Below are 67,414 nucleotides of genomic sequence, written 5' to 3'. Positions count from 1 at the left end.
AAATAATTATGACTTATTATTTGTGTTTCCTTGGCGATAACAGATTAACAGGAAACATAGTTAATAGAAGACAGTGAAGTCAAGCACCATCTTCCTTTTAAAGCAAACAGTCTGCACTTATAATTTTAACAGCATGATAGAGTGATATCAGCTGCCTTTTGTACTTGTTAACACTTTTTCCTGGGCCTGAAGCCTTCTTCACAGCAATTTACCAAGATCACTGAAATTATGTCAGCAGGTCATTTTGTGGCAGGGTTTACATGCAGTAGAAATAGTGTTTTTGTATAAAGTTATTTTTCATGAAAAGGAATAACTTTGCAACGTATTGCATTTCACCTGATCACTCTTCATAGCCATGCAAAATGACACTATAAACACTGAAGCAGCAAACATTGTGAAAACCTAAAATTGTGTCAGTCTCAAATCTTTTGGATATAACTATATACTATTCTGTTTGTTATATATAAAGAAAGTCAATACAGGTATATTTTGGCTGCTTCCCTTGTTTACTAGGGTATTCTGGAAATGTTCTACTGTTTTCCAATATACTTTTTGTATTACTAGAAACCACAATGTTTACTTTCAGTGGATACAAATGTGCCCTGGTTATATGCTGATCCACAGATTTGCAACTTATTGCAGCTGGGCCAAGTCCAGACATAATGATCTAGAAACATCATTGTATTTTTGTAAGTTCTTAAGAGGAAGTGGCTTAGCAAATAGTATAAGAGAAGCATTTATAAGTAAGTGTGCAGGGCCGTTGGATAAGTAATAATAATCCATTTTGTTGTTGAGGATTGTGAGCTTTAACCCCTAGAGGACCCAGGCTGGGACTTAGCACACCAGGGCATACATGTACGCCCAGAGTCCCGCTGTGGCTATGACGCGAGTGCAGGAGCTGCACTTGGATCACAGACTGCAGGTCCCGGCTTTTATCAGCAGCCAGGGACCCATTGTAATGGCGGACACTAGCGATCATGCTGATGTCCACCATTAACCACTCAGATCAGGTGCCGTGATCAATATTGATCATGGCATCTGCAGCTATGCGGCGGTTCCGGTGCCTGATCTGATCGCCCGTGGCACGGCCGCAGGGATCAGATGAGCTAAGATGGCGGCCAGAGGTCTGATTATCTGCCTCCTGATGCAATCATGGGGTCATTTTCTCTGGTCTGCTGTCAAGAAGACCAAAGAAGTAGATCACTGATAACACTGATCATTATCTGCAATCTAATGATTGAAATATATAGTGTCCTTTGGGGACTATGAAAGTGTAAAAGAAAAAGTAAAACAAAAAAAGTTTTAATAAACTTGGAAATGAAATAAGCCCCTGCCCCAATAAAAAAAAAAGCCTCTTTTCATAATTTTAATAAAAAAAGGAGTAAAAAATTATAATAAATCAAGATACTTGGTATTGCTGTGTGCGCGGAAATGTCCAATCTATAAAAATATTATGTTAATGATCCCGTACGGTGAACAGTATAAACATAAAAAATATCAAAGTTCAAAAATACAGATTTTTAATCACATTATATAATAGAAAAAAATTCATAAAAAGCAATTAAAAAAATATCAAAACAAGAATGGTACCGATAAAAATAACCGATCACGGAACAAAAAAATTAGCCCTCATTCATCCCCATACACAGAAAAATAAAAAAGTTATAGGGATCAGAACGGGACAATTTTGAATATACTGATTTAGGATGTTGGGCGTATGCATACGCCCATGGGAATTCTGGTCCCCGCCGCTAGCCAATTGGGGACCGGACCGGGATGACTGCTGATATTTATCAGCAGGCATCTCGTGCATATGCCCAGGGGGGCAGTGAGCATTTTCCCCCCTTCACAGGTGTCTGACAGATTTTTTGGAACAGTGGTCTGTGAAAATGAAAAATGTAATTTTTCATTTGCACAGTCCACTGTTCCAACGAGCTGTCAAATGCCAGTGGGGTGTGAATACTCATTGCACCCCTTATTAAATTTCGTGAGGGGTGTAGTTTCCAAAATGGGGTCACATGTGGGGGGGTCCACTGTTCTGGCACCACAAGGGGCTTTGTAAATGCACAAGGCCCCCGACTTCTATTCCAACCAAATTCTCTCTCCATAATCTCAATGGTGCTCCTTCTCTTCTGAGCATTGTAGTTCATCAGCAGAGCACTTGATGTCCACACATGGGGTATTTCCATACTCAGAAGAAGTGGGGTTACAAATGTTGGGGGGCATTTTCTCCTATTACCCCTTGTAGAAATGTAAAATTTTGGGGAAAACCAGCATTTTAGTGAAAATTTTTTTTTTGATTTACACGTCCAACTTTAACCAAAAGTCGTCAAACACCTATGGGGTGTTAAGGCTCACTGTACCCCTTGTTATGTTCCCTGAGGGGTGTAGTTTCCAAAATAGTATGCCATGTGGGGGTTTTCTTGCTCTTCTGGCACCATAGGGGCATCCTAAATGTGACATGCCCCCCAAAAACCATTTCAGAAAAACTCTCTCTCCAAAATCCCATTGTCGCTCCTTCCCTTCCTCTCTACTGCGCCCGCAGAACACTTGACATACACATATGAGGTATTTTCTTACTCGAGAGAAATTTGGTTACAAATTTTAGGAAGATTTTTCTCCTTTTACCCCTTGTAAAAATTCAAAAACTGGGTCTTCAAGAACATGCGAGTGTAAAAAATGAAGATTTTGAATTTTCTCCTTCATTTTGCTGCTATTCATGTGAAACACCTAAAGGGTTAACATACTTACTGTATGTCATTTTTAATACTTTGAGGGGTGCAGTTTTTATAATGGGGTCATTTGTGGGGTATTTATAATAGGAAGGCCCCTCAAATCCACTTCAAAACTGAACTGGTCCCTGAAAAATTCTGATTTTGAAAATTTTGTGAAAAATTGGAAAATTGCTGCTATACTTTGAAGCCCTCTGATGTCTTACAAAAGTAAAAACATGTCAACTTTATGACGCAGTCATAAAGTAGACATATTGTACATGTGAATCAATATAACATTTATTTGGGATCTCCATTTTCCTTATAAGCAGAGAGTTTCAAAATTTAAAAAAATGCAAAATTTTCTAATTTTTCATCAAATTTGGGATTTTTTTTACCAAGAAATGATGCAAGTATCGACAAAATTTTACCGCTAACATAAAGTAGAATATGTCAGGAAAAAACAATCTCGGAATCAGAATGAAAAGTAAAAGCATCCCAGAGTTATTTATGCTTAAAGTGACAGTGGTCAGATTTGCAAAAAAAGCCTGCGTCCTTAAGGTGAAAATGAGCTGCGCCCTTAAGGGGTTAAAATAGTACAATATTAGAAAGACTATATAAATAGGGTATCATTTTAATCGCATTGAGCTACAGAATAAAGTGAACATATAATTTTAACCATAAAGTGCACTGTGCAAAAACAAAACCACCAAACATTGCAAAATTGTGGTTTTCCCCACAAATAATACTTTTTTATTTTTTTTGTTTTGCCGTACATTTTATGGTAAAATGAAAGGTGTCATTATAAAGTACAATTGGTCATGCAAAAAAAAAAAGCCCTCATATGGGTCTGTAGGGGGGGGGGGGAATAAAAAAAGTTATGGCTCTTAGAAGGTGAGGAGGAAAAAGCGAAAACACAAAAATGGAATTTCCTGTCCTCAAAGGCAAAATGGGCAGAGTCCTTAAGGTGTTAAAGGGCAGGGCCCTTTCTACTTGTGTTTCTTTTTTTTTCATTTTTTTTGTATTATTATTTTATTTTTTATTTATAAAGCCGAGATTGGTGGAGTGCTGCAGTAAAAGTTTCTCCCATAAGCACACAGGATCTTTGGAGCTCAGCCAAAGTGACAGCAGCCACCTCTAGAAAGAGTCCTGGTTGTTCCACACATCTTCTATTTAAGAATTATGGAGGCAATTGTGCTGTTAGGAGCTTTAGGTGAAGCAAATTATTTTTGTATCCTTTTCCAGATCTGTGGCTTCACAAAATCCTTTCTTTGAGCTCTACAGGAAGCACTTTCCACTTCATGGCTTGGTTTTTGTCCTAATATTTGAAGCTGTGGGACCTTATATAGACAGGGCTGTGTCTTTCCAAATCCTGTCCAATCATCTGAATATACCACAGGTGACTCCAATCAAGGTGTAGAAACATCTCACAGATGATAAAGATAAGATTCAGGTGTTATAGCAAAGGGTATGAATACTTATGTCTATGTAAAATTTAAGTTTTTCCCTTCTTAATAAATTCGCAACAACTTCTAAAACTTTTACATTCTCAGTATGGGGTACTAAATGCAGAATGGTCAGGGAAAATAGATCATATGTGAAAAATGTGAAAGCGTCTGAAAACTTTCTGAATGTATTATATATACAGTAAAGACCAAAAGTGTGGCCACACCTTCTCATTCAGAGTTTTATTTATTTTCATGACTATGAAAATTGTAGATTCACACTGAAGGCATCAAAACTATGAATTAACACATGTGGAATTATATACATAACAAAAAAGTGTGAAACAACTGAAAATATGTCATATTCTAGGTTCTTCAAAGTAGCCACCTTTTGCTTTGATTACTGCTTTGCACACTCTTGGCATTCTCTTGTTGAGCTTCAAGAGGTAGTCACCTGAAATGGTTTTCACTTCACGGGTGTGCTGGTGTGGAGGAGGAGGTGTGATGGTGTGGGGGTGCTTTTCTGGTGACACTGTTGGGGATTTATTCAAAATTGAAGGCATTCTGAACCAGCATGTCTACCACAGCGACTTGCAGCAGCATGCTATTCCATCCGATTTGCGTTTAGTTGGACCATCATTTATTTTTCAACAGGAAAATTGCCCCAAACACACCTCCAGGCTGTGTAAGGGCTATATGACCAATAAGGAGAGTGATGGGGTGCTGCGCCAGATGACCTGGCCTCCACAGTCACCAGACCTGAACCCAATGAAGGCAAAAGGGCCAACAAGTGCTAAGCATCTTTGGGAACTCCTTCAAGACTGTTGGAAGACCATTTCAGGTGACTACCTCTTGAAGCTCATCAAGAGAATGCCAAGAGTGTGCAAAGCAGTAATCAAAGCAAAAAGTGGCTACTTTGAAGAACCTAGAATATGACATATTTTCAGTTGTTTCACACTTTTTTGTTATGTATATAATTTCATGTGTGTTAATTCATAGTTTTGATGCCTTCAGTGTGAATCTACAATTTTCATATTCATGAAAATAAAGAAAACTTTGAATGAGGTGTGTCCAAACTTTTGGTCTGTACTGTATATATATTTATTTATGAAAAAGTTCATTATGAATGAATCTTATGAGACTTTAAAAGGCACTATCATTTCAAATGACTATGCTCCGAGAGAAGAGAGAGAGAGAGAGAGAGAGAGAGAGAGAGAGAGAGAGAGAGAGAGAGAGAGAGAAGAGAAAGAGAAAGAGAGAGGGAGAGAGAGAGAAAGAGAGAAAGGGCATGCCTTTGTTTTGAACCTGCAATCTGTGAGCCTGTCTACTTGCTGTAGCAGACCAGTGTGACAATCAAGGGTTCTTTATCTTATAAGCAGCATTTCAGTGTAACCCATTCCTTGCTATTCTGCTCCTGGTTCTTTCCCTTCTGCTTGCATAGCACTTTGCTAGAGCATCCATAAATTATTCTCCCTACTATCTATAGTACTGTACTATAAAGCATTCCCATGCATGCAGCCAGGTTGTTCAGTCCAGTGTCCTTTACCAGCACTATCCACCACTGTCATTGTCATGGCATAGTAGTAAAGACTAGGTGTTGTACTGTGCTATGATTGACTAGACAACTAAGGTAAAGAGGCCACACTGGTTTACTACTGGATAAAAAACCCAGCTCTGGTCGTGCTCCCTAAAATAGAGAAAATGAGAAACAGCTGTGCACCATGGAGGGGACTCTTAGGGGCTCAATAACAGCAGTAAGAGCATTAAAATCACATCATCACTTTAAAAGGTTAATCTAACAAAACCAGGTATATTTTTAAAGATCTTTTAGGAAGAGAGGTACACTTTAACAATTCTCTTCTTCATTAATTCTCTATGAGTCCATTATTCCACTGTAGATCTCTAATCTACCAATCTTCAATCATAATCATCATTTAACATTTGTCTATGGATCTGACATCCACATTTTCACCAGCAGATGGCAGCAAGCTGTAAGATGCCGAGTCCTTGCTACCATGATACAGAAATGTATCACAACACACTGGAGTCTAGGTAAAGCCGTCAACCAGAAATTATACAGCTAGAAGTCTCCAGAGTATCAGTTAAATCCTATTTTTTGGCACTGTGATTGTTGAGCTCTTTTCTTCTAAGCTGAAGCTCATTTCCTGAGGCGCCTGGACGTACACAATTAGCGAGTAGAGACATTTCATGCAATTAGCGAAGAAGTGGCGATTATTAATACAGCGCTGCGCGGCAGCCAGGTCTGCCGGGTCCTGACTCACCCTGTGACAACCCTCAATACCTGGAACACATTTGCATCTTGGATCTAATAATCCCACCATGCATTCTCTACATGTGTTGTTTGTAGACAATCGTATAAAATCTCTGAATTTCACCATATACAGATATAAATACTTGATACCAAACATTCCCTATTTAGAAAACATGAAGTAGGGATCAGTGTTATTATATCTGTTGCTGAGAGTAACATAGCACTAAAGTCTTGATCTTTCTATATGAATAGATCTTAGTGGTACTGCCTGCAGTGGAGGAATACAAATTAACCTTAGTCATGACTATGCAGTGCTGGAAAAGGATCATGGGAGCCGACACTACATGTGCTCTAGTTTCTGATCTTTACAGTGGGAATGCTGTGCAGCGCTCTAGTTGGCAGACATACAGAAGGATTTCAGCTTATTGTGTTTAGACACTCAGTGTAACAAAAGGTTATGGCCAGTTAAACAGTGAAAGAAGAAATGTTTAACTGCTGACTTCTGACAGTACCAAATACAGTATTGCACATAAGAGAGTACACCCATCACATATTTGTAAATATTGTATTTTATATTACACTGAAATGAGTGCACAGCCTTTATAAACAGTGTTTAATGTTGTTGTCCCCTCAAAATAAAACTCAACCTCAACAAACATCCATTAAAAGGGTTATCCAACATAAGGTGACTTTACTAATTAAGTGTCACACAGTAATTGACATGCTTACCAAGGATCTGTGCTTGTGTTGGTGGTAATCACACATGTCCTGTGTCCATCATGCTGCTGGCTTGTTTTTCTGTATTGGCCATATCCTGTTTCTGTTGCCTCCCTTAAACTGCAATCCCGAGGATCCTTTGTTTTAAGGTGGGAGGATCCTTTGTTTCAAGGTTTCCTCCCACACATCGGTCAACCCACCCATTACAGCACAGCCATGCTCCCTTTGATCACATGACTGGCCTGACATCACCTGGCACACAAGCTGTGGTGTCATGCACTCCTACACCGGTAAAATCATCTGGGGGCTAGCTTCACACACAACGGACAAAGCAGCCAAGCCTCCTTTCAGCACCTGACTTGTGATGTATTGTCGGCCACACAGCAAGCTGGGAAAAGTCAGAGACAAAACTCATTTTGTAGGTTGTAAAAAATGACTAACTTTGCTGTCCTTCTTACATTCAAAGAATCAAAAATCCTGGAATACCCCTGTAATGTCTAAACCTTGGCAACAAAAGTGAGTACACCACTAAGTTGGAAATGTCCAAATAGGACCCCATTTGCCATTGTTCCTCCTTGCTGTCATGTGACTCATTAGTGTTACAAGGTTTCAGGATTGAACAGGGAGTAGGTGTCTTAAATGTGGTGTTATCACTCTCACACTCTCTAATATTGGTCACTGAAAGTGCAACACGCCACCTCATGGCAAAGAACTCTCTGAGGATCTGATAAAAAAAAAAAAAAAAGTGTTATAAATCTATTGTACAGATTTGATAATATACACTGCTCAAATAAAAGGGAACACTTAAACAACACAATGTAACTCCAAGTCAATCACACTTCTGTGAAATCACCCTGTCCACTCAGGAAGCAACACTGATTGACAATCAATTTCACATGCTGTTGTGCAAATGGAACAGACAACAGGTGGAAATTATAGGCAATTAGCAATACACCCCCCAATAAAGGAGTGGTTCTGCAGGTGGTGACCACAGACCAGTCAGTTCCTATGCTTCCTGGCTGATGTTTTGCTCACTTTTGAATGCTGGCGGTGCTTTCACTCTAGTGGTAGCATGAGACAGAGTCTACAACCCACACAAGTGGCTCAGGTAGTGCAGCTCATCCAGAATGGCACATCAATGCGAGCTGTGGTAAGAAGGTTTGCTGTGTCTGTCAGCGTAGTGTCCAGAGCATGGAGGCGCTACCAGGAGAAAGGCCAGTACATCAGGAGACGTGGAGGAAGCTGTAGGATGGTAACAACCCAGCAGCAGGACTGCTACCTCTGCCTTTGTGCAAGGAGGAGCAGGAGGAGCACTGCCAGAGCCCCGCATAATGACCTTTAGCAGGCCACAAATGTGCATGTCTCCACTTAAACGGTCAGAAATAGACTCCATGAAGGTGGTACGAGGGCCCGACATCCACAGGTGGGGGTTGTGCTTACAGCCCAACACTGTGCAGGACGTTTGGCTTTTGCCAGAGAACACCAAGATTGGCAAATTCGCCACTGGCACCCTGTGCTCTTTACAGATGAAAGCAGGTATACACTGAGCACATGTGGCAGAGTCTGGAGACGCGCGTTGAGAACGTTCTGCTGCCTGCAATATCCTCCAGCATGACTGGTTTGGCGGTGGTCAGTAATGGTGTGGGGTGGCAGTTCTTTGGGGGGCCACACAGCCCTCCATGTGCTTGCCAGAGGTAGCCCGACTGCCATTAGGTAACGAGATGAAATCCTCTGACCCCTTGTGAGACCATATGCTGGTGCAGTTGGCCCTGGGTTCCTCCTAATGCAAGACAATGCTAGACCTCATGTGGCTGGAGTGTGTCAGCAGTTCCTGCAAGAAGAAGGCATTGATGCTATGGACTGGCCCACCCGTTACCCAGACCTGAATCCGATTGAGCACATCTGGGACATCATGTCTCACTCCATCCACCAACGCAGACTGTCCAGGATGCATTAGTCAAGGTCTGGGAGGAAATCCCTTGGGAGACCATCCGCCACCTCATCCGGAGCATGCCCAGGCATTGTAGGGAGGTCATACGGGCACGTGGAGGCCACACACACTACTGAGCCTCATTTTGACTTGTTTTAAAAGGACATTACATCAAAGTTAGATCAGCCTGTAGTGTGGATTTTAGACATGAGCGAAGTTACAGTAATTCGATTCATCACAAACTTCTCTGCTCGGCAGTTGTTGACTTTAACCTGCATAAATGAGTTCAGCTTTCAGGTGCTCCGGTGTGCTGAAAAAGGTGGATACAGTCCTTGGAGAGAGAGTCTCCTAGGACTGTATGCACCTTTTCCAGCCCACTGGAGAACCTGAAAGCTGAACTAATTTATGCAGGCTAAAGTCAGCAACTGCCGAGCCGTGAGGTTTGTGACGTATTGAATCACTGTAACTTCGCTCATCTCTAGTGGTTTCCTACTTTGATTTTGAGTGTGACTCCATATCCAGACCTCCATGGGTTCATAACTTTGATTTCCATTAATAATTCTTGTGTAATTTTGTTGTCAGCACATTCAACTATGTAAAGACGAAAGTATTTCATACGATTAGTTCATTCATTCATATCTAGGATGTGTTATCTTAGTGTTACCTTAATTTTTTTGAGCAGTGTATATTACTTTGGTTCTACCAAAGTAGATAGATAAGTATGAGATTAATTCTGATTGTGTAATTTGAAAAGACAGAAGGTAGAGTTAAGAGGTTTACCTCTTCTACACTGTAAGAACAGGGCCTTCAGCTGGATATCACAGCAGCAGGGCCTATGGATTTGTAGGATCCGTATGTCCATCTCAAGATGCTGCTAATCACCTTTAGGGTAGGGTCACATGTGCCATATGCAGCAAAATAGGCTATGTGTAACCCAACCTTTAGAATGCCCTGCGGTTATTAGATGCAGGCATCCTACTACCATTACCATGTGAATGCACTAGTTATGCGGCTGGACCACCAGATTTATTAATACCATTTTACTTGTGTTTGCAGCATTTAAGGAGATTGTATTTATTTTATTTTTTTCATGTACTATTATTCACTTGGGTTATCTGTGAACAGAATACTCCGGAATTATGTTAAGTTCCAGCACAAAATGATATCAAGCAATCTGTAAGTTCCCTGCCACTGAAAGTAACCAGAGAAGATATACTGTATATATAAAAGCCATTCACTTAATCCCCATGAGAATGCGTCTTACTGCATCTAACAGGACATAGGACATGGAACCTGTACTAGGAGTGAAAAGCAACACAAACCACTCATCCGTCAAGCATTTTGAAAACATGAATAATTTATTCTAAATATGTACATCCTGACATGAGTAAAACTGGTGTTAAAACAGCTTTCATACAAAGTGAACATTCTTACAATAAGATAGAAGCCCTTGCAATTTGATTGTGAGCATATCGTCACTTCAGCTATATCCTTTATAATGTGTTATCATGGATAGCACGCTAAGGACTTATCGCAACAATGTTTCCTTTAATGGTTGTTTGTTTTAATGTGTAGACTGCCGCTTCTTTTTTAGTGCAGATCCTCTGTATGTATCACTTGTTGGCATATTGCAATGGAAGGCAAACCAGAGTTAATTTACTATGGGGTATGAAAAACCTTACTCAGACCATTCAGAAAATACCATCAAAGTACAGTACCAAACCCAACCCATAATTCGAAGAAACTATTGCTTATATTCCATTATATGACCATTTATTGCAATGGAGGAACAAACAAAAGAGGCATGTTGTAACATAACTGTGGGCCAGAAACTGTTCTGCATGTCCCTAAACCATGACTTATACCTTACTGGAGAACACTGAGATTAGATCTGTCCAGGCTGCCCCACGTAAACACTTCCCATACACAGATGAGGTGAAGATGTGCATTGCCAAGGTAAAAGATAGAAACAGCAAAATAATACAAGCATGCATAATAACAATAACAGCTGAATGAATTGCACACAATATTAGATACCAAGTTCTGGTCATCACAGCTCATTAAAGAACATGTAACGGATTGGGACAATTGCCCAAAAAGAAAACAATACCTTTATGTACAGTATGATAGGTGACCTAACCCATACTGTATAGAATTAATTTAACTGGAGTAGTAGTCTCATGTAACTGTTTATTGCCAGTACCATTTTATAGCATAATAAGAGTAGCTCCATTCCATCAATAATATAACAGGTGTTCTCTAAAAGGGATTGCCAGGATCAGGTATTTATTTTTATTTTCTGAAGACACACTAGCGCCACTCGTCTGTGGGTTATGTCTGGTATTGCAGCTCAGCTCTTTTCACTTAAAAGGGGTATCCCAGGTTTATACATCTTATCCCCTATGCAAAGGATAGGGGATAAGATGTATGATCGCAGGGGTCCCACCACTGGGAACCTAGATGATCTCGGTGCAGCCCCTGGCATTCTGTGCGGGGCACTGCTTCCGAGACAGGGTTGTGACATCACGGTCACACCCCTAGTGACATCCCTCCACGCCCCCTCTATTCATGTCTATGGGAGGGGGCGTGATGGCCATCACGCCCCCTCCCATAGACATGAATGGAGGGGGTGTGGGGTGACGTCATTAGGGGGCGTGGCCATGTCCATGACATGTCCCCATCCCAGAGGCAGCGCCTGGCACATAATCCCGGGGGCTGCACCGGGATTACGGTGGTTCCCATTGGCAGGACCCCTGCAATCATACATCTTATAACCTATCCCCTTCAAATAAAGGAGAGCTACAATACTAAACACAGACCATTAATTGTTCTAATCCTGATCAATCACTTGAACACAACTGCAGTATGTGTGTGAATTACCTTTAGTGTCATTTTAGAACCAGTGGACGTGACCAGAGCTTTAAAATATGTATGTAAAAACAAAGAAAATTGTATCATTCCAGGTACAGCCAAAGCTACCTTATAAAACCAGCGCAAAATGAAGGACATGTTAAAACAGTGCATGCACTGACTTGAGAGAAGTGTAGCTTCGGAGAACTCCATAGGAAAAAAAAAACTGAAGTCTCAGCTACATCATGGACACACTCTCCAAATTTTATCTTCTTATGTTTGGAAAACAAACAGTACAAATGACATTCTTTTCATCAAGTCTCATAAACTTAATATACAACAGTGCAAAGGGAAGAAGTTGGCATTCATATTATTGTCACATTGGATGTTTTTGCATTTTCTTCTGGACAGTGGTTGCTAGTCAGTTCCTTTATGAATTGTTCAAGTGCAGCAAAGTAGCCTTGGCACTGCCAGGTGTCATTGTGCGTCCCATCTGGGAAGATGGCTAATCTTTTAGTCCGGGACGGGGAGAGTTCATAGAGCTGTTTCATCATGAACGGAGGGATTAACTGGTCAGATAACCCAGAGATGAACAAGGAAGGCATTCGGCACTGAGAAATTTTCCTGTATGACAAAAACTTATTTTTGTAGCACCATAACGGAAGGTACCTCATGGGAAGAAAGGAAAAGAGGGTACTGGCCATGTGAGGAATGCTAAGAAAAGTATTTTCTAAAACTATCGCTGCTATTCTGTGTGCATTTTCAGATGCTAAATGAACGGCCACTCCACCACCGAGTGAACGCCCAAAAAGTATAATCTTTGTTTTATCAATGTCAGGTCTGGTCATGATATAGTCAAGCACGGCTTCAGAGTCTAGGTAAAGGCCTTCTTCGCTTGGCTCTCCTTCACTTTTTCCATACCCTCTGTAGTCAACCAAGAGTAAGTTCACTTTTAGGTTGACCAGCATCAACAACGCATTGGGTAACCTATGGCCAATATTTCCCGCATTACCGTGAAAATAAATTATGGTTGGAGAAAAGTTTGAGTTATCGCCTGTGTATCTCAAGAGGATGAGGTTGAGATGTACACCGTCCTTTGTTTTGATGAATATATTTTCATGTGGTATTCCGGTGGGCATTGGAACATAAAGTCGTGATGAGGAAGGCTGGTCAGGAAAATAAAGTAGTACATCCTGGAATTTAAAGAGTATTCCAGCTATAGAGACAAATATTAGAAGGAGCAGAATAATACCACCATACATATTAAACGTTAATATTAAAGGGAGAAGACATATCCGACAAAGTCCCCATGACCACGATCCTAAGGTCAGTAGCCAGCGCTCGGCACAAGCCCAAAACTTCAAATGTTTTTCCATACTTGATGTTTGTGGCCTGGAAACAGACAGGTAGAATATATTCAAAGAATGGCATACACATCTATTTTAGTGATTTCAAGAAATCTCCACCTGATATAAGGTTATGCAGAGACATATATCCAGTACAAGATAGAATATTATGTAATATGAACATACTGCCTATTCTGTAAAGAAGTTTGGGAGATGTTACACATATAAATGCCAACAACTGCATTTACCATTTACAACAAGGAGGAAAACATTGGGCCAGATTTATCACTCTGTCTAAAACTGTGCACTGTGATATGTAGTTTTGATCAGTACTACTTTCGCATATATGTGACTTTGTGATCACTATTTATCTTTTTTTTTATGTGATGTGAGAAAAATCTGCAATTGTGGACTTTGGCGCAGTGAGTGGTCTGATGAGTCTCTCAAATGGCTAGCTATACTTCAAATGCCTTATCAGTACTAATCACGACATCTGAAGTTCTATATTTGTGATTGTCTGTGTGTATGCGATTGTATATAATATATATATATATATATATATATATATATATATATATATATGTATGTGAGTGAGCCCCAGGCCTGAACTTTGTAGGACTGCCCTCTCATCTCAGAGTCAAACCAGGAAGCTGCAATGAGCCTGCAACAGGGCAGCAAGGTGAAGACGCAGCATGTTTACCTGCAATAGACCAAATATACTGGGTTATAGTGCAGACGAATGCTTTAAAAACAGTCATCACTTACTTTAATCTGTGTAGTAGTTTCAGAGTTATGGCTATTTATTAATTCCTTGCTACTGCACTGCTTGCCTAGCTCCCCTACCTGTTCAATATTCACCGTCCGTCTGTCTGTCTCCATCATGAATATGCAAATGTCTTTACCCTCTAGGACGTAAGAGCCTGCCAGGGGTGAGTGCTTGTCCCTTGCTAGGCCCCCTATGTTCTGTACATGATAAGGTGAAAGCTGCAAGTATATACAGCTCCTACTTTGTCCTCAGGTTACATTTCTGCAAATCTGGATTTGTTTTAAAGTCAAGATTTTTCCTCAAACTATCTGTGATCTAGCTTTATATGCAGGATCCTTGGTGGTCACTGCTGCCAAAGCACTGCTTGGGGTAAGCTTTAAACTCCTTTTCCAGCTGCCGGAGCGGAGCTTTGGCTAAGGAGTTGGTCCCCTGTAATTTTCTACCATAGTTCCTGCAAACTGCAGATATTTGTGACTGGATTACAGTTTATTTACAAGTAACCATCATTTGGTGAAAAGATGGATCATTTTATTTAAAAGGTGTACTCCGCTGGAATTTTTTTTTATTTTTAATCAACTGGTGCCAGAAAATTACAGATTTGTAAATTACTTCTATTTAAAAATGTTAATCCTTCCAGTACTTATCAGCTGCTGTATGCTCCACCGGAAGTTCTTTTCTCTTTGAATATCTTTTCAGTCTGACCACAGTGCTCTCTGCTGACACCTCTGTCCATGTTTGGAACTGTCCAAAGTACAAGCAAATCCCCATAGCAAACCTATCCTGCTCTGGACAGTTCCTGAGGTGTCAGCAGAGTGAAATGTGGTCAGACAGAAAATAACTTCCTCTGGAGTATACAGCAACTGATAAGCACTGGAAGGATTAAGATTTTTATATAGAAGTAATGTACAGATCTGTTTACCTTTCTGGCATCAGATGATTTAAAAAAAAAAAAAAAAAAAAAAAAAAAAGTATTCCAGCATGGTACCCCTTTAAAAGGGGTACTCCACTGGCCAGCATTCAGAACTAAATGTTCCAAACACTGTGGCGTTTGGCCACGCCCCTTGTGATGTCATAGTCATGCCCCCTCAATGCAAGTCAATGGGAGGGGGTGTGACGGCCGCCACGCCCCCTCACATAGACTTGCATTGAGGGGGCATGACCGTGATGTCACGAGGGACATGGCAGACCCCCCGCAGCATGAAAACAGTGGTGAGAATATTTAGTTCCAAACTCTGGCCAGTGGATTACCCCTTTAAAATTCATGAAACTACTGCAGTGAAGCAATAAACCTGCAATGGAATAAATATGCAAGCTGTAGACAAAAAGATCCTCCGTGAAGCCATTTTGACATTTTTTTATTTACGGTAAGGGAATAAGAACTTTTACGGATATCAACAGTGGCAATTGCGTAGGCACTTTGGCAGACAGGCTTCTCAAGTGTTTGCCCTGGTGAAGTGAGAATATACATACCTGATGTAGAAAGAATCACAATGGTAGATAAGGCAGGACAACGATCGAACTACACAGCTCTTCAGGCGCCAGTGTTAGCAGTAACCCTTCTGTATGTTCTAGATGCAGCATTCACCGGGACAAAGATTAATGGGACCTGTTTCAATAACAGAAAATGTGGTGATTTCCGGAGTTTAGGATAGGATATCAATATTACAGTCTCAGAAAGCCACTTAGGGGAAACTTCTTATTTGGCAGACATGGTGCAGGTTTATTGCAGATTTTCTTAACTACCTTCAATAGGGAAGTCAAAATAGTCAACAAATCGGTAGCGTTTACCACACATGTGGACATACCCTTAAAGGGGTACTCCGCTGGAAAACACATTTTTTTTTTTTTTTTTTTATCAATGGTGCCAGAAAGTTAAATAGATTTAAATATAATTTTACATTTTAAATGCAATTTTGTTAAAAAAAAAATCTTAATCCTTCCAGTACTTATCAACTGCTATATGCTCAACAGGAAGTTCTTTCCTTTTTGAATTTCCTTTCTGTCTGACCACAGTGCTCTCAGGAGGGGTTTACTATGGGAATCTGCTCCTACTCTGGACAATTCCAGACATGTACAGAGGTGTCAGCAGAGAGCACTGTGGTCAGACAGAAAAGAAATTCAAAAAGAAAAGAACTTCCTGTGGAGCATATAGCAGCTGATAAGTACTGGAATGATTCAGATTTTTTTAATAGAGGTAATTTACAAATCTGTTTAACTTTCTGACACCAGTTTTTCAGCGGAGTACCCCTTCAAAGTGGTATGACCAGTGCAGTGCTGGTCCACATACCAACACACAGGAAATCCCTGCTCAGCCAATTGTCCAGTGTCCAGCAGTGGGCTAAGTGGAGACTGGGCACGGTCAGAATGGCAGCAGCAGGGGATTGGGCAGGTAAATATTTATAAGCCAGTTTTAAGCCCCCCCCCCCCCCAAAAAAAAATAAAATTTGCAAAAAAAGTATTTTGGCTGTAAGGAATCTAACATTTTGGATTTATATCTGAATAGCCAAATCTTAGCAAGCCATAAACACGCAGTGCTACTAAATACCATGGCTTAATGGGAAAAATTTGAAAGGACAGGGCTTAGGGCTTCCCTTGGGGACCACAGGAATATTAGATACAGTGTAACATGTTTTTCCTAAAAGGGTGCATGCACACCATAAAATTTATAGACAAGCACTGTCCCCATTGATGGCAATGCAGATTAGGGCAGAATTCTGCAAAAAGAATGAATGACTTCATTCTTCCTACAGAGTCTGGAATTGGAATTTCCAGTGTGCACAGTGCAGCAGAATCCCATTGGAGACAATAGGAGGCTGCTGCACCGGAATCTCCACCAGGAATTTCATTGTCTTGGTGAGATTGAGGACAACCTTCATTGGCTACTTCAGAGCAATATCTAATGGCGCGTAATGCTCAGGTTCTACCTCATACATACAGGGTAAAAAGTAGTCCGTTTTGGGAAACCTTTGTATTATATGCAGTTCACATGCATCTTTATTAAAAGAATACAGTTTACAGTCATAGATATTTAAAGTAATTAGCTGCCATGTCCTGATAATGCAGGTTGACTTAACAGAATGAGGTCTGTGCATAGTAAACAATAGCCGGTCATCCTTCATTTACTATAGACTGCAAAATGGCCCCAAATATATTAGGTTTTTTTTCTCACAAAGAAATGTAACAAGAATATGGACTACATGTAGGATCAAATATAAAAAAAGGGGGGAGGAGGGGAGCACAACGCAAATATAGTAGTAGGAAAGCCTAAACCGAGGATACTGCGTTGCACCTACCCTTGTGCCAAATGGATAATTTAGTAAGACAGAAAAAGATACAGTCCTACTAGGTATAGGGGAAACAGGAAAAAAATAGAAGGAATAAGAAGAAGTGTCTAAAACATAAATAAATAAATTGTATTTATTGAATAATAGTCTCAATGATGTTCTATTTACCGTATTTATCGGGGTATACCACGCACCGGCCTATAACACGCACCCTCATTTTACCAAGGATATTTGGGTAAAAAAAGTTTTTTTACCCAAATATCCATGGTAAAATGAGGGTGCGTGTGTGCGCGTGTATACCCCGATATACCCCCAGGAAAGGCAGGGGGAGAGAGGCCGTCGCTGCCAGCTTCTCTCCCCCTGCCTTTCCTGGGGTCTAGAGCGCTGCTGTCGGCCCTTCTCACCCCCTGGCTATCGGCGCCGCTGCCCGTTCTGTCCCCCTGACTATCGGTGCCGGCATTGCCGGCGCCGATAGCCAGGGGGAGAGAAGCGGCGCCGACAGCCAGGGGGAGAGAAGCGGCAGCGGCACCCATTGCCGGCGCCGCTGCCCCGTTGCCTCCCCCCATCCCCGGTGGCATAATTACCTGAGTCGGGTCCGCGCTGCTGCAGGCCTCCAGCGTGCGTCCCCGGCGTCGTTGCTATGCGCTGAACGGCGCGGCGCATTACGTCAGTGCGCCGCGCCGTGCATAGCAACGACGCAGGGGACGCACGCCGGAGGCCTGCAGCAGCGCGGACCCGACTCAGGTAATTATGCCACCGGGGATGGGGGGAGGCAACGGGGCAGCGGCGCCGGCAATGGGTGCCGCTGCCCCTTCTGTCCCCCTGGCTATCGGCACCGGCAATGGGGTGCCGGCACCGATAGTCAGGGGGACAGAACGGGCAGCGGCGCCGATAGCCAGGGGGTGAGAAGGGCCGACAGCAGCGCTCTAGACCCCAGGAAAGGCAGGGGGAGAGAAGCGGGCAGCGACGGCCTCTCTCCCCCTGCCTTTCCTGGGGGTGTATCGGCGTATAACACGCGCACAGACTTTAGGCTAAAAATATTAGCCTAAAAAGTGCGTGTTATACGCTGATAAATACGGTATTCAATAAATGCAAATGTATTTATTTATGTTTTAGACACTTCTTATTCCTTCTATTTTTTCCTGTTTCCCCTATACCTAGTAGGACTGCATCTTTTTCTGTTTTACAGGTAGGATCAGCAATAATTTTGCTGGCCGGTCCTAGAATCACCATGGATAACATCTACATCTAACGTGTGCTTCACATTTCGGCTTTGAGTGATCTCCATTATAAGTCTATGGAGCTGTCAAAAGAAAAAAAAAAAAAGCTGGATGAAGATTGCTACTGACCTGGGAATGAAGCGTGCTACTGCGCCCTTCTCCTGATCACAACTTAGACCCAACCGATAAAAACATTTGACAGGTCTATATGACATATCAAAAGTTTTTATTTTTTTTATTTTTTACAGGTACACCTTTACATGCATTTCAGCCATACAGTGGGGCAAAAAAGTATTTAGTCAGCATCTAATTTTACAAAGTTCTCCCACTTAGAAAGATGAGAGAGGCCTGTAATGTTTATCATAAGTATACCTCAACTATGAGAGACATAATGAGAAAAAAAAATCCTTAAAATCACATTGTCTGATTTTTAAAGAATTTATTTACAAATGAAGGTGGAAAATAAGTATTTGGTCAATTACAAAAGTTCATCTCAATACTTTGTTATATACCCTTTGTTTGCAATGACAGAGGTCAAATGTTTTCTGTAAGTCTTCACAAGGTCTTCACACACTGTTGCTGGTATTTTGGCCCATTCCTCCATGCAGATCTCCTCTAGAGCAGTGATGTTTTGGGGCCGCCGCTGGGCAATATGGATTTTCAACTCCCTCCAAAAGGTTTTCTATGGGCTATAGATCTGAAGACTGGCTAGGCCACTCCAGGACCTTGAAATGCTTCTTATGAAGCCACTCCTTAATTGCCCTGGTGCTGTGTTTGGGATCATTGTCATGCTGACAGACCCAGCAACTTTTCATTTTCAATGCCCTTGCTAATGGAAGGAGGTTTTCACTCAAAGTCTCACGATACATGGCCCCAATCATTCTTTCCTTTACATGGATCAGTCATCCTGGTCCCTTAGCTGAAGAACAGCCCCAAAGCATGATGTTTCCACCCCCATGCTTCACAGTAGGTATGGTGTTCTTTGGATGCAACTTAGCATTCTTTCTACTCCAAACACGACGAGTTTAGTTTTTACTAGGGATCGATCTTCGGTTTGGCCGATATTATCGGCCAATAATCACAATTTTGGACATTATGCTGATAATGCCCTGCCCCCCGCCCAGAGACGACCGTCGCCGCCACTGCCCCATTGCCTCCCCCCATCCTCTGCCCACATACCGCTGCCCCATTGCCTCCCCCCATCCTCTGCCCACATACCGCCGCCGCTGCCCCATTGCCTCCATCCTCTGCCCACATACCGCCGCCGCCCCATTGCCTCCCTCCATCCTCTGCCCACATACCGCCGCCGCTGCCCCATTGCCTCCCCCCCCTTCCTCTGCCCACATACCGCCGCCGCTGCCCCATTGCCTCCCCCCCTTCCTCTGCCCACATACCGCCGCCCCATCGCCAGTGTTATAATTACCTGTTCCCAGAGTCCGCGATACTTCTGGCTCCTGCACTGTTGTTGCGCGCTGCGTAATGACGAGTGACGTCCCCAACGCGACCTCACCGTCAGTGGGCACGGTGACAGCGCAGGACGCCGACGGAGCCATAAGTATCGCGGACCCCAGGAACAGGTAATTATAACACCGGGGATGGGGGGGGGGAGGCGATGGGGCGGCGGCGTTATATTGTGGGCAGAGGATTTGGGGGGGGGGGGGGAGGCGATGGGGCAACTGTGGAGGTTAGACTCAGGACCCCAAGACAGGAGGGGAGAGAAATGGGCGGCAGTCTCTGGCCTGGCAAAAGCAGCTGCAGTTCATTGAGTTAAAGCGCCCGCTTTAAATCATTGATCTGCAACGGCTTGTGCCCCGCCGGGGGGTTGAAATAGCCGATAACTTAAAAAATAAATCGATATTGGTCGATCCCTAGTTTTTACCAAAAAGTTCTACTTTAGTTTCATCTGACCATATGACATTCTCCCAATACTCTTCTGCATCATCCAAATGCTCTCTAGCAAACTTCAGACGGGCCCCGACATGTACTGGCTTAAGCAGGGGGACACGTCTGGCAGCGTAGTGTGTTATTAATGGTAGCCTTTGTTACTTTGGTCTCAGCTCTCTGCAGGTCATTCACTAGGTCCCCCTGTGTGGTTTTGAGATTTATGTTCACCGTTCTTGTGATCATTTTGACACCACAGGGTGAGATCTTGCTTGGAGCCCCAGATCGAGTGAGATTATCAGTGGTTTTGTATGGCTTCCATTTTCTAATAATTGCTCCCACAGTTGATTTCTTCACACCAAACTGCTTGCCTATTGCAGATTCAGTCTTCCCTACCTGACTGTTTGAGGTTGTGGACCGGTGACTTTTATACTGATAAGTTGAAACAGGTACCATTAATACAGGTAACGAGTGGAGGACAGAGACTCTTTAAGAAGTTATAGGTCTGTGAGAGACAGAAATCTTGCTTGTTTGTAGGTGATCAAATACTTTTTTGCAAATACATTCTTAAAAAAATCAGTGATTTTATGGATTTTTCTTTTCTCATTATGTTGAGGTATACCTATGATGAAAATTACAGGCCTCTCTCATGTTTTTAAATGGGAGAACTTGCACAATTGGTGGCTGACTAAATACTTTTTTGCCCCACTGTATGCAGATATTACCTATGGAGTTAAGGAGTGGGCTTAAAGCGGCTGATAAAAGAGAAAGTTGTCACAAAGGTCTTTATGGGATCAATGACCTTGTATTCATTTTCTCTCTTTTGTCCCTTTTGGGTATTTATATATGTATACATGCTACATGTTTGTTTTTATATCTCCACTGCCATGTGGAGGATGGGTTAATTGTTGTCTCTATTTGCTACTTGCACACATGATACTAACTTCAGGATGTGTTAGTTGTTGCCTCTGCTTGCTGTTTGCACATATTACTTTGCATCTCTATGTGGCCCTTCCTAGCACTTTATATTGCATGTTGTACATTTTTATCATCCCTCGGTGTTAATGGTTCTCATTTCTCATTATTATTTATCTATTTAGGTCATGTGTTTTCCCTGAGGGTGGGCAATGTGGTATATAGCTCTCAGTGACAATTTTTAACCTTTTGTTGGTAATGACGTTAAATTCCTTTTTCTATATTACTTGGATGTGCACTGGAGACTGTGTTGCTTGATATTTCAATTGTATCTTGAAACATTCAGTAGCACCCTTGTATATGTACTTAACAGGGTTATGCACCCATTTTTATAACTGTTCCGATGATTATGGGTCATACATATATGGAAAATTAAAGCAGAAAGACACATAGGGGAGAGATGGGCTATGGTGACACGTCGTGATTCAGGAGCAGCATAGTCCCATCAACAGGACTCTGCTGCGCACAAGGCAGAATTATGATTTCCGTGTCCACAGAAAGAATGGGGGGGGGGGTCAGAATCAGGCGCACAACCCGGGTTTACAATAGTAAATAGAGTCAATAGTTACATAGTACAGTTGAAAAAAAAATCATGTCCATTATTAGGGAGGAAATGGATGAAGGGAAGGGGCTGAGATTCTAGAAGGGGAGGGGGATACTAAAACACATCAGGATCCATCAACCTAATGATGGTGGGTTCCAAACCCTGCAAAACTACAACTCCCAGGATGCCCGGACAGCCACATTTTACACTAATTCCCTAGGTATATAATGAATACTAGACAGGTGTGGGCTGACAGTGTAAGGTGATGGTTTCCAAACAGTGGACCTCCAGCTGTTGAACCACTTCAACTCCCAGCATGCCTGGACAGCTGTTGCTGAGAGTTGTTGTTTTCTTACATCTGGAGGTCCACATTTTGGAGACCACTGGTCAATGGCCAGGGTAACAGACAGTGAATGCAGCTGCAGGGATGTCAGCTGGGGGGCACAGGGGTCACCATCCCCAGTGTGCTGGCCCCACCATCTATCATTCATCTGGTGGACAGGTGAAATGCTTTAACACAATGCTCCTCCATATCTAGTAGTCAATAATAAGTAATAATACAATGCAGACAGAGCCATTCTGACACATGATGTATAACTGCTGATAATACAATATATGCCCGGGCACTCTCCTAACCAGTCTGTGCCTATAGAAGCATGCACAGGGCACCCCCACACAATAAACCAGCCCCTCCATCACACCCCTCCCCGCTGCTCACATGCCAGGTGCAGGTTGCGGGCTGCTCTTGGCCTCTCATCCCATCGTAGTGTAACTCGCCCCGCTGTCACTTCCCGCTCCTCTTCCGGGATTCTCATAGAAACGTCACCCAAGACGTCAGCCTGTCACAAGTCACGTGTTCTCCCGTCTAGCCTGCCATCTTCCTTAAGGGAAAGGGCCTTGTGACGCCATAATAGAGACGGGTACAAAAACCGATGCAAATATGAAATAGCCTTTTCCTACGTTTGATGTTTGTAGTAAATGTGTAACACGAGTTAACCGGCTGCTTTATGAAACTGTTAGCGTGTCGGTAAATTCAAAGATGGCGCGCTGTGTGCGTCGCAGCTCTGACGTCACAGCGTACGCCGCACTCGGTAGCGTAGGTTGGGGCGGCGCTTTTTGATGACGTTAGCAGCTTCCGCTACTGTCACCGTTTACTTGCAGGGGCTTGCTGCTGCTGGACGAGAGCGAGGGGGAGGAGGACAAGAGGGTAGCAGGTGAGAGCTGCTGTGTGCAACTACTGTACTGTACTGTACTGTACTGTACAATAGCTACAGGGGTTATCCCAACATTAAAGTCTATCATCTGTTCATTGTGTTTTATGCAATCCGTGGGAAACGTGACCAGTGTGTGAACGCGGCCTTATCAGTCACAGCTGTACATCTCTCCTATTTAGTGTTTCCCAACCAGTGTGCCTCCAGCTGTTGCAAAACTACAAATCCCAACATGACCTGACAGCCAATGGAGGAGGCGTGGAGTGACGTAACGATCAGAGAAGCCCCAGGCTTCTATGTCTGTAATGCCAGTCGTCCCAGTGGAGTACCCCTTTAAGGACCAAGCTGATTTCATTTTTTTCCTCCTCGTAACTTCTTTGAGTTTTTCATCCTCAGACCCATATGAGGACCAATTGTTCTTTGTCATCACACCTTTTGTTTTACCCTAAAATGTATGGCGCAACCATACGCCAGTGCACTTTACAGTAAAACTCATGTTTTCTTTATTCTGTGGGTCAATGCAATTAAAACGATACCCATGTTACCCAAAAAATGATACCCCAAAAAAACTCAAACTTTTTTAAACAAAATTAGTATATTTAAAATGACTCTATTCTGACCCCTATAACTTGTTTAAATTTTTCTGCATACAGGGCTACATGAGGGCAAATTTTTTGCGCTGTGATCTGTAGTTTTTATTGGGACCACTTTTGCCTATATGTGACTTTTTGATGTTAATGCGGTTCACCGTATGGGATCTTTAACATTATATTTTTATAGTTTGGATATTTACGCACACGGCGATACCACATATGTTTATTTAATTTATTTTTATTTATTTTTACACTTTTTTTTTGTAAAATGGGCATCTTAATTTTATTGGGGGAGGGGCTTATTCATTTTATTAACTTTTTTATTTTTTTTAACATTCTTTTAAAAAAAATTTTATATTCCCATCGTGGATTATACATAGCAATCTTTAATGTGCTATTACTGTTCAGTGCTAGGCATCGCAAACAGCAGATCGCTGGAGCCACCAAAAGGCAGGTAAGGGGACCTCTGGCGGCTATCCTGACAGATCGAAACCCTGTGATTTCACTGATAGTGGTCCGTCTAGTCCCCGCAGCAACGCTAATGCCACAGATGCCGTGATCAGTATTGGTCTTAGCATCCGAGGAGTTAATAGTGGACATCAGCGTGTTTGCTTATGGCAGCCGCAACCTGCTGTGCATGAAGCGAGTGCAGCTTCTGCACTCGCTTCATGTATAGGATGTAAATGTACGTCCTGGTGCATTAAGTACATTACATCAGGATGTGTATTTACATCAATTGTCCTTAAGGGGTTAAAGTGTACCTGTTAATTTTGCATTATTTCAAAAGTTTTGGTCAGCAGGGGTCTGAGTGTTCAGACCTCTGCCAATTAGGAGAACGAGTGGATAGAAGACCATGCGAGCTGTTCTGTGTCACAATTGAGACACGTTCCATAGACTTACATTGAGAGTTTGTCTGTCATGTGACAGTCGGTAGAGAACACGCTAAATGCGGACTTCTCCTGATCCGTGGAGATCTAAACACTCAAAAGTTTTTCTAGATGACCGTTTCCAAATAAAGTGAAACTGGCAGCTGCATCACCAGCACTAGACAAAATACAAAGGGTTATAGTGCGGGTAGATTGGATTAAAATGAAATATCACTTACCTGAGTCCGCAGTCTGGAGAGACACTGGATTCGGGTAAATGATAATTCATTTTAATCTAGTTCACCTGCACTATGGGGGACAATTATCAAAACCTGTGCAAATGAAAAGTGGAGCAGTTGCCCATAACATCCAATGAAATTGCTTCTTTTATTTCTCAGAGGCCTCTTTAAAAATAAAGAAGCAATCCGGTTGCTATGGGCAACAGCTCCACTTTTCCTCTGTACATGTTTTGATAAATCTCCCCCTATAACCCTGTGTATAACCGGTTGTCAGTTTCCCTTTAACCCCTTAAGGACTCAGCCCATTTTGGCCTTAAGGACTCAGACAATTTAATTTTTACGTTTTCATTTTTTCCTCCTCGCCTTCTAAAAATCATAACTCTTTTATATTTTCATCCACAGACTAGTATGAGGGCTTGTTTTTTGCGCGACCAGTTGTCCTTTGTAATGACATCACTCATTATATCATAAAATGTATGGCCCAACCAAAAAACACTATTTTTGTGGGGAAATTAAAACGAAAAACGCAATTTTGCTAATTTTGGAAGGTTTTGTTTTCACTCCGTGCAATTTATGGTAAAAATGACGTGTGTTCTTTATTCTGAGGGTCAATACAATTAAAATGATACCCATTATTATATACTTTTATATTATTGTTGCGCTTAAAAAAAATCACAAACTTTTTAACCAAATTAGTACGTTTATAATCCCTTTATTTTGATGACCTCTAACTTTTTTATTTTTCCGTATAAGTGGCGGTATGGGGGCTCATTTTTTGCGCCATGATCTGTACTTTTTTTCGATACCACATTTGCATATAAAAAACTTTTAATACATTTTTTATAATATTTTTTTTAATAAAATGTATTACAAAAGTAGGAATTTTGGACTTTTTTTTATTTTTTTTCGTTCACGCCGTTCACCGTACGGGATCATTAACATTTTTATTTTAATAGTTCGGACGCGGCGATACCAAATATGTCTATAAAAATGTTTTTTACGCTTTTTGGGGGTAAAATAGGAAAAAACGGACGTTTTACTTTTTTATTGGGGGAGGGGATTTTTCACTTTTTTTTTACTTTAACTTTTACATTTTTTTACATTTTTTTTTACACTTGAATAGTCCCCATAGGGGACTATTCATAGCAATACCATGATTGCTAATACTGATCTGTTCTATGTATAGGACATAAAACAGATCAATATTATCGGTCATCTCCTGCTCTGGTCTGCTCGATCACAGACCAGAGCAGGAGACGCCGGGAGCCGCACGGAGGAAGGTGAGGGGACCTCCGTGCGGCGTTATGAATGATCGGATCCCCGCAGCAGCGCTGCGGGCGATCCGATCGTTCATTTAAATCGCGAACTGCCGCAGATGCCGGGATCTGTATTGATCCCGGCACCTGAGGGGTTAATGGCGGACGCCCGCGAGATCGCGGGCGTCGGCCATTGCCGGCGGGTCCCTGGCTGCGATCAGCAGCCGGGATCAGCCGCGCATGACACGGGCATCGCTCCGATGCCCGCGGTTATGCTTAGGACGTAAATGTACGTCCTGGTGCGTTAAGTACCACCTCACCAGGACGTACATTTACGTCCTGCGTCCTTAAGGGGTTAAAGAGTACCTGTCATCAAACAAAGTTTTGATATATTGTACAGTAATGTATGCATGTTCCTGACATGACCGTCCGCGTCATCAGGCTCCGCCCCTTGAGGAGAGCCGACACTCGCTGGCCAAATCTCAGTGCAGCGCAGCTCTGCAGTAAGAGAAGGATCTGGTCTGCCTTCCCCTAGCCTGATCGAGGTCTTCTATTGCTCTGATCGAGGTCTTCAAGTAAGTAGTGCACAGGGCCATATATATATATATATATATATATATCTCTATCTCTACCCTCTATCTCTACCCTCTATCTCTACCCTCTATCTCTACCCTCTATCTCTACCCTCTATCTCTACCCTCTATCTCTACCCTCTATCTCTACCCTCTATCTCTACCCTCTATCTCTACCCTCTATCTCTACCCTCTATCTCTACCCTCTATCTCTACCCTCTATCTCTACCCTCTATCTCTACCCTCTACCCCATCAATCTCTACCCCATCAATCTCTACCCCAACCTCATCTATCTCTACCCCATCAATCTCTACCCTCTACCCCATCAATCTCTACCCTCTACCTCATCAATCTCTACCCTCTACCTCATCAATCTCTACCCCAACCTCATCAATCTCTACCCCAACCTCATCAATCTCTACCCCAACCTCATCAATCTCTACCCCAACCTCATCAATCTCTACCCCAACCTCATCAATCTCTACCCCAACCTCATCAATCTCTACCCCAACCTCATCAATCTCTACCCCAACCTCATCAATCTCTACCCCAACCTCATCAATCTCTACCCCAACCTCATCAATCTCTACCCCAACCTCATCAATCTCTACCCCAACCTCATCAATCTCATCATCTCTATCCTCCTCTCAGAAATAGGGTGCCTCCAGCTTGTAGTTGTAGTTTGGCACCATGGTTGGGAAACACTAATATATATGGCGGAAGTGAGCCCAGGCATTCTTCAGATGAGGTCGTGCCTGCCGAACCGCGCCCCCTTCCTCCCCCACACACGGCAGGAGCATGAGCTGCAATGTTCAATAGAGAAAAAGGTTTTCTAAGCTGCTTAAAAAAATAAATAAATAAAGCAGGGATAGTGTCAGTGAGAGTCAGGTGGGGGGGGGGAGGATTAGGGACAGTTTAGTTGATGACAGGTACTCTTTAAGGGTGTATTCACATGTACAATAGGTGGCACATATTTGATGTGCAGGATTTAAAGCTGCTGATTATAATGTAAACTAAATGATTGAACACGGCATCAAATCTGCAGCTTCATATCCTGCGTGTCACATTTGCACAGGATACTGTATGTGTGGGTGCACCCTAATGCTTTGTTCACATGGGGCATTTACCACCACTAATTAAGGCCACAGCTTTACACGGTTCCTTACATGACAGTGCGCTCAGCCTATCACTGACTGAGGCGGGACATCACTGTGGCCTGTGATAGGCTGACAGCTCTGTGATGTTCCCATATCCAACGTGAGGCTGTTACCGGACCAACGGGGGAACGTAGGAAGGCAAGTTAAAGCTTATTTTGTTTATTTTTGCAGCCCGGGCACATGAATATGTGGTACAGTACAGATCTCCAGCGCTGGCAGCCTGCAACTCGCAGGAGGATGAGGTGACACATGATTAGTTCCCCTGGGGGGGGGGGGGACAGTGCAGCGCTGGGCTGATAAACCGGGGGAAGAGATTCAAAACAGTGCCCGCGGGTCACATATGATTAGTTCCCCGATGTGGGGACAGCGCGCTGTGGCTGATAATTCATTAATTCAAGGGGGGTGGGGGGGGGGGGCCCAACCTGTATTGCGGTGTGCAAAAAATTCATATCGCGAAGGAAAAAAATGTCAGTATTCGGTATGACCCGGTATACCACCCAGCACTACTTGTGTGAACACAGCCATATACCTTAACAGGGGTTATCCAGGAATTGAAAAACAAAGCAAATTTATTTAAAAAACCACTCCCCCTCTGTCTCCACGTTGTGTGGGGTTCTGCAGCTTAGCCCAATACCACACCCAACCTGGGGACATATGTGGAGCTGTTTTTGAAAGAAGTTAGCTCTGTCTTTCAATTCCTGGATAACCCCTTTAATAGCTATTTACTTCCGGAGTATGGAATCAGTTTCCTTTATTTAAGCATTTCTCTATGCCTTACACTTTAAGGTTACGTAACTTACGTTCCCATGTGCCGTATTTTGCTGCGTATTTTCCTACCCATACAGGTCAATGGGAAGCAAAATCAGCTGCGTATTTTGCTACCCACTGACTTCAATGGGAAAACAAAATACAGCACGTGGGAACGTACCCTAAAGGGGTTATCCTCTTTATAAAAACATATCCCAGGAGGTCTGACTTCTGGGACCCTCTGATCTCCAAAATGATGCCTAGCTTTCACCTCTGCGTAAGTTTTTATAACCCCATGACCTATTACATTTTATTTGACCAAGTCTACCGTAGATTTAGTCGACTAAAATGATGACCGTCACCTAAAACAATGCAGATGGCTAAAACTACATTTAAATTTATTGTCAAAATTAAAACTGGGAAAATGGCCATATAGAGTCCAGAAAGAAGATCTTTCCGGAGTTTTGAATCATGTCCGTGTTGGATCAGGTTTTATGTCTTGTTTAAAGTTCAACATCTTTACAAAGAAAACACTTCTAGATCGTCCTCACGTCTGTGATAGAGATCTACATTACATGGTTTTTACATCTGTGTAGCGGACCAGATTATATGTATATAATAGTCTGCCTATTACCTACCCAAAGTGCGGTGACATCTTCTTCCTTCTCACCATACATGAAGGAGCAGGCCCACAAGTCATTTGGACTCTTCTACAGGAGAAGCCTCAGGGTTATATGACATCCAGCTTGCTCCATAATAGTGTGTCCTACAGACCAGGCTGTCCTCATAAATGTCAGGGACTCCTGCTGTGTATGCAGAACAACTGATAGAGGATCAGTCACTTATCTTGTACTGTGACAGCTTTCTTTTTTCTGCAGCGCTGAAGTTTGTACATTTAGTAGAATGTACACAGTACAGTATGCACTTTGTACCCCTGTATAGCACCATGTAACAGAGATGTCTTCTCTTAAAGTGTACCTGTCATCACAGAAAAAAACGTTGCTTATGTATGTTTCACACTAGGTCATGCAGATGCAATACATGTCTTTTTTTTTTTATGTGTCTAGCTTCTTTATATTTGACTCTTAAATTCCTCTGTTCTGTTGCTCACTCATTCTGACATCTACTGCTCAGAAAGAAAATGTGTCCGAAGCAGAACTGAGCCTGCCCTTATTCACCATGCATTCACTTCCTCCCTGAATCTGCTGTCCTGTGTTGGGTCACTTTATCCAATCACTGCAGGCTGCTCTGTAACCCCTTCCTCTCTGTTTTGAGTGAGTGAGCACAGAGAAGTGCTAGTCCCACTGTCACTTCCTGGACTTAGCTTTAGCCTGTTTAGCTTGGACTAAAATGAAGATGCATCTGGACAGAATTATGTTCTGGATGGTATAAGGACCCTAGTTGTGTTTCTTATAAGCTATGATTTCTATAAAAAAAAAAAAATATATATATATATATATATATATAATTATTATTTTTAATGTAAATTAAGTTGTTTTGCCAAGTGGACAACATATAAAAAGAACCACTTACAAATCTATGGGCAGTGCATTGTGGCTCCATACAATGCACAGGTGTGCATGAGATCTTATGTATGATCCTAGAGAGCTGCTTTGTTTGCCTCTGCATGATGGCGCTGTAGAAATTGCCCTCCTCTCTCCCCCCCCCCCCCTTTCCATCGGGCATTGCAGGCCCCACCAGTACCCATACAAGCTTCAGCAGTGTTCCTAATGGTTAAGATGGCTCATGTAAAATCCACGTGTATGGGAACCATACTGACTCTTTGGTCAGAGCCGCAGCCCTTTGTTACCAGTCGGTTGGTGTCTCACACTCTTTCTCATTGTATTCTACTACTTAGGATGCTAAATAAAGGGCCTAAGACAAGCCACAGCGCTTTTCACTGATATCCATGGTGGTTTTTAAAGGGATACTCCGGCCCTAAGCCATCTTATCCCTATCCAAAGGATAGGGGATAAGATGTCTGATCACGGGGGTCCCGCCGCTGGGGGCCCCCGCAATCTCTCATGCAGACATGCTCCCTCCCATAGACTTCCATTGAGGGGGTGGGGCGGGACATCACAAGGGGGCGGAGTCATTATGTCTCGAAACTCCAGCCCCATAGTCGTGACCCTTCAGACATGGAGCGAACATTGCTCTGTGCAGCTGCCACAGGTGGGTGTCTGCCTGAGAGATTGCAGGGGTCCCCGCGATCAGACATCTTATCCCCCATCCTTTGCAGGGGATAAGATGGTTTATGGCCGGAATACCCCTTTAATCGTTCGGTTATTCTGAGATGCTGTTTGTATGTCACAGCTATTTGTTTTATAAATGTTGTCCTTTTAACAACAAATGTAGTGGATTTTGCATAGAAGATTTGCAGTAAATCTACAGAAAATAATTTGGTTGCCGTAGGGTTTTCTCGTTAAATGTAAAAAAAGAAAATAAAATTCAGTGGAAATAATATTTGCACTTGAGGATTTTGCTGCAGATTTGAAATATTTCCAGTGCAAAATCTGCAACAATGTGGATTTAAACTTCCGTATTGATGCCAGTGTGGTAATTTCACAATAAATAAGCAATGTATCTGAAACTTAAATTGTCATGCTCTGGACCTAAAATCTGCACGAAGGGTGCGTTCACACGCTAGTAACTAGCAACGGGTTTCTCGCTGCGAGTTACGCTACCATTCACTTGAATGGGTCCGCGGACACTATTGCGGACTGTCTGTGGACCCATTTAAATCAATGGTAGCTTAACTCGCAGTGGGATTTCCAGAGCGGGCAACCCGCTGCTAGTAATAGCGTGTGAACGCACCCTTAAGGTGAGTTCTGGAGCAGATCATGTGCAAACCACAGCATGTCAATGAGAGTTCTTAAATTATCATCTAGAATGCTTCTACTTTATTACACTGTAGATCGTCCCGCAGAAAATTCACAACACATCCCGCCATTGTGAAAGTACTCTTAATATTTAACATGATTTTCTGTTTGCAGGATTTAACTCCTGAGTTCCCGGTGTTATCCTCTACATGTTGTTGTACCATCTAGAGATGCTCAGCTAGAAGACTGTGAACTTTACTTGATATCTTAAGGTTTGTATTATCTTGACTCTCTTGTTTGGTAAAGTACTGCTAAACCTGAAATACAAATTCTAATATATAGATAAAAAGAAGCCTTTCCCCTATCCATTTGAGGACAAGAGCTAACCTTATCCTGATGTAATTTCATAGTTTTACTTTTCATTCAACCTTCAGTAATTTGTCACCTGCACTACCAGGTAAACAGCTCAGTGTCCAAACACTACAAATTTATCTGCCTCTGAACAGGCAAACCCCTGTACAGTCAGAAGTACCAGTTATCATATGAATTAAACTCTGTTCACATCTGCTAAAGGCTGCATTCACATAACGTTTTGTAGTTAAAGGGGTTATCCAGCATAAGGTGATATTAGTACGTACCTGCCAGACAGTAATGGACATGCTTAGGAAGGATCTGCGCTTGTCTTAGGGCTAAATGGCAATGTTGTGAGATTACCATAACACTGTGGCTAGCTTTTTGTGAACTGGTATTTCCTGTTTGACTTTTTTTGCCCACAAATCCCACAATTCCATTTTTCTCCCTCCCACACATCAGCCACCCCACCCATTTAAACATAAATGAGCTGCATCCATTTAAAAGCCCTGTGGCTGTTGCATTAGTTGCAGATTGATCTCTCTCCCACCAAGCGATCGCTCCACCCATTGAAGCAGACAGGCTCCCTGTCATCAGCTTACTAGTGAGTCAGGTCTCGGCTACATTGCACCCTGGGAAAAATCTGAGACAACAGTAATTTTTTATGCTGATAAAAATACATATTGGGGTGAAAATCACAGAAGAATTGTTAGAAAACAGTCACACACAAGTACAGACACTGTAATTTAGAACTACATTAACTTTACAGCCCCTGTAGCAGAGTCAAATAAAAAAAATCCTGGAATAACCCTTTAAGGTGACTGGATCTAGTTGGGAAATGTGACAACTGTGTGCTCCTTTATGCCAGCTGGACCCGGCCCGCTTCTCATTTATTTAAATGAGCCGACCGGTTTTCTGGCCGGACTGAAAACCGTGGTATTCTGCAGTTTTCAGTAGGTCAGAAAACCGTATACGGGGCAAAAATTGGATGACCGGAGTCCCGATCTGACTCTGGTCGATTCACTTAAATGACTGATATGCGGACCGATACCGGAGACCATAACTACAATTTTATTTGTACTCTACTTATTTTCTAAATTCAGTCACATTTGCTAAATATGGCTGTATTTTGGCTGAATACCTCTGAGGGGTGCCAATCAGCCGCCATAAAGAACCCACAACTGGATTTAGGTTGTGGGGTCTAAACGCTTGATAGTCTTGCAGCAGCGATCGCCACTGCAGGCTATTAACTGCTGCCCCTACCCCTGGCTATTGATATCAGCTGGGGGACACCTGGTATGGAGCAGAATCACTGTAGAATCCTGCTCCCAAGCCGGCCCCCCCATACATGGACAGTGGCACCAGGGGTAGAATGGGCAGTCTTTTAGACACATTTAAGTATCTTTGATAAGGTAATATATGTATCATGAGTTAAAAGCTGCAGGCATAAAAATAAGTTAAGCAAAGAGATGGTTAAAGGGAGCAATCATCACATTTTACCCTATATAATGCTTGGCAAAGCATTATATAGGGTAAAATAGTTATCCTCACCATCTCCGGGCCTGCCTAAGGGAATGATGAGGATATGAACTTATAAACTAGTCCCTGACACACCCATAAGTAGTCCCCTGGGCGGGGAACTCCTCTCGCCTAGTCCCGTTCTTCGTCCGGCAGTGACACCCCTTCATTGACGAGCCGCATCATCACTCTGCTCCGTCTGGTCAGTGAGCAGAGCGATGACACAGCCCGTCAATCAAGCAGAGGGGGCGTCGCTGTGGCCGAAGACACAGGACTAGGTGAGAGGAGCTCCCCGCCCAGGGGACTACTTACGGAAGCGGCGGGGACTAGTTTATAAGTTCATATTCTCACCATCCCTGGGGGCAGGAGCGTTCCCTAGGGGAAGGTGAGGATAAAGATTTTACCCTATATAATGCTTTGCCAAGCGTTATATAGGGTAAAATCTGATGACTGGTTCCCTTTCAACAGAAGTGCATTTATTCTATATCATGTATATATGCGGTTCCATTCAGCCAGAAGAGTGTCATTTTGGTTTCCATTGTTCTTTGGTATACCGAATTCTGTATACAATAGTATAGTAGACTAAGCTATTATAAGCAGATGCATCTGCAATATATATGGTAGAATTTACAGTTTACTTATCCTACATGATGTAAATAGAGCCTCAGTGTAGTCGGAAGCATTACATGATGGTTTGAAGGGCAACGGTCATCTAAAAGAGCCTTGTGAAGCAGTGCTGCTGGCAGGGTTTCACAAGCATATTCTAGCCGTACCTGTGCTAATAATTTAGGCTTTTTTATGTCTGTAAACGATTTTGTAACCTGTCGGAGAAGTGTGGCCTAGAGGGTGCTCCCGTTTGAGCCTGTAACGCCTCTTTTCAGCAAAGTCAAGCCCGTTTCTTCTCTCGATTGACACAACGCATGCGCCATCAAAGAGCAAGCATTATGTAGCTGAATAAAGGCATTTCAAGCCCAAAGGATAGTGACCCTGTTCTCCACCTTTCTGACTGTTTGGCTGACTCCTGGACATGTTACAAAATAGTTTTTTATGGATATAAAGGAACCTGAATTATCAGCGCCAATATGGCTAGAGTAGGCGTATGGTTAGTAATGCCAGTCTGCTCTATTGCCAAATTACAGATGATGAGTCTAAAATAATGTGTTCTTGTTTACAGCTCTCTGGCACAATGTCCTCAAATCATCTGTCCTTAAAAACAGTGGCTTCTCAAGTGCCTTTTGCAGATCTCTGTAGTACTTTAGAAAGAATTCAAAAATGCAAGAACAGAACGGAGAAAACAAAAATTTTAAAACAATTTATTGACTCTTGGAGAAAATTCCATTCTGCCCTTCACAAGAATGACCCTACAACTACAGATTCTTTTTATCCAGCTATGCGACTTATTTTACCACAGTTAGAAAGAGAGCGGATGGCTTATGGTATAAAAGAAACTTTACTTGCCAAACTATATATAAAAGTTCTTGGTTTACCCAAAGATGGCAAAGATGCTCTTAAACTTTTAAATTATAGGACTCCTACTGGCTCCAATTCAGATGCAGGAGACTTTGCCTCGATTGCATACTTTGTTCTTAAATCACGTTGCCGAAAAGACGGAACTTTGTTCATAAAGGATGTGAATGACCAATTAGATTCAATCGCAAGCAACAATGCAGGCAGGAAAAAGGAACTTATAGAGAAAAGTCTGCTGCATTTGATTGCAAACACCACCGCTCTGGAACAGAAGTGGCTTATAAGAATGATTATAAAGGACATGAAACTTGGGTTCAGCCAGCAAACTGTCTTCTCTATCTTTCACTCAGATGCTGCAGAACTACATAATGTCACTACAGATTTAGAAAAAGTATGTTTACAGCTACATGACCCCAGCGTGTGCCTTAGCGATGTCTCTATCTCACTATTTTCTGCTTTCAAACCAATGCTTGCTGCAATCGCTAACCTTCAGCACATAGAAAAACAGATGAACCACCAGAGTTTTTTTATTGAGACAAAGCTTGATGGTGAGAGGATGCAGATGCACAAGGATGGTGATGTTTATAAATACTTTTCACGGAATGGGTATGATTACACACAGCAGTTTGGTGGTTCCCCCCTTGACGGTACCTTAACGCCATTTATTCATAATGTCTTTCGTATAGATGTGCAAAACTGCATACTTGACGGTGAGATGATGGCCTACAATCCCAATACTCAGACTTTTATGCAAAAAGGTAACAAGTTTGACATCAAAAGGATGGTTGATGATTCAGAACTTCAGACTTGTTTCTGCATCTTTGACATTTTGTTGTTTAATGACCAGAAGTTAGCCCATGAAACACTTAGAAAAAGATATGATATCCTTTGTGATATATTTACACCAATTCCTGGAAGGATTCATGTAGTTCATAAAGCCGAAGCCAGTACCAGAAAGAATGTTGTTGATGCTCTAAATGAAGCAATTGATAATCGTGAGGAAGGAATTATGGTTAAAGACCCCATGTCCATTTATAAGCCAGATAAACGTGGAGAAGGCTGGTTAAAGATTAAACCTGAATATGTTAATGGCCTTATGGATGAATTAGATCTTTTAATCATTGGGGGGTACTGGGGCAAGGGTCTCCGTGGTGGTATGATGTCACATTTTTTGTGTGCAGTGGCAGAGAAACCACCTCCGGGGGAGAAGCCAACTGTGTTTCATTCGGTTTGTCGCATTGGCTCTGGGTACACCATGAAAGAATTATATGACTTAGGTTTAAAACTGGCTCCCCACTGGAAGCGCTATCGAAAGAAGGATCCACCCTCAAATCTTTTGTGTGGGACTGAAAAACCAGAAGTGTTTATTGAGCCTTGTAATTCTGTTATTGTCCAAGTAAAGGCAGCCGAGATTGTTTCCAGTGATATGTACAAAGCTAATTGTACTCTTCGGTTTCCTCGCATTGAAAAGATTAGAGACGACAAGGAATGGTATGATTGCATGACACTCGATGACTTAGAAGCGTTTAGAGAAAAAGCTTCTGGGAAATTAGCTTCAAAACACTTGGATGTCAGTGATGAGCCACCAGAAAAGAAACGAAAAACTATCCCAAAGATGCGGAAAGTAATTGGTGTGGTTTCTCATTTAAAAGCACCCGATCTTTCCAACATCTCAAAGCAGTCAAATATGTTTGAAGATGTTGAGTTCTGTGTGATGAGCGGAACAGATAAACACGCGAAAGCAGATTTAGAGAGCATGATAGCTGCTTGTGGTGGCATAGTAGTGCAAAATCCCGGAGAAGACACTTATTGCGTTATTGTAGGAACTACAAATGTCAGAGTGAAAAATATTATCTCATCGAATAAGCATGATGTTGTTAGAGCAGCTTGGCTTCTTGAGTGCTTTGAAAATAAAACCTTTGTACCTTGGCAACCTATCCATATGATTCATATGTGTCAATCCACCAAGGAACATTTTGCTTGTGAATATGACTGCTATGGTGACAGTCATGTCACAGATACTAATGAAGCTGAGCTTAAGGACCTGTTTACCAGAATGCCTGACACAAAGGAAAAAATCCCACTGGACATGATTGCTGACCTGGAGCAACGCTATTCATGGGAAAGCTCAAATAGTCTCTTCCGTCAGTGTGTTGTATATATAGATATGTTTACAGTCCTTAATGACCCAAACACCAAAATTGAAAATTCTGCTTTGAGGATAAGAGCATTGGAGTTACGTTTTTATGGAGCAAAAGTAGTAAGCCTTCTTAAAGAAGGAGTTTCACATGTTCTTGTAGGTGATGACTTGTCTCGTTTAGCAGAAATTAAGAGTCTGAGAAGGACATTTAGCAGAAAATTTAAGATTGTTCCAGTTTTGTGGGTTGTTAATTCACTTAAAATGGAAACCCTCCAAATGGAACAAGATTATTTATTGTAAATCAAATTTTAAGTGTGTGTGTGTGTGTGTGTGTGTGTGTTTTTTTTTAAATGTGTGTTAAAGAAATTGTTCCACAATGGACATTATAACCTATCCACATGATGGATGGTAAATGGTTGAAGGGGTACTCTGGTGAAAAACCTTTTTTTTTTAATTTTTTTTATTTTTTTTTATATCAACTGGTACCAGAACGTTAAACAGATTTTTAAATTCTATTAAAAATCTGACCCCTTTCAGTACTCATCAGCCGCTGTATGCAACACAGGAAGTTTTTTCTTTTTTAATTTATTTTCTGTCAGGCCACAGTGCTCTCTGCTGACACCTCTGTCCGTCTCAGGAACTTCCAAGAGCAGGAGAAAATCCCCATAGCAAGCCTATCCAGCTCTGGACAGTTCCTGAGACAGGTGTCAGCAGAGAGCACTGTGGTCAGACAACAAAGAAATTTAGAAAGAAAAGCACTTCCTGTGGGGCATACAGCAGCTAAGTACTGGAAGGGTTAAGATTTTTAAATAGAAATAACTTGACAAATCTGTTTAACTTTCTGGCAAAAATTGATAAAAAAAAATACTTTTTTTTTCATTGGAGTACCCCTTTTAATCCTTGAGCAACTTCTACTGAAACCTTGAAATGGAGCTCCTAAGTCCCTTGTTCCTCATTGCAGCATGACTGCAGTGAAGATTAGTTTCAGCGGAGCTCCATTCACTGTTTATGAGGTTGATGAGAACCGCTAAGCACTTTAGTGCTTCATTGGGGGGTGGGGGTCTCACCAATGGGGCCCACAGCAATCTGACATTTATCACCTATCTCCTGGAAAGGTTATAAATGTCCAGTGTGGGACAATGCCTGAACCAAATTATTTTTGTCTAGGTTTTATTTATACATTGATTACATATTTAAATATATTCTTAATGTTTAGATTTTATTGTCTATATTTTTATATTTTTGAAGTTCTATCAGTTTTAAAGGTTCTTTAAAGGGTACCTTCGTTTACAAATAAATCCTAATATGTAAATCCACTTTGTAATATAAATTTGAGGGCTCTATCTCTTCCTTTAATGATATTCTATATAAGGATAGCGTAGTTATTATATAGTTGTGTAGTGGGGGAGGTTTTTTAATTTTATTAATGGAAACCCTTTTAAGGCTGTGTTCACACGCTTTATTACTGTGTACCAAAATTGCAGTAAGAAAGGAGATGTTTTAACTGAGATTTCACAATCTCTTTAAAAGCTTGACATTTGTACTGTGATTTTGTTTTTGTTCGTCTTTTTTTTTTTTTATGCAAAACTGCAACACAGCCAAATAGTTTTATGTGAAGGAACAACCTAATGTTTAATATGTTTTACTCTTTATTGTACTTTTTTTTTTTAAACTTTCAATCATTAAAAAAAAATTAACATCTGTTCTTGTTTTCTGATATTTTTTTTCACCACAGATGGGTTCTTTGCCAGCAGAACATACATCTGTACTGGCCAATCACAGCACCTACTTCACTCTGCTATGCCATGGCATAGTGTTGCTGAAAGTGCTCTGGACTGAACAAGCTGGCACTTAGCTGAGGGATTATTTACAGTACATTACAATAGATAACTTTTGGAAGGAGAAACAATCACTGATACAGTGACTTTGTAAGGTGCTATGAGTGCAAAAAGGGAAGAAACTATTATAGGGAGATTTCAGGGGATTCTTTCTTTCTCTCCTGTTCCAAGCACTAGCTAAGCCCTGCCCAACTTGTGTATCCACTTGGTTACTATGGAAGAATTGTGATTTTCAGCACTCTGCTTACTCTGTGGTGCATGTGCTAGATAAGTAGGCAGTCTATTGGTGTTTATTCACACACCCAATGTTATGCTGAATGCGTTCTTGCCCTCCAGAAGTCATTCTCAACTGCTCTGGCTACTAGAGAAGGTCTCATCCCAAGAACAGGCAGTGTACAGCAGTTTGTAGGGAAGTCATACCTGGTGGCCAAGACTTTCGAGTCTTTTTTTTTTTAGGTAAGGAGTCATTTTGGTAAAAGTGATTTTACAAATATCTTAGAAGTTTATGGAAAGCACCCAACGTTGCACTACTCAAATGTTGATATGTTGACAGCACACAGGCTCAGCTAGAAATGCACATTGTACATTTATTCCAATGGTTGATGTTCTGGCTTTTGGTGGAAACATTGCACATTTAGAGTCTGTGTTGTCAACTTATCAATTTTACAAATATGTTAGGAGTCACATTGGAATCGCATATAAGTTTGAGTGAAGCCGCACTTTCATGCCTTGGGGGAGCAACTATCCCTGAATTTTTTTTGTCTGAGGCCCAAAATATGCGTGAATCCAGCCTGCAAGATTTATCCAACTTATCAAAATTGATGAGCTTTCCCCAGGTAGGTCATCAATATTAGCAGAGGACAAACTCCTAGCATCCCTGCTGTTTGAAGGGAATGAACAACTGCAGTGTTGCCCCATTCAAGTGATGCTGCAGTTCCTTGCACTGCAAGGTGAGTGCAGGAAAAAAAAAGCACATGTAAACATTGAACAGGCTTTGGTGCTTGCCTGAGCACAGCACCCCCTTTGAACAAAAGTTTGGGAATAGGTCATCTGTTTTGAAATGCTGGATATCTCTTTTATTACTTTTCCAACATCTTAAATATATAATAAAATACAATATAACATCTCCAATCCTCTCTTCCCTTCCCTATATACCACCGAGCAGGGAAAAAAAGGGGAAATAGAAATAAGACCAAATAAATATTTTTACTAAATAATTCTCAGAAGACCTAAGCATTCTTTATACCCTTTGAGACAACTGACCCAAAATCACTCGTATCCCTCCCCGCCCAAGTTTTCACGAAACAATGTCTGTTTTTTTCAGGTTATTCTGGGCAGAAAGTTTTGTTGAATTGAAATTATGTTAACATTCTTAAAGGGGTAATCCGCTGCTCAGCATTTAGAACAAACTGTTCCGAACACTGGAGCCGGCAACTTGTGACTTCATAGCCCCACCCCCTCAATTCAAGTCTATGGGAGGGCCGTGGCAGTTTTTTCTTAGTCAAATACCACCCGTTAGTGATCATTTTGGCATATGTGAAACCCTGATCTAGTAGCCTAGCTTCTAATAGCTCAGCCAAGTTCAAATTCTTAACCCCAGTGCTCATAATTAAGTAATTTCCTTTAAAAGTCTCCCATTTTAATCAGATTAAGAATCCTAGACAGGTAATAATGTTGAAAGCTAGGTAGTGCCTTTCCCCCCTCTCCTACAGGTGCTCCTGTACCCCAATCTTTTGCATAGACTCTGGACTCCTGCTGGCCTGGCAGAAGTCCAAACACAGGAAATGCAGTCTGGAGTGCTGAGAGGGGTGTGTCCAGCCTTATCCAATCCGAGCTCCTCTCACACTTAACTGCCATTTGCTGTTGGTTGCAGAGTAAGGGAGGAAGTTCTCCACTGTATGGCTTCAGATGATGTCACACCTCTTGGGTAATGCCCCTTTCCAGTCTGTGAACCTGAGGCTGAGCAGACAATGCACAGCAATATCAAGGTAGAAAACTAAAAAATAATAAAAATAAAGGCAGGGTGTGGCTTAGCATGATGGGGCAGTGAACTGGGAGGAAGATGCTTGGATGTATCAGAATGCTTGTCTGTATAGGGAGAGGTATAAGCAGTAGAAAGAGAGAAGTGCTCATGCCGCTGCACAGAACACTGGTGAGACCTCACTTGGAGTATTGTGTGCAGTACTGGAGGCCGTATCTCCAGAAGGATATAGATACTCTAGAGAGAGTTCAGAGAAGAGCTACTAAACTAGTATATGGATTGCAGGATAAAACTTACCAGGAAAGGTTAAAGGACCTTAACATGTATAGCTTGGAAGAAAGACGAGACAGAGGGGATATGATAGAGACTTAAATACATAAAGGGAATCAACACGGTAAAGGAGGAGAGCATATTTAAAAGAAGAAAAACTACCACAAGAGGACATCATTTTAAATTAGAGGGGCAAAGGTTTAAAAGTAATATCAGGAAGTATTATTTTACTGAGAATAGTGGATGCATGGAATAGCCTTCCTGCAGAAGTGGTAGCTGCAAATACAGTGAAGGAGTTTAAACATGCATGAGATAAGCATAAGGCTATCCTTCATATAAAATAGGGCCAGGGACTATTGATAGGATTCACATTATTGGGCAGACTAGATGGGCCAAATAGTTCTTATCTGAAGACACATTCTATGTTTCTATAATATAAGATTTATCAAGTTAATGAGAGGAACTCTTTAAGTATTATTTCAACCCTATCAAACCAAGATTGAGGGATCCATAATGGAGATGCATTTAGTATATTAAATACCTGGGGCAACAAAACATTCTTAATCAGTGCTGCCCTATCCACCATAGATAACAGAAGCCTCCCCCATAAATCCACCTTCTTCTCCAGCCTAACCATCAGAGGGTTTAAGTTAAGTTTTTTTTATAGTCTGCAGGGTCTGCTGAGATATTAATACCTAAAAACACTATAGCCTCGTCCTTCTGTATAGTCTGTATAGGAATTTCATCTGAGTTAGTCATTGGGCAAAATAGATTTCCCCTAATTAATATCCAAACCTGAGAGCCCTCCAAACTCCTGGAAAGTTCCCAGGAGAATTGGAAAGGCCCCAGGAGTGTTTTTAAGTTTTATATGAGGTGATCATCCGCATATAGACTGACGCAGGAGTCCTGTCCTTCTATACCAAAACCCAAAATATCGGAGTTAGGGTGCATGCACACCACATTTTTACTATACAGTTCCCATACCAGTTTAAAAAAAAAAAAAAGACTAAACCATATAGAAACTTGTGCACCAAAATCAACCCATATACGGTTAGAAAAATGAAGTGCGGTTTAAGCAGGTTGCATCCGTTTTTTAAAGAAAAAAAACGTATACGGTTGAAAATGGTCTCTCTGTTTTTCAATAAAGTTTGCCTTGTTTCCTAGAAATCCCTAGGAAAGGGGTGTGGCTAGCCATGTGGTTTGCCTTTCTAGGTTGGAGTGAGAGAAGAGAGCAGTGTGTTTTTGTGACTCATGCTTTTTCTTTGATTATCTCTCTTTCTACGATTGATTATTACACACAATTTTACGTATGCAGCTGTTGAGGGAGCATAAAATACGGCGTTTGGCACATCGTTACTGGGTTTACCCAGTTAATGACCTTAGGCCATGGCATGGAGCATTTCACATTTTGTATGCTCAGATACGTGGGTATCCAGATAAATTCCAGGACTACCTACGGATGTCTCCTTGGACCTTTGATCTGCTCCTGGACCTAGTTCGTACGGTGTTAATTTTAGGACATCGTCAAACTTAATGTCAAGGATGCCATAAAGTGAGGCCTTAAACTGAGTGACTACCGCTGTGCATTTGACAAAGAGGAGGTTTAGTTATTATGTTAAAATCATCGTGTTACATTTTGATTGTTTGTTTGAGTATTGCATCTGTATATATTGGCATATCTAGCATCCGTTTCTTTCTTGGCAGAAGTTCTTCTACAGGGAAATTCTAGAGTTCTCTGTCCTTCAGATATTTTGTCTTTTGACTTCTTATCTTGGTCCTCCTGATGGCATCTCAAGGTCTCCATCTTAGTCATGAGCAAATTGCAAGCTGATTTGTGGGTTAAGGGTAGTTAACAAATATCTTTCTCCAACATCAGCAATGGCACATCCATAGTAATATATTAATCAGTCATCAGAAACATAAGGGCCATGCTTATCAGTAACTCTGTCCTCCATCAGATGAAACGGCGTCCCACCTCCTCCCTTGGGCCAATCTCCATCAGACGCAACTCCCTCCTGTCATCCTAAAGTCTGTCATCCGAAACTCCGTCATCCCTAAGACAAAAAATGACCCTGCCGTGTAGCAGGGCCTAGTCATTGTCGGCTCTCTGCTATACAGGTTCTGCTGTATTCTCTATTCAATGTCTGCTTTGCTATACAGACTCTCTAGCACATGTAGTGTCTGTAGTAGACACGTGCAAGTTTCACTGTTTCGACTCTGCTATACAATGCTGGGCAGCGTCTGCTCTACTATGCGGCAGGAAGTTGCATCTGAGGGAGAATCATCTGAGGCATGTCGGCGTATTGGATGAGGGAGGATGGAGTTGTGGCTGAAGGAGGGCGGCGATTGGTGTGAGGGAGGAGACGGGACGCCGTTTCACCTGATGGAGGACTGCGTTGCGACTGACGGCGATTGGTCTGAGGGAGGAGGCGGGACGCCATTTCACCTGATGGAGGACGGAGTTACGTCTGACAATGTCCTAAAATGGACACCGTAAGTTCGGGAACATATCACATTTCAGGATACAAGGTTTCGACTAGCAATGTCTCCGGAATAAGGCCTGGTTGTTACCCTCAGGTAATTTTTTTTATTTGTTTTAAAGCAAATGCTGTAATTCAAATCTATCAATTTAGATTCTGTGTTGATACTATTCCTCCAGCTGTTTGTTAAAAGCATTAAATGTATGGGCATGCAGGTTATGAAAATTAATTCCTAAAAGCATGCTTTTGAGCAATATAAACCCAAGTAGTATTGTTGTATCCAATCTAGCAGATGTGCATATATATTCACCCTTAAAGGGGTACTCCGCTGCACAGCATTTGGAACAAACTTCCGAATGCTGGAGCCGACGCCGGGAGCTCGTGACATAGCCCAGCCCCCTCATGATGTCATGTCCCACCCCCTCAATGCAAGTCTATGGGAGGGGGCGTGATGGCTCCCATAGACTTGCATTGAGGGGGTGGGGCTATAACATCACAAGCTCCCGACTCCAGCGTTCAGAACAATTTGTTCCAAGCGCTGAGCAGCGGAGTAACCCTTTTGATGTAGGCATTAAATCTCCTTTTATGTGTATTCTGAAAAATTTCTACCTGCATGCAATCCTTACATTTCAACAGGACCCCTGTTTGTCTCCATTTCATTACTGTTCCCCCTCATGTTATTTGACTGTATCTATTTTTCTCTGATAGTTCAAGTCTCTATGGTGCAATTGGTTAGCACATTCAGTTAAAAAAACCTGAAAGGTTGGTGGTTCAAATCCACCCAGAGACAATACTACCAGCCTAAATTTATATATAATTGAATTAAGCATATGCACATGTATGGTGGTTGTATTGCTTCAAAATTTTTGATATATCTGTCATAATATTAACTCCTTCAAGACGAAGGGTGTACCAGTACACCCCACGCCCGGTCCCGGTGTTAAAAAAAAATCACACCGAGTCGGTCGCAGCTGCTAACGATAGCCGGGACCCTGGGCTAATAGCGTGCGGCACCGATCGTTGTGCCACGCACTATTAACCCTTTTAGACGCGTCAAAGTTGATCGCCACGTCTAAAAATGAAAGTAAACGCTTCCCAGCAGCTCAGTGGGGCTGATCGGGACATCGCGAGCGGAGCGGAGCCCCCTTTACCTTGCTCCGACACGTCCGATCGTCGTTTGATTGCTCCAATCCTGACCTACAGGCTTGAGCAATCAAGCTCCTATCTCGCTGATCCATGCAAAGCTATGGCTTTGCAGGGATCAGGGTAAAAGATCAGTGTGTGCAGTGTTATAGCCCCCTATGGGAGCTTTAACACTGCAAAAAAAAAAAGTGGTGGGGGAAATTGTTAACAAAGGTCATTTAACCCCCTCCCTAATAAAAGTTTGAATCACCCCCCCTTTTCCCAATAAAAAAAAAACCAAAAAACTGTGTAAATAAAAATAAAAATATGTGGTATCGCCGCGTGCGGAAATGTCCAAACTATAATATATTGTTAATTAAACTGCACGGACAAAAAAATTCTGTCCAAAATAGCGTATTTTTGGTCACTTCTTATATCATGAAAAAATGAATAAAAATCAATCAGAACACGGCACAAAAAATGAGTCCTCATACCGGCCCGTATGGGGAAAAATAAAAAAGTTATAGGGGTTAGAAGATGAAAATTTTAAAGTATAAATTTTCCTGCATGTAGTTATGATTTTTTTCCGAAGTACCACAATATCCAACCTATATAAGTAGGGTATCATTTTAACCATATGGACCTACAGAATAAAGAAAAGGTGTTATTTTTACCGAAAAATGCACCGCGTAGAAACGGAATCCCCCAAAAGTTACAAAATGAATTTTTTTCTTACATTTTGTCGCACAATTAATTTTTTATTTTTTTTGTTTCACCGTGAATTTTTGGGTAAAATGACTGTCACTGCAAAATAGAATTGGTGGCGCAAAAAATAAGCCATCATATGGAATTTTATGTGCAAAATTGAAAGTGCTATGATTTTTAGAAGGTGATGAGGAAAAAATGAAAATGCAAAAACGGAAAAACCCTGCATCCTTTAAGGGGTTAAGACATTTAATGTTCCATTGTTCATACATAGGTGCAAATAGTTTTCAAGAACAGAGCATACTTCTATTTTGTGATTTCACCATAGCAACCAATTAGATGGGGGTTATCCCTCCATTTTTTTTTTTTTTTTACAAAATGTGATCTGAAAATAAGTAGATGAGTTACCCATAGCAACTGATGATCTTCCTTATAGGCAGAATGTGTTAAATCCCTACCCAAATAACATTTATAATGTTTAAAAATGCTAAACTTTGTTTGGCATGTATGTTAATATAGCACAGAATAATATATATATATATATATATATATATATATATATATATAATATGTAATTTTTATTTTTATTTTTTTTATTTATTTTTTAAATGTATATGTTAAAATTACATTTTCTGCCACAAAAATTTTTTTTTTCTTTTTAGATTTTTCTTCCATAGATTCCTCGCAAGTGGAGAGTCATATGCCTCCTTGCATTTTCAGTTTCCCATGGGCATATCCACCATCGCAAAAATTGTGCATGAAACAGATGAGACTATGGAATGTTTTGCAGCCATTGTATATGTCCCAGCCAATGCAAGATTTCTGGCTCCAGTCTGCAGAATGTTTCATGTGCAATGCAAACTTTCCAAATTGTATAGGAGCCCTGGATGGTAAACACATGCGTATCCACAAACCTGCACACAGTGGGTCCTTGTTTTATATTTCTAAACTTTTTTTTTTTTTTTTATTCTCATGGCAATATCCGATGCCACTTATAAATTTCTGCCCATGGATATAGGGGCATATGGCCAGAATAATGACTTCTAGGGTCTTTAAAGAGTCAAATATGGGGAAAGCGTTATATACCAACCGCCTGAACATCCCTGGGCCAAAAACCCTACCTGGATCAGAAGGACCTCCACTGCCTCATGTGTTGGTAGCTGATGAAGCATTCCAAATGCATCTGAATTTATTAAAGCCCTTTGCAAGGAGAAATTTGAATAATGAACGTTGTGTCTTTAATTTCCGGCTGACAAGGGCAAGGAGATATGTGGAATGCTCCTTTCGACTTTTCGCAACCAACCTAACCACAACCATTAATTTAAAGCCAGAAAATGTGGACAAAGTTATCAAGGAATGTGTTGTACTGCACAACTATGTTCTCAGTAAGGACCCCCTCGTACACCGCTGTTTTGTGAAGCAATGGAACCATGTGAGTTGATGGACATGGAACCTGTCAGTGTCAGGGCACCAGGTTCTGCTATGGACGTGCAAAATAAGTTCGTAGTGTGCTTTAATTCCTCCCAAGGAGCTTTGCAATGGCAAGACAACCTTTCTTGGTATGTATATGAAAAGCTACAAATTGCATTTTATAGATAATGTCAGAGGACGATCTTTTTAATTTTTTTTATTTAAAATTTTTGCCTTTGTGTAAAGGAAGACTTGCCAATGGCAACCATTCATCCTGTTAATTTAGTCATATAAATTTTACTAATGAAATAAACCAATCTTTTATGGCCCAAAATGTGCGTTCATTTTCCAATTATTTATAAAATTGATGTAATAATAACTATACCATTTTAGTTTTATCAATACCTTATTATATCCAAGTATATGCTGATCTGTAATGTTTTTTTTATTCCAGATCTTCTATAGATGAAGACTTATACACTTCAGATGAAGACCATTTTCTGTCTTGTCATTTTGTGTTTGTACAAATATAAACTTCTACCACAAGTTCTTAAACCAAAAAATGTACTTTATAAAAGTAATTAGTTTAATAACTCAACATGTGTTTGGTTTTTTTCTTATCTTTAAAATTTTGGAGAGTATTTACAAAACTGTTATAAAAGCAATATATAAACATAGATAAAAAACACTAGACAATTCAATAAACTTGACCATCTTCAGCCTCAAATGTGTCATCATAATGGGAAGGAGGGGAAGGGCAAGGGTAGGTTCGGGGTCTTTGTGGTTGGATAGATGGGAAAGGAGGAGGTTGAGCAACAGGATAAGGAGCCGGGGGGGGGGGGGGGGATTCAGACACTCATGGGACACGTGGACCATGCAAGCTTTAAAGTTAGCCAACTGCTCCTCCGTCATCCATGTGCACTTGGTTGTGGCCCCGACACCAAACCCTCTACACAAAGTAGTCGGACATCAACATGCAAACATTTGGAGGAGACTGACTCCTCCAATTTCTGAAATGCATCTTAAAAATATTGGTCCCTTTTTGGGAACCTTTATTTTTGTGTGAGGAATGTTTTTGTGACTTTTTTTGTAGAAGGGTTTTAGAAATAATAGCAGGAGCATGTGTTTCGCCTTCTACATTGGTAGGGGGTTCGGTGCCTTCAATCAAGATTGGCTCCTCCAAGATTGTTGGGTCTGCAGTAGAGATGAGCAAACTTACAGTAATTCGATTTGTCATGAACTTCTCGGCTTGGCAGTTGCTGACTTTAGCCTGCATAAATTAGTTCAGCTTTCAGGTGCTCCGGTGGGCTGGAGACTCTATCCTAGGACTGTATCCACCTTTTGCAGCCCACCGGAGCACCTGAAAGCTGAACTAATTTCTGAGATGAGAAAAAAATAGAAATTGCATAATTTAAATCTTACAGTTGCCCATATCACAGCTTGTTGATTTCAACATTAAAAATGTACTCTTGAATTGACTGGAGCAATCTGTTTACTTGGTGTTGACAACTGTAGGAGACATACAAGTACAAATGAAGGAAAACATTATTTGACACACTGTGAACTTGAACAAAGAGAGCATACTTTTGATCATTGATGTCCAAACTGTGGACCTAGAGATTAGAGATGAGCAAACTTACAGTAAATTCGATTCGTCACAAACTTCTCGGCTTGGCAGTTGATGACTTATCCTGCGTAAATTAGTTCAGCTTTCAGGTGCTCCCGTGGGCTGGAAAAGGTGGATACAGTCCTAGGAGACTCTTTCCTAGGACTGTATCCACCTTTTCCAGCCCACCGGAGCACCTGAAAGCTGAACTAATTTATGCAGGATAAGTCATCAACTGTTGAGCCGAGAAGTTCATGATGAATCGAATTTACTGTAAGTTCGCTCATCTCTACTAGAGATGTTTCAAAAAATCAAGTCCAGGCATGACTAGACACCCGTTTACAGTCTTGCAATGCTCAGCTGTGAAAAGCATGATTGGATTAGTTTTTTTTGTAACATCTGGAGGGCCACGGATTGCACATCACTGGTTTAGATACTACTCTCAAAATATAAGCATAGTGTGGGAGATTTATCTAAACCTGGGCAGAGGGAGAATTGCCTAGTTGACCATAGAAAACTCTCAGATGGCTTTTCATTTTTCAGAGGGCTTGTCAAAATTAAAAAGGGATCTGATTCGTTGCTATGGACAACTAGGCAACTTCTCCTATGCACAGGTTTTGAAAAATCCTCAAAATGTCCAAAGTATTTCTGATTACATGTATTCTTTAAAAAAATGCAGATGTGAATGTCATACTTACGCTCATAATTCTAGTACCTTATCCAGAAAGGCCAGTCTTGAAACATGTTTGTAAGTTTTTTTTTTTTTATTCGCTCCTAACCCGCTAGGCATATTAGCATCTCGCTTGAACTTGAAATAACTAACCTTTACCAACCTACATAGTTTCTGTACCAGGATAGCTAAGGACAAAGTGTAGAGAAATAAAAAAAAATATACATATAAAAAAAAAACAAAGACATAGATTGTTACCTATATCCTCTTGAAGCAGGATATTATAATCTGGAAAAAGCCTCAATTTTTTCCTATTGTATACAGCATCAGAATGCTTAATGTGTTCCTTAGTCCCCAAGGATGGTCTTTCCCGAACCAAGTTCATTAAATCCTCCCTAAGGAAATCGGTCGAGGTCAATCACATGCAAATGTTTTATTTTTTTTTTTTTTTTTTTTGGCCTGCAAAATTAAAAAAATATATATTTTCTTAAATTATTATTTTGAATACTTTCAATTTTAAAACCTTTAAAAAAAATAATAGGGGTTATTGCAGGAAAAATGACTAGGATCCAGACCAAATTTTTTTTAATAATAAAAAAAAAAGTTCAATAAAATTAAATCCAGCCTTGCACAACTTACCTTTCCAAATTTTGAACCAGAATATGCTCTTTTTTTTCCCTCTTTGGCTTGGTGTTGGATCATGACTGGTAGCTGAAGCCTATAGTTTTTATTTTAAACAAAAAAAAAAAAACAATTTGGGGAAATAAAAAAATAAATTGCATATTTTAAAAATCAAACAGGTAGCGGATATTTACTATGGCGGATTTGGCATCATATCCAATTGTATCTTCACATATTTGTCTGCCTGAAGGAAAACTTTGACTTTCACAGTATTTATTAACATTTTACCTGTGTGCTTTCACCATCTACTTGCGGCTCGTCTGGTGAAAGCAATACATACCCCAGAGAAGTGCTCATACGTGTCGCTAAAATGTGGGGATGCCATCTTTCAACCAATGTGAGAGAAAATAATCAAACAAATGTATAAATTGCAAATTGCTAAATTAAAATAATTTAGCCTATTAAACAAAATCCTATTATATCTTTTGCTTAACAGAAACAGCTCTTAAGTGATTAAGGTCTGGACACTAGAAGTACCAGCATGCCCAGAATATTACCCAGCATATACTGACATTAACCCCCTTAAGGACTGAGGGGTTTTCGGTTTTTGCACTTTCGTTTTTTCCTCCTCACCTTTCAAAAATCATAACCCTTTCAATCTTGCACCTAAAAATCCATATGATGGCTTATCATTTGCGCCACCAATTCTATTTTGCAGTGACATTAGTTATTTTACCCAAAAATCTACAGCGAAACGGAAAAAAAATCATTGTGCGATGAAATTGAAGAAAAAATGCCATGTTGTAACCTTTGGGGGATTCCGTTTCTATACAGTACATTGTCCAGTAAAAATTACACCTTATCTTTATTCTGTAGGTCCATACGATTAAAATGATACCCTACTTATATAGTTTGGATATTGTTGTACTTTTGGAAAAAATCATAACTACATGCATGGAAATTTATACGTTTAAAATTGTCATCTTCTGACCCCTATAACTTTTTTATTTTTCTGCGTATGGGGCGGGATAAGGGCTCAGTTTTTGCGCCATGATCTGACGTTTTTAGCGCTACAATTTTTATATTGATCAGACTTTTTGATTGCTTTTTATTCATTTTTCATTATATAAAAAGCGACCAAAAATACGTTATTTTGGACTTTGGATTTTTTTGCGCGTACGCCATTGACCGTGCGGTTTAATTAATGATATATTTTTATAGTTCGGACATTTACGCACGCGGCGATACCACATATGTTTTTTTTTTTATGGGAAAAGGGGGGTGATTTGAACTTTTATTAGGGAAGGGGTTAAATGACCTTTGTTAACTTTTTTTTGCAATGCTATAGCTCCCATAGGGAGCTATAGCACTGCACACACTGATCTCCTATGCTGATCCTTGCAGAGCCATAGCCCTGCACGGATCAGCAAGATAGGGGCTCGATTGCTCAAGCCTGTAGTTCAGGCATGGAGCAATCAAACCCCGATCGGACGCCACGGACACAGGTAAGGAGACCTCCGCCTGCGTCCCAGCTGATCGGAACATCGCGATTTACGCAATGTCCCGATCAGCCCGACTGAGCTGCCAGGAAGCGTTTACTTTCGTTTTCAGACTCGGTGGTCAACTTTGATCGCCGCGTCTGAGGGGTTAACAGTGCGCGGCACAACGATCGGTGCTGCGCGATGTTAGCCCAGGGTCCCGGCTTTGATTAGCAGCCGGGACCGACCCGGTGTGATGCGGGGTCACGGCGTGACCCCGTTTTTAACACCGGGAGCGGGCTCAGGACGTACTGGTACATCCTAAGTCCTAAGGGGTTAAATAAAAAAACACTACATTTAGTCAAAACTTAGGGCTAAGGTCTTTAGACTACAAGTCCAAGCATGCCTATATTCTTGCATACTGCCCAAAAATCCAAGCTGCAAATCCAGTCCCCAAAAGTGCATATTGTCTGTGAAATACAGGTCCAAGCATGCCCATAATCCTGCATACTGGCCAAAAATACAAGCATAGAATCCAGTCCAAAAAAGTGTATATTGAGTGAACTCTACAGGTCCCAGCAAACCCTAACTGACCGATGACAGAAGATAAAAATGTAATAGATTTACAATTAGACATACTTCTAAAAAGTAATGCATGAAAGTTTGTTTTTTATTTAATAAAAAACTAAAGATTTCTGCAAATATGCATGCAAAAAGGCTTTGGGGATATACAAAGTGCACAAAATGGCTTAATAAGGTACTTACTGGAGGCAAAATATGGTGTCCTGGGTGCACTAAGATGGCTCCTGGTCAAGATCCTGAAGACAATGAGGTATTGCTGTAAGAAGATGGTGGTGGGGTCTTCAGGCCGCTCCCAGAAAGAAAATTCTAGAAGGTGGTGGTATTTTCAGCCTGCACTGCGCATGTGCAAAGTTTAAAAACGGATTGTAAAATCCGGATGAAACCGTATGCACATACGGTTCTGTACAGTACCCTTTGACCCCCATGTTAAAAAAATGTATGCGGTTTCTTGTACGGTTTGTCAACCGGACAAAAAAATGTGGTAGACTACGGTTTTGGGTATGGGTAAAAAAACTGACAAAACTGTATAAGACGCAAAACGGACTAAACCGGATGATGCGTTTGACATGGTTTACAATGTTAAGTCAATGCATACGGTTTTCTATACAATTTTTTACTAGAAACCCTATACAGGAACTGTATAGCAAAAATGTGGGGTGCATGCACCCTAAGAGCGAATCAAGGTGGCTAGGGGTTCTATGTAGATTGTTAAAAGCAATGGAGACATAGGGCAACCCTGGCGGGTGCCTCTCGATGGCTTAAAGGGCCCAGATAGAGAGGCACCCACCAGGATCCTAGCAGTTGGTTGTTTATAGAACAATCTTACTATATCTATGTACTGTTGCCCCATACCCATCTCTGCCATGGTCTTCCACTTGCTTTTATTGTGTCTAAGGACAGGATGGAGCGGAGGATGCCTTCACCTTTCTGTAAACCTGTGAAAACCCTCTCAAAATTATATGACAAATTATGGCCTGGGAATGATCCAGTTTGATCTTTATTCATCAAAATTCTCCAATTACGTGTTAGTCTTCTGGCCAAAATCTCAGCCAGGATTTTGGCATCTGCACTTAATAGGGATATTGGCCTGTATGATTTCTTCTTTTTTAAAAAAAAATTTTTAGGGTCTTTACCCTTCTTTAAGATCACAATAATATCAGATCGAGACCGAAAGGTCCCCCATCCGACAAGATTCATGATATCCTTTTTAAAGTTGTCCAATATGTTTGAAAAATTCTTATCAGTATAGAAGAAGGCGCAGAGCACTAACCCAGTCGATTATGAGCATAAAAGATGTGGTGAATAAGAACTCCTTTGCAGAGGGGACAGCTTACACGAGACATGTGGTCATGTACCACCAAAAGTAAAAGCTCATTTTGTATCAAAAGACTCTTCTTCCGACTGTTCACGGCATGGAGCATTCAGAAGTTAGGTAGTTAAGGCATCTGTACTTGGACACACTGTTTAATACGTTAAGCAGCACATAGAATATTTCATACTATCCTATCCTCTGTATCTGAAGAAACCCCTTTAAGTGGCTTTGAAGCGAGCGCAGGATCTACGCTCACTTCAGAAGAGTAAGTGTCGGCTACTCTCAGTAGCCAGACACTCACTGTTAATGACAGGCAGTGGCGATTCCGCTGCTGGTCATTAGCCTTTTAGACGCCTTGATCAATGCCGATCTAATGTAAAACTCTCCGGTAACTCAGAGGGGCTCATGGAACCCCCATTCCCCGATCACACCATATAGCATTTTATAGTAAATGCCATCTAATGGTTGCATATCAAAGTCCCCTATGGTAAACTAAAAAGTGTAAAAAAAAACAAACATTTTTTTTTAAATTATATAAAACCCCCTCCCCTAAAAATATAAATGACCCTTATTTTCCAATTTTAGAAAAAAAGTTATCACACTTGGTATCGCCTGCGTAAATGTCCAAACTATTAAAATGTAATGTTTATGATCCCGCACGACAAACGGCCCAAACGCAACAAAAATCAAACACCAAAAATACAGATTTTTAATCGCATCATATATCTGAAAGAAAATTATAAAAAGCAATCTAATAGTCACATCAAAGCAAAAATGGTCGCGGTGCGGCAGGTCGGGGGGGGGGGGGGCAGTGCGGGGCATTATCGGCTTATCGGCAAGGTAATTGCCGATACCGATAATGCCAAAAATCGTGATTATCGGCCGATAATATCGGCCATACCGATAATCGATCGATCCCTAGTACTAGGCACCTAGACATCTTTGGATAGGGGATAAGATGTCTGGTGTAGGGGTTCTGCCCATGGGGACCCCCGCAATCTCTGCTGCAGCACCCCAGACATCCGGTTCGAAGGCTCATGAAGTCAAGGTCATGGCCCACTCGTGACGTCATGGCCATGCCGCTCATCTCCCCCTCCACCACCGCTCATCTCCCTCCTCCACTACCGCTCATCTCCCCCCTCCACTACCGCTCATCTCCCCCCTCCACCACCACTCATCTCCCCCCGCCGCCGCTCATCTGCTCCCCCCCCGCGGGGGAAAGATGAGTGGCAAGGAGGGGGGGGGAGATGAGCGAAGGTGGCGACTTTTTAAATTTGCTCACGTACTGGAGTTTTGTACTTCAGGTCAGACCTGATTTTTTGAAGGGGTTTGCAACTTTTTTTTTTTTTTTGCCTACGTGCGACTTTCGCACATCATAAATACCTGACCACTGCACAGTGAAAACTGAAATTTGCTTAGGTAAGGCTGTTTGTAACTTTTTGCTTACCCACAAAAGGCTTTTTGTAACAAAACAAAAAAAGGCTCTAAATACCTTGATAAATGTCCACCTATATCTTTATCAGGAGTATTTTCATGCATTCGATTCAGCTGCCTTGAAGAATATATTGCATTCCTTTGGCACGCAGCTAATTGTTCCACGCCGTGAGGGAAGTCATGCTCCTGCTGGGGCTCCAATTGATAATGTTCCAGGCTCTGCTGCAGTTCACTATTTCTACACCTAAGCCATTAATTCCAGTTACATTTCTGATGCTGTCTGTCGGAATCCATTTTATAAGTAACAGGTGTAGCAGGAATATAAAGACAAACATCTCTACAGAGACTGACATGATATATAGCTTACAATGATTCATTATAGCTAAGAAAAAAATCTCTACATCTCCTATTTAATGCTGTACGCTTTCTGCTGCTAAAATAATAAATCTGGATTTCATGTATCCTACTGTAGCATGTGAATGCCAGATCTATTCATTCATAGAGAACGTTGCATCAGATATATTGTTTGGATATAGGACAGTATGTAGAGATGCATGTTATATCAGGCCACAGTAGTTGCATAAATTCTTCAAACATTTCATGAAATTGTTCTCACTATAAAATATTTTTATTAAATATTTTTTTTAAAGCTGTCTCCGCCCCTAGACATCTTATCCACTATGATGTCTAATTGTGGGTGTCCCGCTGCTGGGGACCCCCATGATCTCCCTACTGCACCTGGTGTTCGTTTAGAGCACCCGCTGCAGCGCCAGAGGCTCATGACGTCATGGGCGCGCCCCCTCAATGTAAGTCTATGGGAGGGGGCTGTGACATCACGAGCGGGGCGTGACCATGAAGTCACCATGAACTCCTGCACCACCAGTCTTTTGCCACCGAGCGAAGTTCCCTCCATGCCCTGGATGTCTGGGGTGCCGCATCCCCCTCTCATAGAATTGCATTGAGGGGGCATGGCCGTGATGTCACATGAGGGGCATGGAAGGGAGATTGCGGGGGTCCCCAGCAACAGGACCCCCGCAATCAGACATCTTATCCCCTATCCTTTGAATAGGGGATAAGATGTCTAGGGGCGAAGTACCCCTTTAACCCCTTAAGAACCAAGCCCATTTTCACCTTAAGGACCAGTGCATTTTTTGCACATCTGACCACTGTCACTTTAAGCATTAATAACTCTTGGATGTTTTTACTTGTGAATTTGATTCCAAAATAGTTTTTTTATGACATATTCTACTTTAACTTAGTGGTAAACTTTTGTCGATACTTGCATAATCTCTTGGTGAAAAATTCCAACATTTCATGAAAAAATTAGAAAATGTTGCTTTTTTTTTTACTTTGAAACTCTGTGCTTGTAAGGAAAATAGACATACCAAATAAATTATATATTGATTCACATATACAATATGTCTACTTTATGTTTGCATTATAAAGTTGACATATTTTTACTTTTGGAAGACATTAGAGGGCTTCAAAGTTCAGCAGCAATTTTCCATTTTTTCACAAAATTTTCTAAATCGGAATTTTTCAGGGACCAGTTCAGTTTTGAAGTGGATTTGAGGGGCCTTCATATTAGAAGTATCCCATAAATTACCCCATTATAAAAACTGCACCCCTCAAAGTATTCAAAATGACATTCAGAAAGTTTGTTTAACCTTTAGGTGTTTCACAGCAGCAAAGTGAAGGAGAAAATTCTAAATCTCAATTTTTTACACGAACATGTTCTTTTAGACCCAGTTTGAATTTTTACAAGAGGTAAAAGGAGAAAAAGCCCCACAAAATGTGTAACACAATTTCTCTTGAGTAAGGAAATACCTCATATGTGAATGTAAAGTGCTCTGTGGGTGCTCTAGAGGGCTCAGAAGCAAAGGAGTGACAATGGGATTTTGGAAAGTGGATATTGCTGATATGGTTTTCGGTAAAGCTTTTTGGTAAAGTCGGATGTGTAAATGAAATTTTTTTTTCACTAAAATGCAGTTTTTGCACCAAATTAACCATTTTTGCAAGAGGTAATAGGAGAAAATGCCCCCCCAAAAATTGTAACCCCATTTCTTCTGAGTATAGAAATACCCCATGTGTGAACGTAAAGTGCTTTGTGAGCGCACTACAATGCTCAGAAGAGGAGGAGCCACATTTGGCTTTTTGAAAGGAAATTTTGTTGAAATGGTTTTTGGGGGCATGTCGCATTTAAGAAGCCCCTATTGTGCCATAACAGCAAAAAACAAACAAAACCCACATGGCATACTATTTTGGAAACTACACCCCTCAAGGCACGTAACAAGGGTTACAGTGAGCCTTAAAGCCCCACAGGTGTTTGACTACTTTTCGTTAAAGTCGGATGTGTAAATTACATTTTTTTCCCCACTAAAATGCTGTTTTTTTCTTCAAATTTACAATTTTTATAAAAGGTAATAGGAGAAAATGCCCCCCAAAATTTGGAACCCCGTTTCTTCTGAGTATGGAAATACCCCATGTGTGGACGTCAAGTGCACTACAATGCTCAGAAGAGAAGGAGCCACATTTGGCTTTTGCAAAGCAAATTTAGCTGAAATGGTTTTTGGGGGGCATGTCACATTTAGAAAGCCCCTATGGTGCCAGAACAGCTAAAAAAGACCCATATGGCACACTATTTGGGAAACTACACCCCTTAAGGCACGTAACAAGGGGTACAGTGAGCCTTTAAACCCCACCGGTGTTTGACAAATTCCCGCTAAAGTTGGATGTGAAAATTAGAAATTAGCCTTTTTTTTTCACTAAAATGATGGTGTTACCCAAAATTTTTCTTTTTCGCAAGGATAATAGGAGAAAAAGCCTCCCAAAATTTGAACTCCATATGTAAATACCCCATATGTGGATGTAAAGTGCTCTGAGGGCGAACTACAATGCTCAGAAGAGAAGGAGCGCCATTGTGCTTTTGGAGAGAGAATTTGTTTGGAATGGAGGTCGGGGGCCCCATTTACAAAGCCCCCATTGTGCCAGAACAGTGGACCCCCCCCCCCACACACACACGTGACCCCATTTTGGAAACTGCACCCCTCGCAGAATGTAATAAGGGGTGCAGTGAGCATTTTCACTCCACTGGCTTTTGACAGATCTTTGGAACAGTGGGCTGTGCAAATTAAAAATGTAATTTTTCATTTTAACAGACGACTGTCCAAAAAATCTGTCAGACACCTGTGGGGCGTAAATGCTCACTGCACCCCTTATTACGTAAGGGATGTAGTCTTCAAAATTGGGTCACATGTGAGGGGAGGGTCCATTATTCTGACACTATGGGGGCTTTGTAAACACACATGACCTTCAATTCCAGACACATTCTCTCTCCAAAAGCCCAGTGGCGCTTCTTCTTTTCTGAGCATTGTGGTGTGCCCGCAGAGCACTTTACATCCAGATATGGGGTATTTATCTACTTGGAAGAAATGGTATTACAAATTTTGGGAGTCTTTTTCCTATTACCCCTTGTAAAAATGAAAAATTTGGGATAACACCAGCAGTTAAGTGAAAAAATAAAAAAATTTCATTTTCAAGTCCAACTTTAATGAAAATTCATCAAACACCTGTGGGTGTTTGTGGTGTTAAGGCTCACTATACCCATTGTTATGTTCCGTGAGGGGTGTAGTTTCCAAAATGGGGTCACATGTTGGTATTTTTTTTTTTTTTTTGCGTTTCTCAGAACCACTGTAACGATCTGCCACCCCTGGTCAAATCCCCTCAAATGTACATGGCGTTCTCACTCCTGAGCCTTGTTGTGCGCCTGCAGAGCATTTGACGTCCACATGTGGGGTATTTCTGTACTCAGAAGAAATTGTGTTAAAAATTTTGGGGGTCCTTTTATCCTTTTACCTCTGTGAAAATGAAAAGTGTGGTGCAACACCAGCATGTTAGTGTAAAAAAAAAAAAAAAAAACTACAACAACATGTTGGAGTAGACTCCAACTTTACCTTTTCATTAGGGGTAAAAGGAGAAAACAAAACACAATTTTTTTAGGCAATTTCTCCCGATTACGGAAATACCCCATATGTGGCCCTAAACTGTTGCCTTGAAATATGACCGGGCTCTGAAGTGAGAGAGCGCCATGCGCATTTCAGGCCTAAAAATAAGGGATTTGCATACAGACGGACCTGGATGCAAGACTTGCCTCCGATACCAAAATTACCCTACAGCAAAATTACCCTATGGCAGTGTTTCCCAAACAGGGTGCCTCCAGCTTTTGCAAAACTCCCAGCATGCCTGGACAGCCAATGGCAGTCCGGCAATACTGGGAGTTGTTTTGCAACAGCTGGAGGCTCCGTTTTGGAAACGGTGTCGTTCAAGACATTTTTTATTTTGGGGGGGAGGGGGGGGTAACTGTGTGGGGTATATGTATATATAGTGTTTTACCCTTTATTTTGTTTTATAGTGTAGTGTAGTGTTTTTAGGGTGCATTCACATGGGCGGGGGGAGTTTGAGCTGCAGTGGAAAATTTGCTGCATCTCAAACTTGCAGTGAGAAAACCCCTGCCCGTGTGAATGAACCCTGTACATGGGGGGGGGGGGGGGGGGGGGGGGGCAAACCACTAGCTATTGCAAAACTACCACTCCCAGCATGCCCTTTGTCTGTCCGTGCATGCTGGGGGTTGTAGGTATGCAACAGCTGGAGGCACAGTGGTTGCAAAACACAGAGTTTGTTACTTTACTCAGTGTTTTGCAACCAGTGTGCCTCCAGCTGTTTCAAAACTAAAGTGGAAAGTGGATATTGCTGATATGGTTTTCGGTAAAGCTTTTTGGTAAAGTCGGATGTGTAAATGAAATTTTTTTTTCACTAAAATGCAGTTTTTGCACCAAATTAACCATTTTTGCAAGAGGTAATAGGAGAAAATGCCCCCCCAAAAATTGTAACCCCATTTCTTCTGAGTATAGAAATACCCCATGTGTGAACGTAAAGTGCTTTGTGAGCGCACTACAATGCTCAGAAGAGGAGGAGCCACATTTGGCTTTTTGAAAGGAAATTTTGTTGAAATGGTTTTTGGGGGCATGTCGCATTTAAGAAGCCCCTATTGTGCCATAACAGCAAAAAACAAACAAAACCCACATGGCATACTATTTTGGAAACTACACCCCTCAAGGCACGTAACAAGGGTTACAGTGAGCCTTAAAGCCCCACAGGTGTTTGACTACTTTTCGTTAAAGTCGGATGTGTAAATTACATTTTTTTCCCCACTAAAATGCTGTTTTTTTCTTCAAATTTACAATTTTTATAAAAGGTAATAGGAGAAAATGCCCCCCAAAATTTGGAACCCCGTTTCTTCTGAGTATGGAAATACCCCATGTGTGGACGTCAAGTGCACTACAATGCTCAGAAGAGAAGGAGCCACATTTGGCTTTTGCAAAGCAAATTTAGCTGAAATGGTTTTTGGGGGGCATGTCACATTTAGAAAGCCCCTATGGTGCCAGAACAGCTAAAAAAGACCCATATGGCACACTATTTGGGAAACTACACCCCTTAAGGCACGTAACAAGGGGTACAGTGAGCCTTTAAACCCCACCGGTGTTTGACAAATTCCCGCTAAAGTTGGATGTGAAAATTAGAAATTAGCCTTTTTTTTTCACTAAAATGATGGTGTTACCCAAAATTTTTCTTTTTCGCAAGGATAATAGGAGAAAAAGCCTCCCAAAATTTGAACTCCATATGTAAATACCCCATATGTGGATGTAAAGTGCTCTGAGGGCGAACTACAATGCTCAGAAGAGAAGGAGCGCCATTGTGCTTTTGGAGAGAGAATTTGTTTGGAATGGAGGTCGGGGGCCCCATTTACAAAGCCCCCATTGTGCCAGAACAGTGGACCCCCCCCCCCCACACACACGTGACCCCATTTTGGAAACTGCACCCCTCGCAGAATGTAATAAGGGGTGCAGTGAGCATTTTCACTCCACTGGCTTTTGACAGATCTTTGGAACAGTGGGCTGTGCAAATTAAAAATGTAATTTTTCATTTTAACAGACGACTGTCCAAAAAATCTGTCAGACACCTGTGGGGCGTAAATGCTCACTGCACCCCTTATTACGTAAGGGATGTAGTCTTCAAAATTGGGTCACATGTGAGGGGAGGGTCCATTATTCTGACACTATGGGGGCTTTGTAAACACACATGACCTTCAATTCCAGACACATTATCTCTCCAAAAGCCCAGTGGCGCTTCTTCTTTTCTGAGCATTGTGGTGTGCCCGCAGAGCACTTTACATCCAGATATGGGGTATTTATCTACTTGGAAGAAATGGTATTACAAATTTTGGGAGTCTTTTTCCTATTACCCCTTGTAAAAATGAAAAATTTGGGATAACACCAGCAGTTAAGTGAAAAAATAAAAAAATTTCATTTTCAAGTCCAACTTTAATGAAAATTCATCAAACACCTGTGGGTGTTTGTGGTGTTAAGGCTCACTATACCCATTGTTATGTTCCGTGAGGGGTGTAGTTTCCAAAATGGGGTCACATGTTGGTATTTTTTTTTTTTTTTTGCGTTTCTCAGAACCACTGTAACGATCTGCCACCCCTGGTCAAATCCCCTCAAATGTACATGGCGTTCTCACTCCTGAGCCTTGTTGTGCGCCTGCAGAGCATTTGACGTCCACATGTGGGGTATTTCTGTACTCAGAAGAAATTGTGTTAAAAATTTTGGGGGTCCTTTTATCCTTTTACCTCTGTGAAAATGAAAAGTGTGGTGCAACACCAGCATGTTAGTGTAAAAAAAAAAAAAAAAAACTACAACAACATGTTGGAGTAGACTCCAACTTTACCTTTTCATTAGGGGTAAAAGGAGAAAACAAAACACAATTTTTTTAGGCAATTTCTCCCGATTACGGAAATACCCCATATGTGGCCCTAAACTGTTGCCTTGAAATATGACCGGGCTCTGAAGTGAGAGAGCGCCATGCACATTTCAGGCCTAAAAATAAGGGATTTGCATACAGACGGACCTGGATGCAAGACTTGCCTCCGATACCAAAATTACCCTACAGCAAAATTACCCTATGGCAGTGTTTCCCAAACAGGGTGCCTCCAGCTTTTGCAAAACTCCCAGCATGCCTGGACAGCCAATGGCAGTCCGGCAATACTGGGAGTTGTTTTGCAACAGCTGGAGGCTCCGTTTTGGAAACGGTGTCGTTCAAGACATTTTTTATTTTGGGGGGGGGGGGGGGGGTAACTGTGTGGGGTATATGTATATATAGTGTTTTACCCTTTATTTTGTTTTATAGTGTAGTGTAGTGTTTTTAGGGTGCATTCACATGGGCGGGGGGAGTTTGAGCTGCAGTGGAAAATTTGCTGCATCTCAAACTTGCAGTGAGAAAACCCCTGCCCGTGTGAATGTACCCTGTACATGGGGGGGGGGGGGGGGGGCAAACCACTAGCTATTGCAAAACTACCACTCCCAGCATGCCCTTTGTCTGTCCGTGCATGCTGGGGGTTGTAGGTATGCAACAGCTGGAGGCACAGTGGTTGCAAAACACAGAGTTTGTTACTTTACTCAGTGTTTTGCAACCAGTGTGCCTCCAGCTGTTTCAAAACTACAACTCCCAGCATGTATGGTCTATCAGTGCATACTGGGAGTTGTAGTTTGCAACAGCTGGAGGCACACTGGATGCGAAACACTGAGTTAGGTAAAAAAAAAACTCTGTTTCGCAACCAGTGTGCCTTCAGCTGTTGCAAAAACTACAACTCTCAGCATGCAGTGATAGCTGAAGGGCATGCTTGGACTTGTAGTTATGTAACAGCTGGAGGCATACTACTAACACTCCCAACATGCCCTTTGGCTGTCCGTGCATGCTGGAGGTTTGTTATTTAACTCAATGTTTCCCAACCAGTGTGCCTCCAGTTGCAAAACTACAACTCCCAGCATGCCCAGACAGCTGAAGGACATGTTGGGAGCTGTAGTTATGCAACAACTGGAGGAAAACAGTTTGGAGACCACTGTGTAGTAGTGTCCAAACTGTAGCCCTCCAGATGTTGCAAAACTACAACTCCCAGCATGCCTGGACTGTCTGGGCATGCTGGGAGTTGTAGTTTTGCAACATCTGGAAGGGTTACAGTTTGTACACCACTGCACAGTGGTCTCCAAACTGTGGCCCTCCAGATGTTGCAAAACTACAACAAGTGGGGGTTGTAGTTTGGCAACTACTAGAAGGCAGCAGTGAAGATCACTTACCACTGATCTTCACTGCTGCCTCCACTGCTGTCTCCGCCACCTCCTTACTGCTGCCGATCCCGCCGCTACCTGCCACCGGTCCCGCTTTGATCTCCGGTCCCTCGCCATCCTGAAGTGCTTTGGCACCCGCCGCCATCTTCCACCCCCTCTGCCCGGACATTCAGGGGTGGGCAGAGCGGGGAGTTCAACTTTAACCCCCCCCCCCCGCCCCAACTGCCAATGGTCAGTCAGTCCTGATCGACCAATGGCAGGGGACAGGAGGAGGTGGAACCCCTGCCACCTCACTTCTATCCTTTAGGATGATCGGGGCTGTCTCTGATCATCCGATCATCCCTATTTTTCGACGATCGGGTCACCACAGACCCGATCAGCCCAGAATCGCTGCAGATCGCCGATCTGAATTGATTGACGATTTGCGGCAATCGCCGACATTGGGGGGGGGTCTCAGGACCCCCCCCAGGGCTTTTCACGGGGTGCTTGCTGAATGATTTCAACAGGCATCCCTGTCCGGTCCCCACCCGGTGATCGTCGGGGACCAGAATTCCCACGGGCGTACAGGTATGACCTGTGTCCTTAAGTGTCTGATCTCAAGGGGTTTGACCAGTGGTCCCCAGAGCTCCTATCTGAATGGAGTGGCAGTGCACATGCTTTAGAACCCCAAACACCCCCACTCCCCAATTATTTGCCTATGGAAGCACAAAAGATGGCCAAGAACAGTTTTCAGCTTACAAATGAATCCACAGTCAACTATTCACACTACTGCTCCACTCGGCAGGAGCTTTGGGACCCTCTTTGTCAAGATTGCAAAGGATCTCAACAGTCGGGGCCCCCCTGAAATCAGACATGCGTTTCTATGGTAATAACACTACATAAGCAGTAAAACCTACCCTGCTGCTTTGTAATATATTCAATTGTAAAGCTTTTAGCTTATAATATACACTCATTGCCCACTATATTAGATACAGTTAACACAAATAGCTAATCAGCCAATCATATGGCAGTAATTCAAAGCATTTAGATGTGTCCAAGACAACTTGCTGGTGTTCAAACCAAGCATCAATATGGGGGAAAAAAGGGAATTTAAGTGACTTTGAATGTGGCACATTTGTTGGTGCCACTCGGGCTGGTCTGAGTATTTCAGAAACTGCTGATCTACTGGGATTTCCACACACAACCATCTATAGAGTTTACAGAGAATGGTCTTTTAAAAGAGAAAATATCCAGTAAGAGACAATTATGTGGACAAAAATGCCTTGTTGATGTCAGAGGAGAATGGCTAGACTGGTTGAGATAAAAGGCAACTGTACCTTAAATAACCACTCATTGCAACCAAAGTATGCAGAACACCACCTCTTAATGCACACCATGTCAAACCTTGAAGCGGATGGGCTACAGCAGCAGAAGACCACACTGGGTGCAACTCCTGTCTGCTAAGAACAAAAAACTGAGGCTACAGTCCTCACAAGCTCACCAATATTGGACAATAGAAGATTGAAAAAGCATTGACTGGTCCATCTGCTACATTCAGATTGCAGGGCCAGAGTTTGTCATGAACCAGATGAAACATGGATCAATTGTTCAGGGTGGTGATGGTGGTGTAATTGTGTGGGGGACATTTTGATATTAAAGGGGTTATCCAGGAATAGAAAAACAGAGCTAATTTCTTTCAAAAACAGCTCCCCATCCGTCTCTAGGTTGGGTGTGGTTCTGCAGCTCAGTTCCATTAAAGTGAATGGAGGCGAGTTGTAAAACCACACCCGACCTGGAGACAGATGTGGAGCTGTTTTTGAAATAAATTAGCTGTGTTTTTCTATTCCTGGATAACCCCTTTAAGGGGTACACTTTGGGCCCCTTATTACCAATTGAGCATCATTTAAATGTGACAGCCTACCTGAGTATTGTTGATGACCATGTACCCATCTTTCGATAATGCACTATGTTATAAAGCTCAGATCACCCTAAACATAGAGGGGGAGATTTATCAAAACCCGTCCATAAGAAAAGTTGCTGAGTTGCCCATAGCAACCAATCAAATCGCTTCTTTCATTTTTGAAAAAGCCTGTGAAAAAATGAAAGAAACAATCTAATTGGTTGCTATGGGCAACTTGGCAATTTTTCCTCTGAACAGGGTTTGATAAATCTTCCCCAATGAGTTCAGTTCAGTGGCCTCTACAGTCACCAGATCTCAATCCAATAGAGAACCTTTAGGGTGTGTACCCACAGGGCGCATACACAGCATATTTGACGCTGCGCAAAATTTATGGCAGCAGTGGGAAATACGCTGCGTATTCCTTGCTCACTATACACACAGGGCTTTCCGGCGGCAGCCCTATGTGTGTAGTGAGTTTTGGAGGCAGAGCCGTACGTCACAGACACGCTGGCACACGGCCCCTGTGGGAACGCACCCTTAGGGTGCAAGTGCATGATGACATCATGTCCATATGAACCATAATCTCTGAGGAATGTTTAGCTCCAAACCAGTACTAGCAGGGTGTACCTAATAACATCATTTGGGGAGATTTATCAAAACCTGCACAGAGGAAAAGTTAACTAGTTGCTCATAGCAACCAATCAGATTGCTTCATTCATTTTTCAGAGGCCTTTTTAAAAAAGAAAGAAATGATCTGATTGGTTGCTATGGGCAACTGGTGTTGATAAATCTCCCCCCATTGAGTGTATGTATATACCGAAGGCTGTGTAGAAATACTATGTTCTCATTGTCCAACTTGAATGCATCAAATAAAAGACTATGTATACTCTAAAAATGGCCACATGTATGACTCTCTGAGGTGTGTACAAGGTTCCGGTTTGGCAAGTTTTTCTGTCACCTTTATAATCAGCATAATGCATCTGGCAGCGCTGCATTGTCCTTGGGCTGACATCATCTTGCCGTTTTCTGCAGAGCTGTCACTGAGTGACATCCTTTCTATTTTATAAGACTTGTTTCACAGTATGAAATGCTTTCTTTAGTCATATCTAAGTTACTATTTAAACAAACAATATAAAGCATAACATAGAATTAGCTGTATCTTGCCACAGCTTTTCCATCAAAACAATGCGGCCAGATGTTAGCTGGGCATCAGTAGGGAAATATAAAAGCTACATAATTTTTTTTTACCCATCACTTTTTTTATGGCGTTTTATGGCTAAGTTGTTGCTTTTTAAAGAAATGTTTATTTTTTTTCTCCATAGAAATTAATAGGTGGAAAGCATGCAGATGTACATTTATGTGTATTTTATCTGGTGTCTTTTCCCCCTATAATATAATGAAAAAAACTCACCTTAAAACTAATTTGTATTATTAAAAACACCATTAAAACAGCCTCATGGAGATAAACACACCAATCCTTAGAGGTCCTAACTAGTGTTGCTCGCGAATATTCGCAATTCGAATATTATTCGCGAATATCGCATATTCGCGAATTCGCGAATTTCGCGAATATAGAGCTATATATTCGTAATTACGAATATTCGTATTTTTATTTTTATTTTTTTTCACAGTACACATCACAGTGATCACCCCTCTCTGCTTCCAGCTTGTGTGGTGTAAAGAAGGCTGTAATACTACAGTGTGAGACTGGCGCGCGGAAATTCGCATATGCGAAAATGAGCGTATGCTAATTTTCGCATATGCAAATTTCCACATATGCGAATTTTCGTATGTGCGTATTTTCGCATACGCGAAAATAAAACGAGAATATAACGAATATGCGAATATTCGCGAATATATGACGAATATTCGTCCATATATTCGCGAATATTCGCGAATTCGAATATGGCCTATGCCGCTCAACACTAGTCCTAACTCACAATTTAGGAAACAGCCCATTATGGCCTTGAGGACATAGCCTTTTTGTTTTTCCTCCTTGCAATCTAAGAGCCATAAGGCTAAGTTTTTTTTTTTTTTTTTTTGCAAAACGCAAAGAAAAATGCCAATTCTGCTGCATGGCATTTTTTGGGTCAAAAAACGCTGCGGCCAGAGGTTAGCTGTAAGTCAATGAGAAATCACAAATTTCGAATTCCACTTCGCGTTTTTTCACTGTGGCATTTTTTAAATCCTTTTGGCGTTTTTTCACTTTTTCTGCGTTTTTTTCCGCTCTTTGGCGTTTTGAAAAAAACGCTGTAGTTCCCTCAAACCGGCGTTTTTTGTCAAAATCATGGCGTTTTGCTTAAATAGAAGTCTATGGGAGTGCGAAAACGCCAAGAAAAATGTTATGTGGATTTTAACTTTGGCGTTTTTGTAGGCGGTTTTTAATCTTTTTTGGACTTTAGCGATCCAAAAAAGTGATGTAGATGTAGGGTACCATTAAAATTTTTTGTTAAAAAATATACAGTAGTGAAGGAAAAAATTGTATCTAACGAAATGTATATTATTGATAAAAAAAAAATAGACAGATCGCCCGCTGCGATCCTTCTGTATAATGTATAGATGCGGCAGCAGCTCTTCTATTGTCCCCTGCCCTGACGTACCGTATTTATCGGGGTATACCACGCACCGGCCTATAACACGCACCCTCATTTTACCAAGGATATTTGGGTAAAAAAAGTTTTTTACCCAAATATCCTTGGTAAAATGAGGGTGCGTGTGTGTGCATGCGTATACCCAGATACACCCCCAGGAAAGGCAGGGGGAGAGAGGCCGTCGCTGCTCGCTTCTCTCCCCCTGCCTTTCCTAGGGTCTAGAGCCCTGCTGCCGCAGCTTCTCTCCCGCTGGCTATCTGCGCCGCTGCCCGTTCTCTCCCCCTGACTATCGGTGCCTGCGTCGTTGCTATGCACTGCACGGCGCGGCGCAATGATGAGTGACGTCATTGCGCCGCGCCGTGCAGTGCATAGCA

General features: G+C 41.7%; 2 protein-coding genes and 1 non-coding gene across 3 annotated transcripts; 2 read left to right on the top strand and 1 right to left on the bottom strand.

Annotated features, from left to right (window-relative positions):
* Positions 1-11,707: 11,707 nt before the first annotated feature.
* Positions 11,708-22,950, bottom strand: ABHD13 (abhydrolase domain containing 13). Its single transcript, XM_056555730.1, has 3 exons — positions 22,660-22,950; positions 15,508-15,643; positions 11,708-13,317 (listed from the first exon to the last, which is right to left on the bottom strand). The coding sequence occupies exon 3, from the start codon at positions 13,299-13,301 to the stop codon at positions 12,291-12,293; it is 1,011 nt and encodes a 336-aa protein (XP_056411705.1). The 5' UTR covers positions 13,302-13,317; positions 15,508-15,643; positions 22,660-22,950; the 3' UTR covers positions 11,708-12,290.
* Positions 22,951-23,051: 101 nt separating this feature from the next.
* On the top strand, positions 23,052-38,448 carry LIG4 (DNA ligase 4). The gene is made up of 3 exons (XM_056555729.1): positions 23,052-23,155; positions 31,577-31,674; positions 34,446-38,448. Exon 3 carries the CDS (start codon positions 34,458-34,460, stop codon positions 37,176-37,178), a length of 2,721 nt encoding a protein of 906 aa, XP_056411704.1. The 5' UTR covers positions 23,052-23,155; positions 31,577-31,674; positions 34,446-34,457; the 3' UTR covers positions 37,179-38,448.
* Positions 38,449-44,160: 5,712 nt separating this feature from the next.
* On the top strand, positions 44,161-44,237 carry TRNAF-AAA (transfer RNA phenylalanine (anticodon AAA)). The gene is given in 2 exon segments: positions 44,161-44,198; positions 44,202-44,237. It is a non-coding gene; the product is annotated as a tRNA-Phe (tRNA).
* The last annotated feature ends 23,177 nt before the right edge of the window (positions 44,238-67,414 follow it).

The sequence above is a fragment of the Hyla sarda genome, chromosome 2, assembly GCF_029499605.1.
Source record: "Hyla sarda isolate aHylSar1 chromosome 2, aHylSar1.hap1, whole genome shotgun sequence".
NCBI classification, from domain to species: Eukaryota; Metazoa; Chordata; class Amphibia; order Anura; family Hylidae; genus Hyla; species Hyla sarda.
This window is presented reverse-complemented; position numbering and strand designations above follow the sequence as displayed.

Coding starts and splice junctions, on each gene's coding strand:
- LIG4 (XM_056555729.1), top strand. CDS start 34,458: ATGTCCTCAAATCATCTGTCCTTAAAAACAGTGGCTTCTCAAGTGCCT.
- ABHD13 (XM_056555730.1), bottom strand. CDS start 13,301: ATGGAAAAACATTTGAAGTTTTGGGCTTGTGCCGAGCGCTGGCTACTG.